The 71789-nt window shown below is 45.7% G+C and overlaps 3 protein-coding genes across 7 annotated transcripts; 2 read left to right on the plus strand and 1 right to left on the minus strand.

Annotated features, from left to right (window-relative positions):
- Positions 1-19345: 19345 nt before the first annotated feature.
- On the minus strand, positions 19346-42944 carry LOC109757750 (ABC transporter C family member 10). Its single transcript, XM_040386648.2, is given in 12 exon segments — positions 19346-20606; positions 34289-34528; positions 34609-34669; positions 35186-35491; positions 35593-35807; positions 36676-36970; positions 37060-37224; positions 37325-37915; positions 38772-38858; positions 38939-39256; positions 40854-42265; positions 42437-42944. Coding segments are annotated over 12 exon segments (4002 nt in total). The 5' UTR covers positions 42699-42944; the 3' UTR covers positions 19346-20556.
- LOC109757752 (uncharacterized) lies at positions 23276-33789 on the plus strand. Of its 5 annotated transcripts, none has more exons than XM_040386646.1 (7): positions 23276-23909; positions 24005-24097; positions 24622-24685; positions 24812-24883; positions 31437-31541; positions 33125-33267; positions 33405-33789. In XM_040386646.1, exons 1-5 carry the CDS (start codon positions 23291-23293, stop codon positions 31444-31446), a joined length of 858 nt encoding a protein of 285 aa, XP_040242580.1. In that variant the 5' UTR covers positions 23276-23290; the 3' UTR covers positions 31447-31541; positions 33125-33267; positions 33405-33789. The 5 variants fall into 5 exon arrangements, 2 of the variants coding, with proteins under 2 accessions (XP_040242580.1, XP_040242581.1); XM_040386647.1 differs by having other exon boundaries at positions 31437-31487; XR_012181359.1 differs by having other exon boundaries at positions 23284-23909; positions 31269-31487.
- A 70-nt stretch (positions 42945-43014) lies between the features above and the next one.
- Positions 43015-57852, plus strand: LOC109757751 (DNA-(apurinic or apyrimidinic site) endonuclease). Its single transcript, XM_020316577.3, has 9 exons — positions 43015-43355; positions 44584-44676; positions 45124-45268; positions 53892-54090; positions 54578-54656; positions 55560-55621; positions 56346-56432; positions 56821-56924; positions 57543-57852. The coding sequence occupies exons 1-9, from the start codon at positions 43101-43103 to the stop codon at positions 57626-57628; spliced, it is 1110 nt and encodes a 369-aa protein (XP_020172166.1). The 5' UTR covers positions 43015-43100; the 3' UTR covers positions 57629-57852.
- The last annotated feature ends 13937 nt before the right edge of the window (positions 57853-71789 follow it).

A 71789-nucleotide genomic window follows, 5' to 3' on the forward strand; every position in this document is an offset into this window, starting at 1 on the left:
AGAGCTAAGTGCTTCCACTTGGACATGGGTGGGAGCCCCCATGAGGCCCGAGGGCGGCTCTTAGGAGACTCCGGGGCGTGTACAACCCCACTCATTATTACGTGAGAGTGTCACGAGCAAAGACCTTCACAGGCACAGGGCGTTGCTTCATGGCGCCTGACGAGGGCCCCGCCCTGCGCCTCCCCCGACCACCGTTGGGGCGTCCGGAAACCAGGACGAGACCAAGGGGAAAGGGGGACGCTGGTGGTGCCCTCGGCGACCACAGACCCTCCACCGGGGGAAAGGGCTCGCCGCCGCCTTCCCCGACAGATGACCTACCTCCGCGCAGCGCCTTGCTCCATGTGGCGCATGGGAGGCCCTGGCTCCAGGCTCCCCCCGCGCAGCCCCCAGTGCGCTCCGCTCGCCTGCGGCGGGGCCATCACCCTGGGATCCTCGGCGGCCATTGTGGCTTGGTTTACCTGCGGTCCATGGTTAGCGTAATCGTGCTCCCGAGACATCGGCTGTACCCAGTGGTTGTTGTCGTTGAAGGTGTCGGTGAAGCTTCGGGGCGGCTCGCGGAGAGCCTCGCCTTCATCTGCCCCCAACACCAAGCCTGATAAGGGGAATCGGCCGGGGCCTTCTCTTGACGCGTACTGCAAGTCCATCGTGGGCGGTAGGCCTCTGGATTTGCGCGCCAGAGTCATCGCCTGGGTGCCCCGTATTGCTGGCCTCCAGGATCGGCGCCAGGTCCTGATGGCCATGGGTTGGCGCCCCAGCACGACCCCAGGAGAGACCGCTCGGGCCTGCCTCACCTGGAGGTAGCGTGGTCTGAGTAGGACGGGCGGCGCCGCGGGCCGGGCTGGCACCGAGGGGTCCCCCAGATGCCCCGGCGGGGCACGCGGGCGTGGCGGGGGCCGGCACGCACCCCCGCCACAACTTGTGACATAGGCAGGGCACAGAATGGTTTCGCACCCCTGCATGTGGCGTCCAGCAGCTCGGCGACCCGCTCCAGCAAGGCGTCGCGGCCGCCTTCCGCGAACCTGCATCGCAGCAGCTCCCGTGCCACAATGAGCACGGCTCGCATGTTCGCCTGCTGTCGCGGCATAGCTCGAAGATCGCGCATCAGCACAGTTGCGGCGTGGCGTGAGGGCGGGCGCCGGCGGCCCGCGCCGCCCGTGACCAATGGCACTAGGCGGCGCGCGGGCCACAAGCAGCGCGGAGTGGAGATCCTCTTGGGTGGTCGGCACTGCTTGGGCGGGCCGAACAACCCAGTGCTCAACGTGAGCCCTCGAAGCGTCGGCCATGGGACTGCAGGGTGGTGGCGGATCGACTGGCGGAAGAGAGGCTCCGACGCACCCCTAACTGACGCGCCAACTGTCGGATTTCGGGTTCTGCAGACCCTTGAGAGGTTCGAACACTAGGGTGCGTGAGAAGAACTCAACCTCCCTAGTCTGCCTACTCGCCAATCTCCCAGCCTAGCTCGTCGAACTCAAGGGAAAGGGGACATAGTAGTTTACCCAGGTTCGGACCACCTTGGGGTGTAAAACCCTACTCCTGCTTTGTGAAGGCAAGGCAATTTTTGGGTTAAGTGTGCTGAAATAGTCAAAACAATTTAAGTCGGCTAGGTGTTTGCGGGTTACAGATTTATGGTTGAGCAAACAAGGTGTCAGCGGCTTATGAGGTTTCTTATTAAACTACCCGATCACCAAAAGGCGGGTCAATCAGTATCGTAACTATGCTGAGTACTGCAGAGATTTTTCTAAGTGTGGTACAAACAGATTTTGCAGCCTGTAGCTATATTTATGGATCTACAGCAATTTAGAAAAGCGAGATAAAAGCTAACCCTAAAAAGCAGTCGCGAAGAAACTGAGAAGCTATGTGTTGATTCTGATGAATATGGAATCTGTACCAGATGTGAAATAAGGGCTAAAGCTATCACTGTGCTACTCCGGTTTCGTTTTCAGATTGAGCATGGTGTCAAAGGCGGGAAGTGGATGAACGCATATGAACTAGGATGAACTCTGATGAACGGCAGAGCTAGCACGCCCTAATGCGGATCTAGAGAAAGGAGAAAAGAATACCTTAAGATTCTGAGAAGTGGCGGGGATGCACCGAGGTTGTTTGGTCCAATCAGGTCGATGCAGCGGCCTCGGTTGGAGTAGCTGATGAAGGTCGACCGGAGCGGCGGAGCTTTCGAGCGGCAGAGGTCACGAGAAAGAAGAAGAGCACGCGGCGGGGGTAAAAGTGAAAGAGATCCCCCTGTCTTTATTTATAAGGGGAAAGTGGAACAGTGAAAATGGCAGGCGCAAAAATCGAGGGGGCAATATAATTATCTCAACAGGGGAGGCGCCTCGATTCTAGGCTCGTTGATTAATGAGAAAAAGATCCGTTATGATGTCATCAGATTTTTCTGAAGTTATCTTTCATGATGTCATGGCAGGTTACAATGATTTGTTTGAGATTAAAGATTGGGAAGAATCAAGGAAGACTCGCCAACATGACGCAGTGAAGATTGACATGAAAAGGTTCAAATCAATCTGGGGCCTAATGTTGGGGATGTAACCCCGCGGTGTGACCCGCCCAGGAGGGGCCGGGTTACACGGTTGGCGACTCAACTTGCAATATCTAAAGAAGGCCCAAGAGGCCAGATGAAGAACCTAGAGGACGGCTTAGGTGGTGAGTCACCAAAGGACCACATCATCTCTTTTCTCATTTAATTATGTGCCACATCATCCAAAAAGTCTAGTTGGCAATCCCTGAGGTTTCGCCGCCGCAGCCGAAGGGATCCTAAGGAGCCATGGTCAGGAAAAGACGCGACACGCGGGAAGTCACTAAGATAAGGTACTTACTCGTCTACGGCTATGTACTTCCTCTGCTTCAGCGGCCGGTAGGCGTCACCACTGCAGCTCGGAGGCTGTTGTAACGCCCCGGATTCGATGTGCCAGGTGTCTGCTAGTTATTCGTCATTGTTGCCATGTCATCTGCTTGCGTGTTGCATTTTTGTTCATGTCATCATCTGCATTTCATATCATGTCATCGTGTGCATCGCATTTGCATACGTGTTCGTCTCATGCATCCGAGCATTTTCCCCGTTGTCCGTTTTGCAATCTGGCACTCCTATGTCACCCGGCGCATCCCTCTTGTTTCTTTTCATGTGCGGGTGTTGAACGTTCTCGGAATGGACCGAGTCTTGTCAAGTGGCCTTGGTATACCACCGGTAGACCACCGGTCAAGTTTCGTTCCATTTGGAGGTCGTTTGATGCTCCAACGGTTAACCGGGTAACCGCAGAGTCCGTTTGTGTGTTGCAGCAAACCCCCCACTCAAACAGCCCCAAAACCCCTCTAAGTCTCCGCCATGCTCTCGGTCGTTCGATCACGATCGCGTGGGCGAAAACCGCACCTCATTTGGACTCTCCTAGCTCCCTCTGCCTATATATTTGCCCTCTCCCCCGAAAATTCGCGGATCAAACCCTAACATTCTTCCCTCCGCGCCGCCGGACACAATCCCCTCGCCGCCGGACATGTCCGCCGGCCATGTCGCCCGGACCAATCGCGAGGCAACACATCATCGCCGCCATCTCCCGCACCAACCCACGCTCGCCACGTCGCCAGCCGGCCGTCCCCGCCGTCGCGCCTCTCCCGCCGGCCCGCCGTGGCCCGCGTGAGGCCCTCCGGGCCCGGTTCGCCTCCACGCCGCCTCGGGCACCCGTGCACCCGTGCTGCCCCGCCGCCCTTCGCGTCTCCCACCGGCGAGCCCGCCGGAGCGCGCCTCCGCGCCGGTCGCCGCCCCGCCGCCGCGGCTCCTCCTCCTCGCCGCACCCCGCCGCCCTCCGCCGCGCCGGCGCCCGTCCTCCGCCTGCGCCGCCCCGCGCCATGGCCGTGCCCCGCGCCGCTCGCCGGAGCCTCTCGCCGCCTGGGCCCGAGCCCCGATCCGATCCAGGTCGCCACCCCGCGTTGACTTCGCCCCCCCCCCCCAGGTCGTTTTTTCTGCTGTCTTGATAATTCATCATTATGTTTCCCTATTCCTTGCATCGTAACTCTTTGCATATAGCTCCTTTTCGCGCGTGTAATATGTCAAATTGTTTGCTTGGTGATGCTCTACATTTTGCTCAATTGCACCATGCTCATTTGAGTCCATCTTGATGCCCTAATCATCGTTGCAAGAGTGCTAGTTGCTGTTATCTGCTGTCTCTTATCAGAACTTGGTGATTTGTTATTTTTGTATCATTTAATCTGTGCATCTTATGAGTATGAGCTCTAGATGTGTTTTGTTGTATGCCATGCCATCTTCCCAGTGGTGTATGCCATGTATTTTTGTGATCTCTGTGGTGACTAGCACAAGCATGCAAACTAGCCACCGTAATGTTTCTGATTTCAGAGACTTAGTGATTTCTCCAAGTCCTTGTCTGCTGTTATTTTGTTGCAATGTAAACTTGATGCTACAGAGAGATCCATGCATATTTTGGAGATGTTCAGTAAGGATGTTTTGTAGATATTGTTGCAATTGATCCATTCCTGCCCTTGTTTGTAATCATGGAGTGCCATAGCATGACACAAGCTTGCTCACCTTTTGCTATAAAATATTTCTGGCAGATTCTTAACATGATATTCATTTTTGCCAAGCTTGTTGTAGTTGATCCATACATGCTATGCTTTTGTTCTTGCCATGGATAGCTTAATAAACGTGCCATCTTGCTGTAGGTATGCTATTTTTGTCATGCATTGATTTGTGGTGAGTGCATCAACCTCACCAACATGCCTTCATATTATTGATTCTGCCATGCTCTGTTTTCTGCCAAGTCTGAAACCTGATAACGAAACTTTCTATGTTTACATGGTTGCCATCATATCGTCTTGTCCTTTTTGGCTCATGTTCAGTAAGGGACTTTTGTCATATGCATTTAGTAGAATACTGCCATGCCTTGTTTTGCTATGTTAAGTTCCTGTAGCATGTTGATTTCGTGCTATAACATTGCAACCTGATGTTATTTCTGTCATGTACAGTAATTCTGCTAAGTCTGTGAACCTGTTATAATTTGTGATCTTGCCATCTCCTTTTGAGCATGTTCTAGTGATTTCTGGAGATAGATCATTGATCATGTTTTGTTGTGCTTTACCTGTACATCATGTCCATGGCTTTTGTTTTCATGTTGAGTTGCTGTAGCATTTTGTTTTGATGCTTGCTAGTTGCCTAGTTGCTGTTATGGTCAGATTGTTGCTATGTCTTGTTTGGAGTGTATGTGTTGCACCGTTGCTCCGTTTCGAGCATGCTCTATATGAAACTTGCTTAGTTTTACATGTAGTCTCATACTATCATGTTGCATCCTTGTTTTGAGGTGTTTGCTTGATGGTTGTATGCATTTTGCATCGATGCCATGTTTAACTTGTTTTGCTCATATCTTCTAGGCCGTAGCTCCGAATCTAATGAACTTTATATGTAACTTGGCTAGAATTTCATGTAGATCATCATGCTGCTCTTTAACTTGCTGTTTATCAACTTCAACTTAATGTTATTCAGTTCTGGATCAATTTCGAAATTTGCATCTGAGGACTTACCGGAATTGTTATATGTTGTTTCCGGCCTCATTTAAACTTGTTGTGATGTGTTGATCTTGTATGCTTCATCTCTTGCCGTGTGTAGCTTCATATAGCCTTGTCATGCATCATTCTTGGTTGAGCATCATGCCTTGTTCATTGTGTGGTGTGTTTACCTTGTTGTGTGCTTCTTCTCGATAGTTCCCGTGTCGTTGCGATCGTGAGGATTCGTTCGTCTTCGTGGCTTCATCTTCTTCATGGATTCGTTCTTCTTCCTAGAGGGATTTCAGGCAAGATGACCGTCACCTTGGATCTCATTACTATCATTGCTATTCTAGTTGCTTCGTTCTATCGCTATGCTGCGCTACCTATTCACTTGCTCCTCAAGCCTCCCAAATTGCCATGAACCTCTAACATTTGTCACCCTTCCTAGCAAACCGTTGTTTGGCTATGTTACCGCTTTGCTCAGCCCCTCTTATAGCGTTGTTAGTTGCAGGTGAAGATGAAGATTGCTCCATGTTGGATTATGTTTATGCTGGGATATCACAATATCTCTTATATTATTAATGCATCTATATACTTGGTAAAGGGTGGAAGGCTCGGCCTTTTGCCTGGTGTTTTGTTCCACTCTTGCCGCCCTAGTTTCCGTCATACTGGTGTTATGTTCCCGGAGTTTGCGTTCCTTACACGGTTGGGTGATTTATGGGACCCCCTTGACAGTTCGCTTTGAATAAAACTCTTCCAGCAAGGCCCAACCTTGGTTTTACCATTTGCCTAGCCTATTTCTTTTCCCTGGGGAGTCGCTCTCTCGAGGGTCATCTTTATTTAACCCCCCGGGGCCAGTGCTTCTCTAAGTGTTGGTCCGAACTGAGTAGACTGCAGGGCCCCCTCGTGGAAACTCGAGGTCTGGTTTTACTCGTAGGATGTCTCATCCGGTGTTGCCCTGAGAACGAGATATGTGCAGCTCCTATCGGGATGTCGGCGCATCGGGCGGCTTTGCTGGTCTTGTTTTACCATTGTCGAAATGTCTTGTAACCGGGATTCCGAGACTGATCGGGTCTTCCCAGGAGAAGGAATATCCTTCGTTGACCGTGAGAGCTTATAATGGGCTAAGTTGGGACACCCCTGCAGGGTATTATCTTTTGAAAGCCGTGCCCGCGGTTATGTGGCAGATGGAAATTTGTTAATATTCGGTTGTAGATAACTTGATACTTGACCTTAATTAAAACGCATCAACCGCGTGTGTAGCCGTGATGGTCTCTTCTCGGCGGAGTCCGGGAGGTGAACACGGTTTCTGGGTTATGTTTGACGTAAGTAGGAGTTGAGGATCACTTCTTGATCATTGCTAGTTTCACGACCGTTCCTTTGTTTCTCTTCTCGCTCTCTTTTGCGTAAGTTAGCCACCATACATGCTTAGTCGCTGCTGCAACCTCACCACTTATCCTTTCCTTACCCATTAAGCTTTGCTAGTCTTGATACCCATGGTAATGGGATTGCTGAGTCCTCGTGGCTCACAGATTACTACAACACCAGTTGCAGGTACAGGTGTGCGATGATCATGACGCGAGAGCGATGTTTCTTGTTTTAGAGTTCTTCTTCTGCTTCTTCTTCGATCAGGGGATAGGTTCCAGGTCGGCAGCCTGGGATAGCAGGGTGGATGCCGTTTGAGTTTCTGTTTATGTTTCATCCGTAGTCGGATGTTGAGCTTATGTATGATGTAATGTTGTATTCTTGCGGCATTTGTATGCCTTGTATGTATCCCCAAATATTATGTATTGTTGATGTAATGATATCCACCTTGCAAAAGCGTCTTCAAGATGCGCTTCTATCCTTGGTGGGACCGTCGAGTTCCTTTACGATAGGGTCGCATCTTGGGCGTGATACCTTTCCTCTTGCGGAGTGCTTCAAGATTTAGGCAAAGCTGGCAGAGCTTCGGGGCATGATCCTCAGTAGCTGGGGCACTCAGCGGGGCTTCTTGGGCAACAGCCTTAGGAGCACTAGGTGGCACCTGCCCACCAGCCACCACCTCAAGGCCACTCGCCCGAGCTTTGAAGGTTTTTTGCGTACAGGACAAGGTAAAGGGAAATGCAGGCCTACTCAGGGGAAACGTCCTCTGGAAGTCCTTGGCCCGCTCCTGATTCCGAGCCCCCCGCACCCGGCTCCCGCGCGAGGCACTGGGCCGGTCCGAGCGGCGGACGCGCTGCTGGTGGGCCGCGACCCTGAGCTTCCGGCATCCTTCCTTCGTGGTCTGGCCTGGGGCGCAGGAGGCATGCCGAGGGCTCCACCGTTGGTCATCACTGGCGGCTGGGCACCCCCAGCGCCAGCTTCATCTTCAAGTAGCGAGACCGTGTCGCCTAGCCCCCCGCCGGAGGCAGGCGAGCCACTCTGCGCCTCTCCGGCAGCCCCCGACGTGGAGGGTGGGCTTGGCCAGGCTGGAGTTCGCGCGCGGGCACAGCTCCGTCCGCCATGAGCTTTTCTGGGAGGCGATGTGCGCGCTGACCCGACTTGGAGGAGAGCTTGCTGATGTCGACGCCTGCCTCGAGACAAAGGACCTCCGCTTGGCGTGCGAGTGGCACCAGCTGAAGGTCGCCATCAACCTCGGGCATCTTCAGCATGAGCGTGCCAACACAAGTGCCGCGGTATCCCTTGTAGCTTCCCGCGATGCTTGCGCCCGTGCCCTGGAGGAGGCCAGGGCCGCTGACCGCCGTCGTGAGGTAGCCGAGGAGCGAGAGCGGGAACTCCAAGCTTCAACGCTGCCCTTGAGCAGCAGATGGAAGCGCGTAGGGCTGCCTTGGCTGCATTGCTAAGCAAGGCACCTTCTGATGAGGAAGAGATCTAGAAACGCGAGGAGGTGCTGGCGCTGGAGGCCTTGGAGCGCAGCCTGGAGCTTGAGCGGCTGGAGGTGAGGGAGCGCCAGGTAGCCACGGCTGAGGACGCCGTCGCCTCCCGGGAGGCCAGGGTCCAGCAGGAGGTCGACCAGAGGGTGGCGAAGGCTCGCACGGCTCTTGTTGATGAGTACCACCTGAAGTCGGAGTTCCTGGAGGCCGGGCTTAAGGGCGGGACCACCGCCCTTAAGACGAAGCTGGACGCTGCGGAGCAGTGCGAGAGGGCCGCCAAGGGAGCCCAGGCCTCCTCCAAGGTCAACTTTGCCTCTGCTCGCGCCGACCTGTCTTCTCTTCAGCAGCAAATTGAGGACGTCATGTCCCTTGCGGAGAAGACCGCGGATGAAGCGAACCGCCGCCGGACGATGCAGTGCGAGCATGCCTCGATGCTCCAGGCCCTCAGAGTCAGGGCCAACTGAGCCTTGGGTGCCATTTGCGAGGAGATCGCCCCTCACCCGCATGACGATGACTACGCCAGCCACCTCCACTTCTTCACCGAAATCGTGATCCGCCTGGAGGATCGGGCCGCGAGGGCTCGTGAGCTCGTTGAAGAGAGAAGCCGGGATCTTCTCAGGCGCGTGTTCTCACGTGTCTTCAGCCATCTCCTCAACCTTGATCCTCATTTTGACTTTGATGCCGCGATAGCCCCGTGCCAGAGGTCATCCAGGACAACCTGGCGGGCTGGGTGGACGACCACGTGGACGTCCTGGTCGCAGAGTTCGCTCCCGAGGATGACGCGGTCGTGATCGTGGCTGAAGAGGACGGTGCGGATGGCGACGACGAGGACGGTGCCCATGACAGTGTGGGCGGGGCGGATGGAGACGAAGAAGACTGCGCCTGAGGCAGCACATCTAGCTAGGCATGCATTTCCCTTTGCCTTGTCCTGTACGCAAAAAACCTTCGAACATGGCCTTGTAGGGCGTGAAAGCATTTTTTGAAGGGGGGGCCCTTATAATGTATGAAATGATGATATGCCTTTCAGGTAGGATTTGGAACGTGCCGTCGTGAGCCTGTGGGCTCCCGAGCGGGGTAGTTGTTGCGACTTATCTTTGGGTCTCTAGGTCTTGAGCAGGCCCTGACGTTGCAGTAGTGCTCTCCTCCTGAGACGAGCCCTCCGGGGGCTTTCGAGGTTCTAAGCCTCCCAAGGAGCCAACTGACCCACCCTACAGAGCCCCGCGAGGAGCCGATTGCCGGATTACGGCAAGGTATGCGCGTGGTGACCATACTCCTGACCCCCGGGGGGGCTTGGCGTCTTCGGGGCTGGACCGAACGTGCTCAGCGCGCGCATACCACACCCAGCCCCCTCTCGCGGGGCGCTTGCAGGGGGGCAGCAGGCGTGAGCCTCACTTTTAAACACGAAGCCAGAAAGAAAGAAATCGCCGCGAGTCAAGAGAAATTCCTCCCGTTTTTCTTTTGATAAGCACACAAAACTCCAAATTCATTCCAAGAAGACGACAAAATGGGTTACAAAAAGAGGGCAAAAGCAAACAGCCGCGTTCGGCACCTAGCTAGTCTTCTGGTCTTCTCACCAGCGCGGAGCTAAGTGCTTCCACTTGGACATGGGTGGGAGCCTCCATGAGGCCCGAAGGCGGCTCTTAGGAGACTCCGGGGCATGTACAACCCCACTCATTATTACGTGAGAGTGTCACGAGCAAAGACCTTCACAGGCACGGGGCGTTGCTTCATGGCGCCTGACGAGGGCCCCGCCCTGCGCCTCCCCCGACCACCGTTGGGGCATCCGGAAACCAGGACAAGACCAAGGGGCAAGGGGGACGCTGGCGGTGCCCTCGGCGACCACAGACCCCCCGCCGGGGGAAAGGGCTCGCCGCCGCCTTCCCCGGCAGATGACCTACCTCCGCGCAGCGCCTTGCTCCATGTAGCGCATGGGAGGCCCTGGCTCCGGACTCCCCCCGCGCAGCCCCCAGTGCGCTCCGCCCGCCTGCGGCGGGGCCATCGCCCTGGGATCCCCGGCGGCCGTTGTGGCTTGGTTTACCTGCGGTCCATGGTTAGCGTAATCGTGCTCCCGAGACATCGGCTGTACCCAGTGGTTGTTGTCGTTGAAGGTGTCGGTGAAGCTTCGGGGTGGCTCGCGGAGAGCCTCGCCTTCATGTGCCCCCAACACCAAGCCTGGTAAGGGGAACCGGCCGGGGCCTTCTCTTGACGCGTACTGCGAGTCCATCATGGGCGGTAGGCCTCTGGATTTGCCGCGCCAGAGTCATCGCCTGGGTGCCCCGTGTTGCTGGCCTCCAGGATCGGCGCCAGGTCCTGATGGCCATGGGTTGGCGCCCCAGCACGACCCCAGGAGAGACCGCTCGGGCCTGCCTCACTCGGAGGTAGCGTGGTCTGAGTAGGACGGGCGGCGCCCCGTGCCGGGCTGGCACCGAGGGGTCCCCCAGATGCCCCGGCGGGGCACGCGGGCGTGGCGGGGGCCAGCACGCACCCCCGCCACAGCTTGTGACATAGGCAGGGCGCAGAATGGTGTCGCACCCCTGCATGTGGCGTCCAGCAGCTCGGCGACCCGCTCCAGCAAGGCGTCGCGGCCACCTTCCGCGAACCTGCATCGCAGCAGCTCCCGTGCCACAATGAGAACGGCTCGCATGTTTGCCTACTGTCGCGGCATAGCTCGAAGATCGCGCATCAGCACGGTTGTGGCGTGGCGTGAGGGCGGGCGCCGGCGGCCCGCGCCGCCCACGACCAATGGCACTAGGCGGCGCGCGGGCCACGAGCAGCGCGGAGTGGAGATCCTCTTGGGTGGTCGGCACTGCTTGGGCGGGCCGAACAACCCAGTGCTCAATGTGAGCCCTCGAAGCGTCGGCCATGGGACTGCAGGGTGGTGGCGGATTGACTAGCGGAAGAGAGGCTCCGACGCACCCCTAACTGACGCGCCAAATGTCGGATTTTGGGTTCCGCAGACCCTTGAGAGGTTCGAACACTAGGGTGCGTGAGAAGAACTCAACCTCCCTAGTCTGCCTACTCGCCAATCTCACAACCTAGCTCGTCGAACTCAAGGGAAAGGGGACATAGCAGTTTACCCAGGTTCGGACCACCTTGGGGTGTAAAACCCTACTCCTGCTTTGTGAAGGCAAGGCGATTTTTGGGTTAAGTGTGCTGAAATAGTCAAAACAATTTAAGTCGGCTAGGTGTTTGCGGGTTACAGATTTATGGTTGAGCAAACAAGGTGTCAGCAGCTTATGAGGTTTCTTATTAAACTACCCGATCACCAAAAGGCGGGTCAATCAGTATCATAACTATGCTGAGTACTGCAGAGATTTTTCTAAGTGTGGTACAAACAGATTTTGCAGCCTGTAGCTATATTTATGGATCTACAGCAATTTAGAAAAGCGAGATAAAAGCTAACCCTAAAAAGCAGTCGCGAAGAAACTGAGAAGCTATGTGTTGATTCTGATGAATATGGGATCTGTACCAGATGTGAAATAAGGGCTAAAGCTATCACTGTGCTACTCCGGTTTCATTTTCAGATTGAGCATGGTGTCAAAGGCGGGAAGTGGATGAACGCATATGAACTAGGATGAACTCTGATGAACGGAAGAGCTAGCACGCCCTAATGCGGATCTGGAGAAAGGAGAAAAGAATACCTGAAGATTCTGAGAAGTGGCGGGGATGCACCGAGGTTGTCTGGTCCAATCAGGTCGATGCAGCGGCCTCGGTTGGAGTAGCTGATGAAGGTCGACCGAAGCGGCGGAGCTTTCGGGCGGCAGAGGTCGCGAGAAAGAAGAAGAGCACGCGGCGGGGGTAAAAGTGAAAGAGAGCCCCCTGTCTTTATTTATAATGGGAAAGTGGAACAGTGAAAATGGCAGGCGCAAAAATCGAGGGGGCAATATAATTATCTCAACAGTGGAGGCGCCTCGATTCTAGGGTCGTTGATTAATGAGAAAAAGATCCGTTATGATGTCATTAGATTTTTCTGAAGTTATCTTTCATGATGTCATGGCAGGTTACAATGATTTGTTTGAGATTAAAGATTGGGAAGAATCAAGGAAGACTCGCCAACATGACGCAGTGAAGATTGACATGAAAAGGTTCAAATCAATCTGGGGCCTAATGTTGGGGATGTAACCCCGCGGTGTGACCCGCCCAGGAGGGGCCGGGTTACACGGTTGGCGACTCAACTTGCAATATCTAAAGAAGGCCCAAGAGGCCAGATGAAGACTTAGGTGGTGAGTCACCGAAGGACCACATCATCTCTTTTCTCATTTAATTATGTGCCACATCATCCAAAAAGTCTAGTTGGCATTAGGGCCGCAAGAAAAGCTCGAGGCTCGTGAGCCGCTTAAGATCGACTCGTTTTTTGGCTCGACTCGAGATCGACTCAAAAAGAAACAAGCTGAGTTTGAACATTTTATGTAGCTCGATCGAGAAACAAGCCGATCATGAGCCAATATTGGCTCGCTCGATTTGAGCTCGACAACTCGACATAATACCATTGTGTTAAATGATCATGCCATATATTGAAGGAAAATAAGACAATTTGTTACCATATATGATTTCCCTGATTTTTCTTCATTTTATCTACCAGCAAACATGGAAGCTTAATTAAGTGCAGAGAAGATTTAGACCTAATTATGATACGTGGTCGGCTATATGCTAAATATCATGTTGCTTTTGGCAAAATTTCCCAGCATATGCGCCGTCTTTTTCTTGTTTTCATCCACGAAGACCACCGTCTATTGCTAGTTCACCCAAGAGACAAAGATGAGCTTTGCCGAGCACGACGAGATTGTCGTACAAAGTTGTGTCATGTTGTGTCCTTATCTCGTTGGAACAATCCCCATAGATTTATAAGTTTTACCGTTTCATTTAGCTCGAAACTAGCTCGAGATCGACTCGAGATCGTTACAAGCTGAGCACGAGTTATGTTCTACAGCTCGATCTTGAGCTTCGCTCAGTTTGAGCTTCGCTCAGTTTGAGCTCGCTCGAATTTTAATATGAGTTCAGCCGAGCCAACTCCAACTCGCTCAAACTCGACTCGTTTGCAGCCCTAGTTGGCATGCATGATACCGCTTATGATACTCCCATTACGACCAGCCTTAGTCACCAAAACCGAAAAGGGGTATCTCATAAATACACTTTTAAATGTACATATAGTGTCATGTACTCTTCCAAATGTTCCTAGCTCCACCACTGCCAATAATGGGTTTCCATGTTGACTGAGATGGTCTATTCTATAGTACTGCATGTGATCTTTGGCGTGGACATTCAGAGTCTCGTCTTACCGAAAAAGGGTTTCCCCCCGCTTTGTATTTTAAAGCAACCAACACCGATACAGGATCGCTGGGGCGAACAGCACAACAAGCCCAAAAGAAAAAGAAGAAGAAGCAAATGCCAACAATGGCAGCTCGACAGAGCGCGGATGACCCGCCACCGCTACGCCCACCGGACACAAACCACTACAACCCGAGGCTCCGGACCACCGCGTACAAAACAGCACCTCCAAGAAGGAAAGCGACGCCGACGACGCTGCTGCCCGGACATGTCCTAGGGTTTCCCCGGCACGCGGAGGGAGGTGGGGGATGGATATCACCGACACCCTCCAGGAAGGAATGCTGGCACCCGCAAGTGTCACCGCATCGGGGCCGAAGACCGGCAAGGATTTCTCCCGTACTCCAATCCCCACCGCCCCACGGACCGGAGCCGACCAGCCAGACCGCCGCCCACCACCATGCGTCATCGCGGTTGCGCCGTCACCCATGCCGCCTCACTGCGAACACCAACACGAGGCCAAGAGGACCTGGGAGAAGCACCACGCGGAGGGAGAAGCAGCACCGAAGCTGAACGGGAGGGAACCACCTCCACCGCCGTCGTGCGGGAGGCCAGAACCTCCGGCACCGTCGTGGTAGCCGTCCGGACGCGGCAACAGGGCATGCCAGGCCACCCCTGGCCCGGCCAGGCCCGAAACGGGCCCGCTAAGCCCCGCCGCCACACTGCAGCAAGCCGGCGATGGCGCCGCTAGAACCCTGCCGCTCATCGTCTCTCCCCTGCCTCCCGGAAGCCACGAAGCAGACCCGCCCCGCCGCCGGCCCGCCCAGGCCCAGATGGGGCCCGAAGGGCCCAGATCTGGGCCGAGCGGGCACCGCCAGGCTGCGCTGCCGCGTCACCCCGCCGCCAACGGCGACGCCGCCGTCCAGAAGTCCGCCCCCGCCGCCGCGCTGGACCGCCGCCGCCTAGAAGCACCGCCCGGGGTCGCCCCGTCCCGCGCCGGCGGACACCCGAGAGGGGAAAAGCCAGGGGGCCACCGCCACCAGCGTCGCCCAGGCCAGGCCCGCAGCGGGTGCCGGCGACGGCGGCAGAGAGGAAGGGGGAGGGAGAGGTGCGCGGGGGAGAGGGCTGGGCGCGGCCGGCCGCCCGCAGGGGCGGCGCGGTCACGGGAGAGGAGAGGAGGGGGATCCGTAAAGTATTACTCCGTGGCAATGTTATCAAACAAAGCTCCAGAGTCTCATCTTCCAACATGACAATCACCATAGTCCACTCAAATGTTGAGACCATGCCACATCGTAAGGTCAAAATCAAAGCCAGGACAAACATTATCGAGACTAGGATGGATAACCAAAAGTATATAGGTTTGGACTGTGCTAACGACCAGTCGACTGGTCGTTAGCGATAGATCCGCACGACTAGTTCCTACGTGATCCTTATCATCCCACGCTCGCTTCCACTGATTTTTTCCCTTCTCTCAAAAACCGTAATGGAAATAATAAATCACTAGTGGTTTTTCGTTGCATAATATGAGAAGAAAATAAAAGTGCTTGAAAGAGGATTCGAACCCAGGTCAATGCAATAGCTATTGAGCCGAATAGCCAACTTAGCCACCTTTAGTTGTTGTCTTTTGTAGATAAACAACGTTATTTGAACCTTTGTTATTTCTGCCATATCAGAAAAATAATAAACTTTGGCTTGGTAACTTTGGCATGACCAGCGTGATAACTATGGTATGAGCAACATGATAACTATATCATGATGGCGCTGGTAACTACAGTACGAGAAGGTTACAACATGATAACTTTAGCATGGGGAAGTATGATAATTTAACACAGAAATTACCAGTGAATGTTTCAAAAACTTTTTCCCCTTGGATGAAAGATACCATGATGTTTAAACGTAAGATAGCAAGTCTGTCATGCATAAAATTTTCATAAACATACATGGAAGTTATCAGAGGAGTTATGTTTCAACGTTTTTTCTCGAAGTCAAAAGTTAACATGGTGGTTGAACGTAAGTTATGAGGTCCGCGGTGCATAAATATCATGTCAAAGTACCATGGTCCTAGAAAGTTACCATGGGGTGTACATAAGTTATCATGTCTTCGATATGTAAAATATCATGTCATTTGCACAGAAGTTACCGTGATATGTTTCAACAACTCCCCACCCCCACCTCGGTCGCCAAAGTTTCTTGGACCGGGGGACATACGTTATCAAGTCTGCGGTGTGCGAGTTACCATGCTATTCACACTACTGGAATCAGCTTCTTTGTCGTCCGCCATGGTGGATGGCAAAGGCATGGTTCACGGACGGCAAACCTCTTTGCCGTCCGCCAGCAGACGGCAAAATGTCCGAACGAAAGGGTGCCAGCAAAGGCCTTCTTTGCCGTCCGCTTTTCAGAAACGGACGGCAAAGGATTGTGCCGTCTGCCATCCGATGCCAGCAGATGGCAAAGAGAACGGACGGCAGTGCGGTGGCGTGAGAGCCGTTAGGGGGTTAACGGCGCTCTTTGCCGTCCGCCGGCGGACGGCAAATATTGAAATCACTTTGCTGTCCGCTGGCGGACAGCAAGAAAAACAGAAAAAAAAACAGGGGTAGGGCTCACTGTGGGGGCGGCAACGGGTCGTGGAGGGGGCCACGACGGGGCGGCGGCGAGGCAGGGTGGCGATGGGGCGGGGAGGGCCGGCGACGGGCGGCGCTCCTCGGGGGGGCGGCGGCGGCCCGGTGGAGGGGAGGCCGCGGCGGGTGTGGGCGGCGGCGACCCGGTGGAGGGGGAGGCCGCGGCGGGACGGGGCGGGGACGGCCACATAAGGGAGAGGCCGGGGTGGCAGGACGGCTGCGGCGCGGCTGGCCGGCGTGGAAGGGGCGGCGGGGGCGCGGTGGACGTCGGGGCGCCGCAGGGGAGGGGTGTGGGGCGACGGGGCGAGGGGCGAGGGGGCGGCGGCGGGTGGTGGAGCGACGAGGCAAGGGGGCGGCGGGTGGTCGGGGCGGCGGCGGGTGGCTGGTGGCGGGGGCGGCGGCGGTTGGTGGTGGTCTCATCGGGGAGAGAGGACAGAAAGAGAGAGAGAAGGAGGGGGCGGGGTGGGGAGCCGTTAGTTAGGTTATCTCTTTGCCGTCCGCCCCCTTCGCTGTCCGCTTTCTCGCTCTTTGCCGTCCGCTGGCGGACAGCAAAGAGGAAGCCGTTAGGTTTTTTTCTGAACAGCTCGTTAGTGGGGCCCACCTCCCTCTTTGCCGTCCGCCCGCTGACGGCAAACATTCTTTGTCGTCCGCCAGCAGACGGCAAAGAACTGGCTGATGGCGAAGACATTCTTTGCCATCAGCCAGCTCTTTGCCGTCCGTTTTTTGCAAGCTGACGGCAAAGACCTTCTTTGCCGTCCGCCAGCAGACGGCAAAGAATAGGCAGACGGCAAATAAGCAAATTCCAGTAGTGTCACACAAAAGTTACCGAGAGGATATTTCATCAACTCACCCCCCACCCACCCATGTCGCCAAAGTTATCAAGACCGGGGTACATAAGTTATCAGTTCTACGATGTGTGAGTTACCATGCTATTGACACAAAACCTACGAAAGGGATATTTCATCAACTCTCACCCCCACCCCCAGTTATTAGGTCTATGATGTGTGAGTTACCATGCTATTGACACAAAGCTATGGAGGGGATATTTCATCAACTCCCCCCCACCCCGCACCCTCGTTGCCAAAGTTACCAGGACGGGGTGCATAAGTTAAGGCGATATGTGAGATACCATGCTATTTGCATCAACTCCCCCCCACCCCCTTTTGTCGCGAAGGTTACCGGGACTGAGGTACATAAGTTATCAAGTCTGCAATGTGTGAGTTATCATGCTATTCACACGAAAAATTTACTGGGGTATATTTCATCAACCCCCCCCCCCCCCTGTCGCTAAAGTTACCAGGACCTGGGTGCATGCATACGTTATCAGGTATGCGATGTGTGAGTTACCATGTTATTCATACAAAAAGACATCAAGGGTACGTTTACACTAGTTCTGTTTATGGTCAAAAACGCTACCACGATATTTGTACATAAGCTATCAGATTTGTTTATAATATCGGGCTCATTAGAGAGAATTTGCGGAGGGATGACACACGAGAAAAAGACTGATGTCGGAATTCTACAGGAGCAAAATATTTATTTCTCTAGAAAAATATTCATCGCTACAAAAAAGAGACATGCGGAGTACAAAACACGTTGCATCAGTCCTTTAAAACACGTTTCATCGTGTTTTAACAAGTTTTTTAGGGTCAAAGTTACCACATATGAGGACTTAGGTTTGATTCTCACTCACCGCAGCAATTTCTGTTCATTTAAAAATGTGTGAAAAATATAGAATGTATGAGATGCAGGCCTTAATTTTTCTCAGAAAAATCATTCGAGGGCAACAACTTGATCCATATTGAATGGGAGCAGAATCTGCTTTTAGAAATGTACAAAATTGACTTAACTACTAATCAACCACAAGAACTACTCAGAGCAGATGGTTACTACTACATTTCCACTCGTGAGGTTGAGGGATCGAATCATAGTTCCTTCATTTTTTGGCTTAGCGAGCGCCCAGAATAAAAATGACAGGAGCGGTAGTGGGCCGTGAATCTCGCCAAGTGAACTGGGTTGGGCCGTGGAATGAAACGTGGGCGTGCGGAAAGGGAAAGGAGCGAGCGATCCCAGTCGAGGCGTGCAGGAAGGGAAAGGAGCGAGCGATCCCAATCAAACGGTAGACCAGTCGTGCTCCCAGTCGAGGCGTGCGGGAAGGGAAAGGAGCGAGCGATCCCAATCGAACGGTAGACCAGTCGTGCGGATCTATCGCAAACAGACAGTCGGCAAGAGAATAGCTTTCTCGTATAGTTTTTGAGGCCGAATAACATGGGTTTTAAACGATTTAAAGTTGATGGACCAAAAGTTAACAATTGATTTTTTTTTTTTTTGGTTTTAGATGATTTAGAGAATAGAGTTGATGGACCAAAACTGCAGGACCAAGATAAGGTCTTTGGGGGTTATTTCTTTCATGCCTTTGTAGAAATTGATGCTGGTGGTAGCATAGAAAAGAGAGGATTTTTGCGCATGTGTGTGCACATGGTGTTTGGTTGGAAACCTTGATAAGGCACACACATAAATATTTAAAAATATATGGATAAGATGATTTGACAGGAAGTACAGAAGAGGTGTGCCAAAGATCACGTTTGCCTGAAACCCGGCGTCCCATTCCATCACCCTGAGCCAAGCTGGGTTGCCTGTGAGCTATATGCTAATCAAGTTGCATGTGAGCTCTAGGCAATGGAGGTGTCACCCTGTGTTGTTTGTGATGCCTGAGCGCAACTTGAAAAGTAGAAGTTGTGTGCGTGTCAGGCATGGCTCTTGTTTTTTGAGCCGAGGCATGGGTTGTTTGGTTGCATACCTGACTTGAAGAAAGCTTACCGTATAAAGAATTCGTTTGAGAGCTGGCCCAAGGGGAAAGTTATTAGCAAATTAAAGACTCTATACCTCCGTCCGGCTTACTAGTCGCCCTCATAATTTGAATTATATTTTGACCATAGTTTTAACTAATAAATATAAATTATACTTCCTCCGTTCCTAAATATAAGTTTTTGTAGAGATTACAATATGAAGACATAGTTTAAAGTATAGATTCACTCATTCTACTCATATTGGTATTCTACAAAGATTTATATTTAGAAACGGAGGGAGTACGTAGCAAGAATAATATCATTGAAAACTACACCCTCTGTCCCATAATATAAGAGCGTTTTACACTAGTGTAGTGTCAAAAGCACTATTATATTATGAGACAGGAGTACATCCAAATATGAATCCAATAATATAATTTTAATTACATGCATTAACATTTTACTAGTCAAATATATGATCAAACTTTGATCCAAAATACGACGGGAACTAATAAATCCGGATAAGGTACTATCAGTATTTATCGCCAGGCTACTCCAGGCGAGCCTGTTTGACCGATTCCTAGCGCCTGGGCCAGGCTAATCGGGGTGCCTGGGTCATGTGCAGGCTAATCAAGATGTTGATAGGCTAGCTTCTATTCCTCTAGACTCAAAAGTATCAGGTGATACCATTCCTTAAATGATATCATGATACCAACTTGCAAAACTCAAATTAAACATCCCAAAAAATTCTGAAAAAAAATCATGGATGTTCACAATACATATGTCGACAACCCCTAAAAAATTCAGATCAAAATTCAAAATACACAAAGAGAAACAAAAAGACAAATTCAGATGTGAATAGTGTCATTCTTGCTTTTGTCTTGTTTTGACACTAATCATGATGGTTTTTCATTTTTGTTTCTCCTTCTCTATTTCAAATTTTGATCTGAATTTTTTAGCGATTGTCCATAACTTTTTTTAGTGAACATCCATGATATTTTTTGTGAATATCCATGATTTTTTTAAGAATTTTTTGACATGTTTAAATTCAAATTTTGCAGGTTGGCATCATGGTATCATGTAAGGACCGGTATCACCTGATATTTTCCCGAGAGTCAAACCGAACAACCTCCAGGCAGTATACCAGCAGGCTTCAGGTCAGGCGTGAAGGCAACAGGACGCGAACCAAACAGCCAAGCCTCCAACCAAATAGCGTCCTGGCACATTCCAGGCAGGTCTAACGCAAGGCGACTCTGCTCCAGGGTTGCAGCCAAACATGCTCTATATCCTTGATGCTTCAAAAGGAAAATCCACCCGATTATGTCGTATCTCGTCTATGATAATAAAGGAAGAAAACTGTTTATTAAAGCACATAATATTTTTCACAGGATAACAAATATCTATTCAGGGCAATCATAATAATTAGAATTTTTAACCTTAGATCATGTGTTTCAGGATAGTCATAACATTTTTCTACAAGCCTCCTTTCGATGCTTGCAGCCGGTACTCGTTCAGAAGCTCCTTAAAAAAAGATCATTCCATCTCCATCAGTGTGTTAGGTCGATTGTATTCTACCATTTTGCCTGCAAAAAACATAACTGTTAGCCTACAACAAAATACTCAATGACCCCTGAGAAATGATACTAGAAAATAGTAAAAGAAGTGCAAGGACCAGTTATGCAAAGTCGTAAACATCTAGGGAAACAACATTTCAGCATGTTATACTCTCTGCCATAGGAGTTTTGTTTTGTGTTACGGTTACAGGAGGGTGGGAGGTTGACATGACATTAAGAAGTTTGCATAGGCAGGGCCATGATTATCCCTTCCCAGCTAACGGAATCTTAGTACAGATTTTTTATTTATAAATGGGAATCTTAGTACAGATACCTGGCAAAAGTACTTCAGTGCCTATTTGGCAAATTTGGGGTGTTAATAGACTTTGAGGAAAGAGAACTAGAATTCTAAAATACAATAATTTTGCTAAGGTAGAGTTTATATAACAGCAGATGTGATAAAATAGAACAGGATTAATTTCTGAAGTTCTCGGAAACCATTCATGCGGGCCACATTCATTTGACTGTTTGTGTGTACTTCTGGTCTGCTACTCCTAATGGCCATAATGGCACTTTCACATTAACTTTTATTGAATTGCTTACACCAGCAGTTTTACCCAAAGCTTAAGGTGATTGAGAAAGGTGGGGAATATATATTTCAAAATTTCCTATCACATCTTAGCCCCCAACATATCTTAGACGTCAGATCAAAGCATGATTTTCACAAAAACAAAACAAAAAGGATTAAAGCACGCCACAAATAATTTTATGAATATCAATACCATGTGAAAGGGGCTAAAAGCCCGCTAGATAATTTGGTCAAGCTATCATTGCTTTATATAGTAAAGGGCAGTAACTGAATAGCTACAAGTCCCTTACATGGTGCACGTTTTCAACCAGTGCAATCTCTAACTAAGAGATATCAGCCGGCTCTCCTTCCATACTAAATTCTATGAACCAACTGGTTCATCCACGAAGTCAAGCTGGCAAGGCAATTTTTGATTGATCAAAGCAGATAAGAGTCTTAATTATTAATATTTGTTATTACTACTTCTCAAATTCTTGTAATAAGTTGTTAGGTTTTAGCATAAACAGGTAATTGCTCCAAATGTATATGCGTTGCATTATCCCACAAGGCCACACCAGATTATGGTAACGTTGCACACTTGAAAATATTTAAATAAGATGGAGATTTCTGAAAATAATGAAGGTTCTGACAAAAATAGGGAATAAAACCCCTAATTTATTAACTGATCCCAAAATTCGTAGTGTAATTTACGAAAATTAATATACACATCAGTTTGCTGATAAATTTCTAGAAATTCTGCAGCTTTTGGGAACAATGGTATCCAATGCCATCTTGACACTACGGTGTTTTCCAGAAAGAATATGCAATACTTCAAAGATATTGGAGTGAACTCTGAACTATCAGAACCGGCTAGGATTCAACACTTCTCTTCCCTGAATCTCGTTTTCCCTGAGGAGGCCTGGTTTTGACCCATTGACCGTCCAGTCAGCAGCCCAATAGGCAGCCACGTCAGTTTTTTTTGCCAAACAGATTTAAAAATAATCTAAAATAACATTTTCAGCCCCTATTTTGGTCAAATTTTAGCCAAAAATAAAAGTATCCAGAAAATTTGAAATAATTTGTAAAATCAACAATGGTATACTATCATTCTGGGAAAGTTTCATAGTTTTTTTGCCAAATTTATTTAAAATTAACCTGAAATTACATTTTGAGCCCCTTTTTGGGTCAAATTTTGGCCAAAAAATAAAAGTATCCAGAAATTTTTGAAATAATTCTGTAAAATCAATAATAGCATGTCGATCATTCTGAGAAATTTTCAGTTTTTTTGCCAAATATTTATAAATACCCTGAAATTACATTTTCAGCCCCAATTTTGGTCAAATTTCATCCAAACAAATGAAAGTATCCAGAAAAATTAAAAAACTTCTGTAAAATATAGAATAACAGACTGATCATTCTCGGAAATGATCAGACATTTTGGCTCAAAGGAACTATAAATAGCATCAAATTTCATTTTTTGCCTGGACAGTCAAAACGCTGATGTGGCTGCTGACTGGATGGTCAACGGGTCAAAACCAGATTCAAGGGAGAGAATGGTTAAATACTAGCCGGTTTTGATAGTTCAGGGTTGAATCTTAACCAGTTTTAGAGTTCGGCGTTGAATCTTAGACAAATCGAAAAGTTCAGGGTTATAATATGGACTTCTCTCAAAAGTTATTGCTGTGTGTTGTTTATACACTATATGTGCAACTTACAAATCGGACCATATAAACGCTCCTAGCCTACCCGCTAACCTGGGGCATTTGCCTCGCGAAATCAACCTCGTTCACTCGATCTGCTTCGCTGGAGATTTTTTACCGTGCTGGTAGAGATCCCACCGTTTGTTTTTTTCATGCAGTCATTTCTTACTCATGTGAATGATGGGTGGGCCACCATCTCATGGGTCCGGCTTGGCAGTGTAAGTAGCGTGTTTGCGTCGCCTGTGCCTTGGGTGAAAGAAACAATATATGGCCGATCGTCGGTGTGGTGGGGCTGCCAGGCGAGTGGGCGGATTGACGCTGGTCTACCCTCACCCTCCTTCTATGCACCCAGCTGGGTCTCTTCCTCTTCAGAAGCGTTGGGCCCACTTGTTAGCCTCTTTGGGTGGGTGTGGCACGAGGTGAGAGCTTGCGAGGTGGCCTGGTCCATGATTGGTGGTGTGGACGCCGGGTGGGATACTGGGATGCGAGCAGTAAAACCTAGCTACCAATCCGCTCACGTCCTCGAGCCCCACGCAACTCCACTTTCTCTTCGTTTCTCTCCTCCTCGATCTCCAGCGCATGGCCGCCGCCGCTCATCCTTCTCCTCTTCTCTCCCGTGCCACCAGGTTACTGGCCCCTCCACCTCGCCTTCCTTCTCTTCGTTGTCCGGTGGCCGTCGGCGGCGCCTGGATCTGGATCGGGTGCAGGTTAGTGAGGCCGGTGGTTGGGTGAATCCGGGCGCGGATCCGGTCGCTAGGCAGCATGGGGCTGCGGATCCGACGAGGTCACGGCGGCGGCCGCGGGTTCTCGTGGTGCTCTGCGAGAGAGAGAGAAGTGAGAGAGAGCCATGGGAGGAGACGGAACAGAGAGGAGGGAGGGATGCGGCAGGGCGGCGGTTGCTCCGGCCATTATTGTTGGCCGTGGGGAGGCGTGCTGAACCTGCTCGACCCAGTAGCGGCAGGTGCAGAGGCGCGTGCGAGGAGCGCAGTCGGTCGCCCGTCGTTCTTTCTTCGTCAAGAAGGGTGCAGCCTGCTACTCAACCCCTCTCCTTCGCTCCTTGCAGAGGTACGTCGACCTTCTTCTTCCCCGTTTACGTTGCCCCGTTGTGCTCTTGCCATAGCTGCTCCTAACCCAGGCTTTCGCCGCTCCTCAACTCTCAGCAGGAGAGGCACGGGCGCCACCACACTGGAGAGATGGACGAGGACATGTTACAAATTTGAAGGCAAATAGAACAGCTACTCCACTGGCTAAATGTACGCCTATAGCCCATTTTTAATTTCTGCCCAGTTTGTTTTATATGCATGTATATGGAGAAACTAATGGGTATAACAGTGATTGTTCTTTCTGTGTATGTTTTCTTTTGGACCGGTTCATTTTTTGCTATTTCTCCCTCACTGCAGGATGTTTGTTGTTCATTCCTTTTACCTGCATTTATATCTGCCTATAGCCTATTTTTTATTTCTGCCCAGTTTGTTTTATATGCATGTATATGGACAAATTAATAGGGTATAACAGTGATTATTCTTTTTGTGTATGTTTTCTTTTGGATTGGTTCATTTTTGGCTATTTCTCCCTCACTGCAGGATATTTGTTGTTCATTCCTTTTACCTGCATTTATATCCGGCCAATGTGTAAATTAGCCAATCGTTTTTTGGCATATACACTACATGATCTACCTATGTTTCTTTCAACTTGTGCCTGGCCATGCTGCTATACAAATACTCAATTGTTGTTTTCTCCCATGTCTAACCGCACACATCTACTATTTTTGTTATAGATTTTGCCTGCTTGGCAAAGTGTAAAAAGACAATAGCTGCTCGGCAAAGTATAAAAAGGCAAAGGTATTATTTACAAAATTATTTGGAATGTATGTTAGGAATTATGTGCTCCTCCCTTTGCCTCGCATTTCCTCTGCCACACTTGTTTAAATTGCTAATATATTGACTTTCTAAAATGGATGTGTGCAGAGCTGAGAAAGAAGAGAAGAAGAGGAATCTAGCAGAGGAATGTGAATATTCTCTCTTGTGGAACACAATAAGGTTTGTTCCTGCCAGCAAGCAATACTGACCTCATGCTTCTACTTACTGTTGCCTTGGTTATATTCATCTATACAGGGAATTTCAACATTTCATGTACGTAAGCATTTCTTTTGTTACAAATTGTATGCGCTCGACAAGGTGCAAAAATGCAAAAAAGGTCATTTATATAGCTATTTTGAATGTAAGGGCTGGATCATCTCTTGCAATAATTGTGAAAAATTTGAGCGATCCTTGGTCATGTATATGAATCTTGGCGGATAAAAGTAGATACAGCTGATGTACACATGACTTCGTGAGCGTCTGTCGAGGTTCTTAGTGAGTGCTTCCTCAAAGATGCTTTCAGATCATTGATTGCTTTGTGAAGCAGCACAAAGTTTGTGGAGGAGCAACTCCACCTTGCTGCTACAATGTGTACAGCACAAGTGTTGAAGGAACAGCTTCAACGTGCCGCGCTAGATATCGCTCTAGAGGCGAATGTAGGTTGATAGGGCAGCAAGAGTTCAATCCAGAACTCCTAGGGCACAAGATCTACTCCAAGATCTTAGATAAGAACAACAAGTTCTATTATAGGTAGGGGTACATAGTCTGCCTCCAAAGTAGAGGCGAGGACCTCTATTTATAGGGCTTTGGGAAGCCTTCACATACTTCTACTTATAGCTGGAATACTCTAGAAAACATTATGTAAGTTTCACCATTCTACTCATAGCTACTCACAACAAGAAGACTCTAGAAAACAGTAGATAGGATAGAAAAGAAAAGGAAAGAAATACTACACTAGAGTGGAAGCATCTAGAAGTAGCCAAACAGATCTGGCATGTGTTTTCTTTCTTCTCATCTAGTGTTCCTCATCATTCTCCCCTGGTTGTTTGGAACTCGCCCTCGAGTTATCTTCATAGAGCGCTTCTTCTGGATGGTAGAGAGTCAAGTCCGCAACATTGGAAGTGTTGGAGATACCCATGTCACTTGGAAGATCTATCACATAAGCATTATCATTTATCTTCCTCATGATAGAGAAGGGCCCATACCTTCGCTACCTAAGTTTCCCTTTAACACGTAAAGGCAGCCTCTCTTTTCGGAGGTAGACCATCACCTTATCACCGACTTGGAATGATTTTGGCCTCTTTTTGCAATCAGCAAGTTGTTTATATTTCTGATTTTGTGCTTCCAAAGCGCCGCGAATCTCTTCAAATAACTCGGTGTAATTATCAGCAAAGGACAATGCTGATTTTGAGTTTCCCCTTGATAGCAGCTTCACCAGGTCCACCACATGTGTTGGAACTTTAGTGTAGACAATGGAAAAAGGGCTCCTTCCCGTGGATCTATGCTTGGAGTTATTGTAGGAGAACTCTGCAAGAGATAAAGCCAAATCCCATTGCCCCTTTCTTTCTCCACAAATGCAACGGATCAGATTACCCAAATACTTGTTCACCACTTCCGTTTGTCCATCTGTTTGTGGATGAGCAGTGCTAGAAAATTTCAATTCAGTGTTGAATTGCTTCCACAAAGTGAGCCAAAATGCAGCAAGAAACTTGCTATCACGGTCTGAGACAATGGACCTTGGAACTCCATGAAGTCTGACCACTTCTCGAAAGAATAGGTTTGCCACATGATGAACATCCGTTGTCTTGCGGCATGGGATGAAATGAGTCATCTTAGAGAATCTATCCACGACCACAAATACAACATCACTTCCTCGTCTTGTTCTTGGCAAGCCCAAGACGAAGTCCATAGAAATGTCCTCCCATGGAGCAACAGGAACAGGCAAAGGCATGTATAACCCTGTGTTCTAGACTTGGCCTTTGCAGGTCTGACATACGGGGCACCGTTGAACGAACTTTCCAGCATCTCTCTTTAGTTGTGGCCAAAAGTAGCGAGCTTCCAGGTTAGCGATAGTCTTGTCCCGTCCAACATGGCCACTAAGATCACTTGAATGGAGCTCTCTAACCAGCTTGTCACGTAGAGAACTTCTTGGAATGCACAAACGATCATTTTTGAAGAGATATCCATCTTGCATCAAATAGTCATCACCTAATGGTTGGCCCCTTGCGTGCTTTACCCAAACATGGCCAAAGTCTTCGTCACCCTCATACAACTCCTTTATTTGACCCATGCCCGGAAGTTCAGCTTCAAAAGAAGTCAAGAGGCATGCACGACGACTCAAAGCATCGGCCACTCTGTTAGTTATTCCAGATTTATGCACGATGAGATAGTTAAACCTCTCAAGATATGCTGCCCATCTTGCTAGCATGCGGTCAACATGCTTTTGATTTCTAAAATGCTTCAAGGATTGATGGTCGCTATAAACAATGAACTCTTTAGGCAGCAAATAGACTTCCCAAGTTTTCAACGCTCTGAAAACGGCGTATAATTCTTGCTGATAGGTACTCCATTTCTGTCTAGCTTCACTTAACTTCTCACTAAAGAAAGCAATGGGCTTCCTTTCTTGAGATAGGACAGCTCCAATGCCTACTCCACTTGCATCACACTCCAACTCAAAAGTCTTGTTGAAATCAGGTAGTGACAGGAGCTTGTGATAGCTTTTGTTTAATCTCATTGAAGCTAGCTTCAGCTGCTTCTGCCCATTGGAACTTTCCTTTCTTCAAACACTCGGTAATTGGTGCCATGATAGTGCTGAAATTCTTAACAAATCGCCTATAGAAAGTTGCAAGGTCATTAAAGCTTCTTACCTCAGAAATGGTCTTAGGAGTTGGCCATTCTCGGATTGCTTCAACCTTTAGAATCATCAACACGAATGCCGTCACATGTTATGTTATGACGAATCCTAGGAAAAGAAGTTGTGTTTGCAGGAAAACACATTTCTTCAAGTTGACGTAGAGCTCATTTTCCCTTGGTACTTCTAGCACCTTCTGAATGTGATCAAAGTGTTCATCCTCATCCTTGCTATAGATCAAGATGTCATCGAAATAGACCACAACAAAGTGGGATAAGAAGGGTCTAAGGACTTGATTCATTAAGTGCATAAAGGTACTTGGTGCATTTGAGAGTCCAAATGGCATGACTAGCCATTCAAACAACCCTTCCTTTGTCTTGAAGGCGGTCTTCCATTCATCCCCGGGTCTTATATGGATTTGATGATATCCACTTCTTAAATCTAGCTTTGTGAACACTCTTGCTCCACTAAGCTGATCCAACATATCATCCAGACGGGGAATAGGGAATCTATACCTTACGGTGATCTTGTTAACGGCTCTACTGTCCGTACACATGCGCCAAGATCCATCTTTCTTTGGCGCGAGCAGGGCTGGTACAGCACATGGGCTAATACTTTCTCGAATGTGCCCCTTTTGCAACAATTCCTCCACTTTCTCCTTCAATATACCATGCTCCTTTGGGCTCATTCGATAGTGTGGAAGATTAGGAAGACTTGCTCCCGGAATTAAGTCAATTCTATGTTGAATTCCTCTCATCGGTGGCAAGCCATGTGGCTCCCCAAGTATGTTCTGAAATTCTGCCAATAAACCACGTACCTTTGCTGGAATTTCAACAGTCAGGTGCTCTTCTCCCTTTACAACAAGTACAGCACACAAATCTGCCTCCTTCAAGTCTTCCATAAACTCATGAGAGGTATGGGAGATAGTTAACATAGTTTTCCCCTCCTCCTTAGAGGTATTACCTTCGGGTTTGTTTGGTAAGATAATGATCCTTCTCTTGTTCCAAATGAAAGAGTAAGAATTTTCCTTGCCCTTGTGTGTAGTATCCACATCAAATTGCCAAGGCCTCCCAAGAAGAACATGGCTGGCATCCATGTCAACCACATCACACAACACATTTGAGCGATAATGCTTACCCAAAGAAAGTGGCAGGTTGCATTGTTTGGTGATCCTCATATTCACTCCTTTCTTGATCCATCCAATAGTGTAGGGATTTGGATGATCATGGGTTTCAAGCTTTAAATGGTCCATCAACTTCTGGGAGATAAGATTCTCGCAACTGCAACTATCAATCACTAGTTTGCATACCTTGCCATTCACCGTGCATTTGCTCTCAAATATTTTCTTCCGTTGTGTGTCATCGAGTTGTGGTGTGGAACATAGGACACGCTGGATCACACATACCACCTCTTCACCTTCTTCTTGACAAACCTCTTGTCCTTCTACATCTTCAGATTCGTATTCTTCCTCATCGCTTTCACCATCATGGATAGTCATGTTAACAAATTTCCTTAGTGGGCAGCTGCTGGATATGTGTCCCTCTTTACCACATTTATAGCACTTTGGACCTTCATTTGCCTTACCCTTGCCTCTAGTTTGCTTCGGGATGGGCTGTTTTGTCTTTGGTGGAGTGGTCTTTTCTTCCACTCTATTAGGTTGGCTCCTAGATGAGCCTTCGGTATGAGGATATGGAGGATATGGAGCCTTAGTTATCTTTCTCATCCTCACAAACCTCTCGGCCTTTAAGGCTAGAGCTTGTGCTTGATCAACGGACCAGATTTGTTGCATCATCAATCGATCTTGAATAGCATCATTGAGACCATTGATGTACCTTGCAACTTGTTGCTCTTCAGTTTCAGCAAGGTTGCACCTCACTTGTAGCCTTAGAAACTCCTCCGTGTAATCTGAAACAGTCCTATTTCCTTGAGCACAATTTTGAAATTGGATAAATAGGATCTGGTCATAATCAGCGGGCAAAAATCTCCCTTTCAAGAGGCCTTTCATTTGTCGCCAAAACACGAGGTTCTCCTCTCAGCCTGCGCTCCTCTTGAACGCGATGCCACCATGCACCGGCTCCTTTCAGTTTGTATGCGACCAAAGGAACTCTACGATCTTCCGGAACCTCCATGACCTCAAAGAAAGTCTCCACTTCATAAAACCAATCCAGGCACCCTTCAATGTCAACATTTCCATTAAAACTTGGGATCTCAGCTTTCACCTTGTATGTATCTCTTGCATATGTAGGGTTGGGTGCTCTCCGATATGCGTAGAGATTTGGCTCTTCAAGGGCATCATCATATTCTTCACCTTCAGAAGCCTCAACATAAATTGGCCTTCTTGAAGCACGTTGAACAACATGTTGTCGTGGCGGTCTTGCTCCAAGATTACCTCCCCTTCTTCCTTGATGAACATCTTCCTCTTCTTTAGATGAATTTCCTTCATTGGTAGCAGGGGGGACACCCTTTCTTATCATCTCAACCAGCTGGTCAAATCTCCTATTAAGATCTTCACGCAGCTCTTTGATTTGTTGTTCAGCAGCATCCATCCTCTTCTCCAATTGCTCCATTGCTTGCTGCAACTTACTCTCGAAGAGGACAGCAAGAACTAGTATGGGTCAACGAGGCTCTGATACCACCTGAAGCAGCACAAAGTTTGTGGAGGAGCAACTCCACCTTGCTGCTACAATGTGTACAGCACAAGTGTTGAAGGAACAGCTTCAACGTGCTGCGCTAGATATCGCTCTAGAGGCGAATGTAGGTTGATAGGGCAGCAAGAGTTCAATCCAGAACTCCTAGGGCACAAGATCTACTCCAAGATCTTAGATAAGAACAACAAGTTCTATTATAGGTAGGGGTACATAGTCTGCCTCCAAAGTAGAGGCGAGGACCTCTATTTATAGGGCTTTGGGAAGCCTTCACATACTTCTACTTATAGCTGGAATACTCTGGAAAACATTATGTAAGTTTCACCATTCTACTCATAGCTACTCACAACTAGAAGACTCTAGAAAACAGTAGATAGGATAGAAAAGAAAAGGAAAGAAATACTACACCAGAGTGGAAGCATCTAGAAGTAGCCAAACAGATCTGGCATGTGTTTTCTTTCTTCTCATCTAGTGTTCCTCATCACTTTGTGCCCTATATATGCCCGCAAGGTGTATCTCCTTTTAGTTTACACCCTGAATAGGATACATGGTGTTCATTTCTGTTTGATTTATTTATTTTATTCTTGTGTAGTTTGGTTTTAGAATGAAATCATGATGTGGTTAGTTTTGCATCTAGCACACTTGCCGCTGTTACACGTAATTGTACTTCTGTTTTCTATTGTCACTTTCCCAGTTTCTTAAGGCTAGGACATTTCTTAAGGATAGAATAGTATTGTTCTAGATTTTGTAGCTGAAAGATTAATGGAACTGTTTGTACTAAGTTTCATTTTTCTAGCATTTGTTCCATATGAGAGAGATAGCATATTTAATATTCTACTGAAATAATGATAATTGTGGAGTGTTCTAAAGAAAAGGCTAGCAGTCCTCTATTTGCATGTCTGCTGGTTTGATGCAAGACAAGAGACCTATGCATAATTATGTATCTTGCTTGCACTATCTACATTTCCTGTTTTGGTGCTAAACCCATAGGTTTCGTGGTTTTACTCCTAGAGCGGTAGATTCATTGATGATATGTTGATGCGGTCCACTTGGTGTTCTTGCTTGGCAGGAGAGAAAAAAAGCGTCTTTGAGACGCTTGATCGTTCATGCCATGGTTGGATGAGAATGGAGAACTATAATGCAAATGGAGGACTGTCCATACAAATTTTGTTTTATTGGTCAGACTATTTGTTCATTTGGCTATCTTAATGCAGTCCCATGTGCATACTTTTTGCAGGCATCAGTGAAGATTTGGGAGGCAGGGAGGGAATGCTCAAGTGGAAACAAAGTAAGGACCAAGCAGCTCAAGATTTTACTACTACCTTCCTAATAGCTTTGTGAGGTAATTATGCTAGCTACACGCGTGTTTATTTCCTGCTATAACGAAGTCACTATTCTAATTTAGAAAATAGGAAAATGAAGTGTGATTTAACAGTCTAATGGCAAATGTTGTTAGCATGAATAGAATGTGTGTTGTACGTACTAACTAACAACAGAGTCAAATTCTTTCCATGTAGCGGTTGTCAACGGAGACTTGACCAGTCCGGACTTGACGTACTTCCTGCTTTATTTCTTCTTTGATTTAGGGAACATACAAATGCATGAGGTATTAGTCATGTTCATGTTAATTGCTATTACAAACATGGCGATGGAAGGCAATAGTGTAAAATTTGTTCCCCAAGGTGGTGTCGATCACTTTGTGCTTCTTTTCTTATTGGTGCGAAAACGATTCCTTTATGCCCCCGTGTTCTTTTTAGATTTGAGTTGCCTCTTGGAGAGTAGCAGATTGCTGACATGGGGACTAGGGAGGATGCCCAAAGTTACAAGATTTTGATTCTTTATGTTGTTTTTTCAATTTGCTTTTCTATTGCTGCAGTATGGTCATAACCAGATTATGTAATGGCCACATAAAGTTATATGAATTTTATTCAATCCAAAGAGATTCTTAGTTCGACAGTAGGGTTATAAACCTACGGCAAGTTATAGATAAAATGAAAGTGGTGTTTCGAAGACATACATGTGGTGTTCATGTTCTTAGCTATAATCCAATGGTACGGCTGTAGGCACAAGTGGTGCTTCAAATGTTTCTACCCTGCCTTCTCACATTGTTCTTTTGCCCTTCAAATTTGTGACATGCCGTCGTATGCTAAGGTGGAGAGGAGAATGTTAATTTTTGTGGGGATTACAAAGAATGGTAGACGTGGATATATAGTATATTCTTTTTCCTATTGTTCTTTTAACATATTTAGTTTTTAGTGCAAACATGGCCAGTAAATTCAATCTGCCAAAATCATGGTTCTTAAAACCATTTAATTACTACCAGAGACTTTTCATTTTGTGGACTTGCTGAACTATTCATTGTGTTGACATGGCCTATTTACACTGCTCAGAAAACATAAGGACCATCCGACTATATGTTTGAAACACCACCATAGATAACACACACTTGATTTCATTGTCTGAACCTGAGTGCTTTTGTATATATGTACACCCTTTGTTCCTAAATATAAGACATTTTTGCAGTTTAAATTGAACTGTAAAAACATCTTATATTTAGAAACAGAGGTGGTATATCAGAAAGGAATGTGCAGAATTCTATATGACTGGTGTGAGATCTTTTCGGTAGTAATGCATTTTCTCTATCAGTGATTTATGTGAAGGGCCACCGCTATTTATTGCTTGTTTAGCGTTGCTTTATAAGATCGATGTAAATAAGCTATCATAAGCTGCCTTCGTAACTTTGTTTTTATGTTGGTTCATGCAATTTACGTCTCTTGTATTTCTTTTCCAAAATATCTGCATGATGATACTTAAAATTTATGAATGGTTTCACCAACATGTTGCTAGGATTTAAAGGCATAAATGAATTATTTTTACATGCTGGCCACATGGAGTTCTTCGTAACTTATTGTTTGTCTGTTTTAGAATCAGACAATGCATGGTGTGGGTCGAGATGATGTCCAGTCGCCTCCCTCATCACCTAGACAACGCTACGGAGGGCTCAAAGGTTGAACCTGAATGTGCTTCTTCCTATCTCTGGTTCATCGGCCTCCCGAGACACTCTTGAGGTATGAAAGTAAAACCCCTTTCTTCGCCATATGTTGATTGCATTAATGATTCTGTTCTATTCACTTCCTGCCAGTGCAGTTTTGGTTATTTGTTCATTTCATTCAACATACAAGTTTCTGTGGTACTCTTGGTGCAGACACAGATTCAAACTCATGGATGCTGACCATGGTGAACTGCCAATCACTACTGAAGATGGAACTACTGCTGTCACAGCCCGCTTTATCAAGGGTGTTGACAAAAGGGCCACCAAGACTAGAGGCTGGAGCGACTTCTTCCGTCAGGCACACATGAACAAAGGGCAAGCATATGCTTTCGCCTTCAAATGCACTTCCAAGGGATTGCGCCTGATTGTTATAGATGCCTACCAAGACTTCTATGTTTATCATCCTTTTGGATCTTATGTAATCACCTGAGACCATCCTGTGCGTTTAACTACCGGTTATTTCCTGCTTAGACTGCTGTGTACTATGCTTTTCAAACAGCCATGATGACAGAAATATATGCTTTCGCATTGAAGTGCACCTCCAAAGGCCTCTGCATGATTAACTATCCAATCTAAGCAGAACACAAGAATCCTTTGCTACCTGACTTAGTATTACTGTAAGCACCTGCCGACACTTTCATTTTGGATCTTATGAACATGTAGCATCAGCAACAATCTATATGTCATCAATCTGTACTTATTTTCATATGTTTTATTTTTTGTTTACATATTTTAATGCACACTCTTACAATACCTGACTTACATTCGGCTTTTGGCGCAATGGGTCATCTAGTGTAAATAAGACCTGCTGGTTGTTTTAAGAGTTGGGTCCAACTCATGACGACTGGTGGAACCATACTAGCACACTGCAACATGATCGTACCGAATAATGAGTTGAGGGCAAGAACCACTTGCACAGTCATTTTCTGAAAGAGTCTCTTGGTAGTTGGCAGCAAACAATATTTGTAATTTAACACCACATGCGAACTTGAAAACAATCATGAAAAGCCATAAAGACTGATTAGATGCATGCATACCGTTGTTAATAACAAGTACCCAGGTGCAGTCCACCACTGTTGGCATCCGATGTGCAACTGTGATAACTGTGCTCCCCTTGAATTCCGTCCTGATTATCTTCTGAATAATAGCATCAGTTGCAGTATCGATGGATGCTGTTGCCTCATCAAGGATCAAGATGCAGTTTCTTCTCAATAGCGCACGGGCCAAGCAAAGTAACTGCCTTTGGCCCATGCTCCAGTTTGATCCTCCCTCCACAACTGTTGGGCAAAGCAAGTAAAAGAAATGTGACATAATTACAGCAAGTTCTGTAAAAGAGAATGAGGTTGAAAAGACCTACTATGTGAATCCAATCCTTGCTTGTCTTTAACTGCTTCAATTAGTTGACATTTGCCTAGAACCTGGCAAAGGTTAATTCAGAAATGCTTCCTTAATTTTCAATAAGCTATTTACTAGGAAGAGGGGACTAGTACTAAATTGTGTAATAGCGCAAATATTTCCTTTAGCAGTATTGCCACCTAAGGCTTGCAAGGTGCTAGCACTTCAATGCTACCATGCCAGAAATTGTTCACAATATTCAAACACTACCAACTGATTTACTAGATTGCTACCAGAGATGCAAAGATCTGGTTATCTAACTATGATTGAAAAACACTCACGAGGAATGTAATATACTGACCACCAAGGAGTATTCCATCTGGGGTATAGTCTGAAAACATAAAATTTACAAAGATAATGAGGTCATTTATTGATTATTATAACTCATGGATGCATGTGAGAGCGTCTGCTTTTGTTCTTCTTTTCTCTTAACTATTCTTGTTTCATCATAGAAAAAACATTGAGGAATGAATGCTAAAGTATTTTAACAGGGAAAATAGAAAATAATCAAATTATAGTAACAGCATATGGAAACCTACTTCCCAGATTTGTTCATCCGAGAAACGCCCTTGAGGATCCAAATTATATCTTATGGAACCATAAAAGAGTATAGGATCTTGAGGGATAAGACCAATTCGAGATCGCAAGTCATGTAACCCCATTTCTGTGATGTCGTAGTCATCAATGATTATCTTTCCTCCAGAAGGCTCAACAAGACGAAAAATTGCATTTATCAAACTTGTCTTGCCACTTCCTGTTCGACCGACTATCCCAATTTTATCGCCACCTTGAAATGTGCAAGTAATTCCATGAAGTAGTGGAGAAGCATCTTGATTATATTTTATCTGCTAACACAAATATCAATTGCATTATGTACAATGCATGAGAAATTAATACTGGTCATGTCTATGGACGATAAACAAGAAATTTATTTTTCATCACCTACCTCCAAACCTTCAAGTTCTATCTTACCCACAGAGGGCCATGCATCCGGTGGTTAATTCTGTTTCATGATATATGGTGCCTCACTTACAATACCCATGTATTGGCTCAACCTTTCAACAGAGATTATTTGATTTGCAAGAGAACATTGATTTTGTATAGAGAACAGGAATAACATATTAAGTGACAGACCATAAGAGAGCAACATCCCTACAGCACCTGCAGAATTGTATAAGCCAACATTAATAATTATGAGCTAATCTTAATCTAATTCTCATTTCATGTGCTCAACAACTACTAAAAGGAATGCAATTCTATAGAATGATAAACTAGCCTATGTCAAATTCTATAAGAAAAAACATTACAGGAATATAGAACTACATAGTGCATGATAATAGCAAGAGAATCATTTTGTGGTTCTTCCAAATTTGCCATGCTGTGAAATGGATGGTTAATGTTATGACCTCGTCTCAACAAAATTACTTGGAATCAAAGCAACCTCTTGACTTCTTGAGGATGGAAGAGCAAGGGAGCAAGATGTGTGAAGCTAGAAAAAGAGCTGGGAGCACCAGACACCAAGACAAATGACTGGAATCAAAGATGAATCATGCAACAAAAGATCATCAAAGAAACCCAGAACTAGATGGTACTCCCTCCGTCCGGAATTACTTGTCGCTGAAATGGATGTATCTAGATGTATTTTAATTCTAGATACATCCATTTCTGTGACAAGTACATCCATTTCTGTGACAAGTAATTCAGGACGGAGGTAGTACTATGTAAGTCCAGGGTTATCCCCTTTTCTGATAAAAAGATGGTACTATGTAACAGCTATGGGATGGCAGTTTGGCTTGAGATGGTGATTAGCGAGATATACGCTGAAGGGTAATCCTCTGAGAAAAGGAACCACTTGAAATATATATTTTTTATTTATTGACAGGGAAAACAATGCAATATAATCTTCAACATCTTGTACCTAAATTCATTACAAAAACACAGGTTAGCACTAAGGGCAAAAGAGCAAGTTAACCAATGGTTACAAAACATTGCATAAAAATTCCCTTGAATAAAGTTTCACACATCTCACCAGGGCTATAAGTTCCTGAAGGAAGAAGAGTAATAACAAGTGCGGACGAGGAAAGAATAGCAGCACCCATTATCTCCAAACGTTGAGTCAACCATTCAGTTGCAGCAAAGCAGTGGAAAGATGGGCTTGCATTATTGTCGATAAGCTCCAAACTTTTAGCAAAAAAACGATCTTCTTGCTTAAAGGCTCTTATTGTAACTGCTCCTGCAATCGATTCTCCAAGATGATTGGCCACTAGAGATTTTGTAGTGCCATTGATCCTCATCAATTCCTTTGAGGAGGCTAAGTAGTATCTCTGTAATGTTATATTTCAGTAAAAGCAGGTCATGTAAATAAGAGCCTATAGAGACTAGATCATGCATAAATGGGATTATACAAGCTTACCTGCAATTTGACAGCCATGATGATAACAGGTGCAGCAACAAGCAAAATTTGCCAGGTAAAGAAGCACAAAACACTCAAATTGATATATGCATTTAGTGTGGCACAAATACTGAAGGACACTGTAAATGGAAGATCAAGATCGATGATGCTTAAATCAGATGATACCTGCATCATAGAGTTATTACTTGCTGCCTAATTTATAATTATCATGGGTCAAACTAAAATAAACGAGATTCATATAGTACTACCAGTTCTTAGTACTTACACGGCTAAGTATCCTTCCAAGTGGAGTGGAATGGTAGAAAGACATGGGTGCACAGAATAGGGCACTAAGTAGTTGGGCAAATAGAGGTCTTGATGTCCAGAGACCAGGATCAACTACTAACAGAGCTCTAGATAGCAAGAAAATGATTGAACCAAATCCAATGGCTGTATACACCAGAACAAGGTTCAATTTGCTTACACAGGAATTTTGAACATTAGCAGCAAGCCATGAGTTCTGAAATATTTGCCCAGATGCAAAAATAATGTTAGTAATAGCAACAAGACTAGCATATATGTAGCCCTTGTTCTGGCCCAAATACATTAAATAAGGCTTCAGTCCAGTGTCGCCAATTTCTCTCTCCTCTGTTTTAATTAGTTGATCAGATGCTGATGACTTGATGGATTCTTTTGCCATACCGTGAATAACACCGGCGTCCCTTTCAAACTGCTTGCCTACATTATAAGCCCTTTTTTTAACATTAGGAATGTCTGTACTGACTTCATGTGCTTTCACAAGGTCCTGAGATTGTTTGGAAGACACTAGCAGTTCTTGGTATGAACTAGCATGCATGATCTGTCCATGGGACATTAACTGCCAAAAGACAACTTACTGTCTGTCAACAAAATAGTAGGAGTTCCCCATGCACCGAAGGATGACCAAACTGTATCTTGTCAATAGCTGAGAAAGCACAATACAGTGATGAATTTCATATGGTTGCTTCCTTATGATGATTTAATGCAGAATTTAACTTAAGTCGCAATTCTGTAGTGCAACCAACTTAATAATAGAACAGGTGGTAGGAATCACTTCAAATCTGTTACTACCCAGGAACACCGGTAGTACCACCTCAATAATGAAAGGGAGAAAGAAAAAAATAGCCATGAAACGTGAGATGAATATATGCTTATAGCCAAATGCCAAATGTAAATTGCCCTATAGACCCCACTATTATCTGATCCTTGCAATTAAACACTTCTAAGCCTACTCTGTTTATTCAAGGTGGTAATGAAGCCCCCTAGCCTCCCCCTTTGTTAAGCATAAGAGGAGATCCCCGTGCTTCCCTGGACTCACATCATGAATCCTAAAACTGGTATATTAGCAAATACTTTAGTTTTTACTAATAATCACTTATTTTACTTGATTGACCCTTATTAGTATATAAAATTAATATACAAAAATAACCTATAATATGCAGCAATCACCCAGGGTTAACATGCATATTAGCAAGGACTGGATCAGGAAGAAAGCTTGATTCCTGTATGTCAGTTGGGCCCGACACTCAACCCCTGCAGGATCTTGAAGGGGAAGCTAGGAAACCTTACTTTTTTTTTGCGGGGTAACCTTACATGATTGCATCCCACAAGCCTGCTCGAGCCTCTATCTCGGCAATGAAACATGTATGTAACCTCTCAAAATGCCAATAGTTGAATAAAGAGTCAATAGTTACGACAACAGAATCAAATGCGTGTAGGAACTCCACTTGGTGGGTTACTAACAGAACTGTCTTTTCAGATAAAGCTCCCATCACATATTCCTGCAAAAGAATGATCACTAGAATTTAGAAAAATTGGAGACTCATGTAGCTAAACTGAGATGCCAATGAATAACCCCTACATTTAAAAGACTTGCAGCAGTATGTGCATCAACGCAGCTGAAAGGATCATCCAAAAGATATATATCTGCATCATGATACAATGCGCGAGCTAATTGGACACGTTGCTTCTGTCCTCCACTAAGATTAACTCCTCTTTCCCCAATTTGAGTACGGTCACCAAAAGGCAAGCTTTCAAGGTCATACACCAAAGAACACCGCCGGAGAGTGTTTTCATATCTTCGCTTGTCCATGTTAGACCCAAAAAGTATGTTCTCCTGCAAAGTTCCTGTTTGAATCCATGCATCCTGAACATATGCAATTTTCCCACAAACATGACTCTGCAATTATGTTCAGCAATGAAATTAGTACTCGAAAAAAAGTGTAACAGTCCACGCTCACAAATTATTAATATACATTGAAAGTTTCATCCCTTGGAAATCCAAATTTGGACCTCTGTTTTGCTGTCTTACAATATATCATATACAGGTTTACTAAACATGTTAAGAGACATTACTTTAAAAATATATTAATTGAAGATATCTATGAAATAAGCAGTAAGTAACAACAAAAATTTAACTTTTCTCCAACCTGTCTTCTCCCACTTAGTGGAATAGGAGGGTGGTGCAACTGTTTGTTAATTGCACTAACCAAACTAATAACACAGTTATTGTTATAACTAAGCACTATGCATAATGTACATTTCTAATGAAAAAGCAATTCCAACTAATTATAGATCCGGTACTAGAGGTTCAAGAGTTATAATAGGAAAGACATGCTGACAACCAGAAAAGCAAACAAAAAGTGACCACAGAGCGACTAGTAGGCAAACTAAGGGAAGGGAACAACCAATCCCTTAGCTCTAGCCCTTTGCTAGAGTTGACACTCAGCTCTAATCGCCTCGAAAAGCTGGTTGGGTGTCATAGGAGTTGATCCACCAATCTTTAGGGAAGCATTGGCTGTGGGGTGGGTGTGAGATTAGGAGATGAGCCCAAGAAAAAAACACTACTCCACCGGATGCCTGAAATACTGCATCGCACCAATAGGTGATCAATATTTCTCCATGATCGTTGCACAGTGGCCAGTTGGTGTTATGACAGAGTCCACAGCTGGCTAAGCGATCAGCCATCCAGACGCGTTTGCAAATCACAAGTCAAACGAAAAATTTCCAGCATAAAGGGGCCCTTTGCCGGATCAACTCGGAAGGTTTCAAGGCCACTGAGGCTGCGATGCATGTGAGATAAGCAAAGCAGGTGGAGTAAGAACCTGAGGATTCCGAGAACCACGACAGACGTCAGGGGCACCAGGTTGTAAGCTTCAGCCCTCAATTTCCTCCCTGACATTAAGTAGGATGAATACAGCAACAGCAAGCGGCCTTTAGTTGTCAGTGCACTAGTGATGATTTTGGAGAGCCACTGCAACTGTGTGTTTGTTGCGGATAGCACGAGGAATAGCGGCATAGTGGTGTGGAGCAATTGTCTCGACAGAGAAGCCATTTAACCACCTATCAATTCCTATAGTAAATATTGTCCCAATCCCCGACGAAGATTCTTGTGGCAGCATTGAACATGGCACACTCATGCTCTAAACAAGGGATTGGAAAATGACACTAAGGAGCGGTGTGTTGCAGCCACAACCTGCGAGGACAAAACTTTGATGTCCATAATTTGATCTAATACTATAGACAGAACAAAATGTTATAACCTTACTCTTTAGATTACAAAAGGTAGTTTTGTTAGTATAACCCAAACACATTTACTGTGAGCTAGACTCATAGCTGCAACACAGTAGAGTAAGTAGTACACTACATGCTAACCATGTGACAATTCTAAATGGATAATAAGTTGATGGTAGAAAGGGAGGTTCCAGAATAACATACATCATTATGATGATTATTGGTTAGCAAAGTAACTAAAACACAAAGCAGCAAAAATATACCATTCCTTCTGTCCTTGGGACCTCTCCCAGAATAGCTCCCAAAAGAGTGGATTTTCCTGAGCCAACCTCGCCACAGATTGCTACCTTCGTTCCTGCTTTCACCTCCAAACTAATATTCCTCAGATTTGAATTTCCTGAGCTGTCCCATGAGAAACAGCCAGATTTGAATACTATAGGATACTGACTACACACACAATGCTCCATCGAAATTTGATCCTTTGGCAGCTCAGATTCACCAAGAAAACTGCTTATCCGAGAGAATGCAACCCTTGCTTGAATTACAGAGCCAATAACGTTTGGAATATGATTGATAGGGTCCTGAACAAGGCGCAGTGCAGCTACAAAGGTGAATACATTGCTAGGATTAAGTGGGACTCCCAGAAAATAGCATGCGATAAATGTTGCCGCTGAAACAAGTGCAGGTGATGCCCAGAAGACAACACTAGTATATGCTTTTCCTAGCTGGAATGCTGACAACCATTTTAGCTCCAACTCCCTAAGATGTTCGATAACACTCTTGAAGTGGGCCTCCCATGCATAAAGCTTCAGGACCTTCATGTTCACAAGAGACTCGGACATAGCTTTCAACCTCATGTCTTGAGCTTCCATGAGTTTCTTCTGGAAATATTGTTGTTGCCTGGCCAGAGGGGCATTCAGTAGAACACTAAGCATTATAACAAGCACAGACGCTATTGTTGCAGGACCAACTGCGTCGTATAGTACTGCCAAGGCAATGCCGAGTTGGAGGCCAGTAGTCCATGTCCGATGGAACCAGAAAGGAAACTCCCCGACCCTGTATGCATCTACTATGAGATAGTTCGTTATCTCTCCAGAAGAATGTTTTATACTGGCAAAGCATGATAATTTCTGTTGCTTTCGGTAAATAGCAGCAGACAAGAGTGACCTCACTTGGATTCCCACCCTCCGTGTTTGAAAATACCACTGTCTTTGGGCTAATGACTCCAAGCATTTAGACAGAAGAAGTCCAAGAGCTATCACAACACCTTCATTCTTGAAAGCTTCTTTTCCTGAGGATACATTAATAAATTCCTTTACGAGCAACGGACCAGAAGATAGAGTGAGTACCTTGAGCAATGCGAAGAACCCAGAAAACAGAATGTCCCTTTTGTAGCATGACACTATTACCCAGAAAAGAGATGATTGCTTAGCATTGATTTTGTCCACAAACATTGAGTACTGAGTGCCTGCTTGATCTGCAACATCCAACGCAGGTATGTCTTTCTCTTCAAGAGGCTTTCTGTAACCCTTCTTCATCAAGGGATTTATCCACCAGAATGACATCCTGCTAAAAAATCCAGCAACCGAGAAAGGAGACGCCGATCTCTCAGAATCAAATTCATCCTGAATAGCGTCATTGTTTAGCGAGTTGTGCAAACCAGTTGCTTTGTAGGCTGCGGCAACACATTTTATTAGAAAAATGTAAATCAAAATAGTGCATCGTGTTATGGTCAGTAACTAAATGAGAGGAAGAAGAGAGGTTTGGATTTGATTATACTGTACTAGTAACAGCAAAGAAAGGACCCGAAGAGGCAGCAATTCCAAGCAACGCTAGGGATCCTTACCGAAACATGAAGAAATCTTCCGAGTCCGCACGCTAGTCCAGTGGAGGAAAGGTGGACGAACCTTGAGGCGGCGTGCCTCAGTGGAAGCAAGCCTGAAGGTGTGTTTGGCAGCGTGGGCAAAGGTGAGGCGAGGAGAGCTTTTTGGGTACTGGTGGCAGCGAATCCCAGAGACGAAGTGGGAAGCCGCCGGGAGAACAAGGGTGCCGCGGCCCGGCTGCCGGCACCTTGCCGGGGGAGCGGGACAGCACGCTCGGCATGTCATGGGGACGGCCGGACGGGGGACGGGTTTGAGGTGTACCTGGGGCACGATATGATAGAATTAGGGCGTGCGCTGTGCATGGATGTCCTGATTTGCAAGCCGTCTCCGAGGTGCTCTGCGGCAGCGCCGGCCAGCCGCCAGCAGCGCCGGCGCAGTGGGGGCCGAGCCTTCGAGGAAGGACCGACGAGAACGGAGAGTGTCGCGGAGGCGGCTGCGCATCGTGGTGGACGGTTTGCTGCCGGGCTTTTTGGGTCGAGATGCTTCTGGGCTTGTTGGGCCTTACCTAAGATAGATATCGGAAGGCGCCCTTTATCGGCAAAAAAAGTATTTTGCCCGTCGTTACTTCACTTCCGTTGTTCCCTCCTCTGCTGGCGGCTGCCGGGGAGCGCAGCGCACCAGCCAGCCATGAAGCGCTTCTTCCAGCCCGTGCTCAAGGACGGATCCCCCGCCAAGAAGAGGCCCGCCGGAGCGGCGACCTCTGACTGCGTTGATGGCCCCGCCCCCACCGCGGCCGACGCCGGCGGGGACGGCCCTCCCGGCGAGGAGCCACGCAGGTTCGTCACGTGGAACGCCAACAGCCTTCTGCTCCGGATGAAGAGCGACTGGCCCGCGTTCTGTCAGTTCGTCGCCCGCGTCGACCCCGACGTCATCTGCGTCCAGGTGAGCCAAGGCAAAGAGGGTTTCATTCTGCGCCCTTTCTATGCGTCCGGATTTGCAAAGCCATGTACTATGTTCGGAGGGATTTTTAGGCGAGTGTGCTGCAATGTGGCATGCAAGAGCTGCTGTTTGTCGCAGTCGTAGGCATTTCATCTAGCACATTGGGGCGCGCACATATTAGTTGTCCTTTTGTGCAAGATTAATCCAATTCTGGTAATCTAGGGTTTGACCCATCTGAAGCCGGCGTGCTGCATCCCTCGCGAGATTGATGGTGCCAGTTGTCTTAGCTGACTAGCTGGTGACTGATTATGCGGACCGAGGATTCCTGCTGTGCATTTTTCTGGTTGTTTGGCATGCTGCGCTATATTTGCTCATGATACAGCAAGGCTATCTACCATTGAGAGTAGAGAACGTGCAGTGTTAATGGTTGTAAAGGCTAGGGTGGTGTTTGGAGGTTGTGTTCAGCATTTTATGAAACAGACTGAATGCTATGAAAATATTTTAAAATCAGTGAACTGACATCTACTTGCCTGTTTCTTGTTATCAACTTAACCTAGATTAATGTTGGCAATATTGTGGAAAGAGAATGTGAAAAACTTGTTTGTCAGTCCTAGTGTTCCAATCCCAGTTATTTGGTAGCTCAATTAGCCACTGTCTGCTGCAACAACAAGTACTCGTACCTATACCATGTGCTGATTTGCAGCAATAGTACAATTACAACAGAATATAGGCCATACGGTGAAGTACATCTCAAGCTGAACCATTATTTGAGAGAACTTATGTTTTCTACATTATTCTGCTGTCTGGATATGATGGATCGATTGACCCTAGCCTCTTTCTGAAATTGTAGCTCATAGTTGAAATCCAAATCCGCCTTGGTTTCTTGTTTTATTGCAGTAGAGTAGAACAGGGTTTATACTTTATACCAAACCCCACTTTTGGGTTGTAAAACTGACAGGCCAAGGTCTTTATTTCTGTTCAATTCCAATACCTTTAGTTGTTAACAGTTATGACAACTTGGCAGCCTAATAATATTATTGTTTGTCCTTTTTGGTGTTTAGTTGCCCTAGCCACAAATTGTTGTTTTGTTTTGTACTCTTAACCAGTAATCGCAACTATTACGCTGTTCTCCGGTTAGGTTGTCTACTTTATTTTTTAGTTCAACAATCTAAGCATATTATGTATGTATCAGTGAGTAGGATCTTCGCTGAACTTCTTTGCCACTTGCCAGGAAGTGCGGATGCCAGCAGCTGGTTCCAAAGGGGCACCTAAAAATCCTAGTGAGCTAAAAGACGACACAACCTCATCACGTGAAGAAAAACAGGTAATACTAAGGGAGCAGCCATGTACCCTGTAGTTATGGAAAGTGGATCCCGTATGTCAGATCCATTGGTTCTGGCTGAAATTAAATTTCCGATTATGGATAAGATGTGTAGTTCCTTGAAATGGCTTTGTAAAAGCTCTGTTTTTGCGATACATGTGTAGTCTATTGGAAATGCTTCTTAAAAGGGTGATTTCTAATAGTTTTGCAAGAGTATATCTATTTTTTGAGAAAATTATTCTAGATTATGTAAAATTGGACTTTGATTTATATCAGTTGCATCCTGAAGTGTCGCTGTGTTATGGTGACTGTGTATTTAGCAGGAAACAATTATGAATAAGTTTCAACTTAGTTTCCATCTGTTTTCTCTTTTCAGCATAGGTTGTTACAGCAGCTGCATTAGTTGTGCTTAACTAAGTATTTCTACAATTACTTCTTGATGTCATGCAGACAGTGTTGCGTGCTTTGTCGAGTTCACCTTTCAAAGACTACCGTGTCTGGTGGTCCCTTTCAGATTCCAAGTACGCAGGCACAGCTGTGTTTATGAAGAAGAAGTTTGAACCAAAGAAAGTGTCATTCAACTTGGATAGAACATGTAAGTTTGGTTTGGAGAGGTTGAGTAGTTGTCTCCCCTGTTACACTGTATTTTAAAATGTCCCATGCTCTACTCTAGTGGGACTTTCTGTTCGGCATGTTATAATTTTTTGATTATGTCATTGGATTTAATTTGGGAAGGGTGGTAAGTGTTAGGAAATATGCAACTTGTATTTCCATGTGGCCATAGGCTAGTATATATATACATGTACATGTGCAGTACAATATGCAGAAAACCCCTTATAGTATGGGGAAATACAAAGGGGTACACGGCTACCCCCACCAAACTTAGGGTGGATCAACAACACTTAGTTTGGGCCTTCATAAAGAAATCCGCCAACTGTAACTCGGAAGGCACATCTGAAGAGCAATAACCTAATCCTACACACCAAAGCGCACAAAAAAAGCATCAACACCAATTTCACACTGTCGCGCGCAAGAGGAGCAGCTCAAGGTGTATTCACAGAAGCATGGTAATGGTGTTGCACATCTGAGGGAGCAGCTAGATCATCCACTGATGAAAAATTAGGGTAGTACTGATGTAACTTCCATCTCCTCTGATGGGGATTAGGCTGAAAGGTGCTAGAAGGGTCAATTGATGGGCAAATTGCTTTTGAGAACTACTCGAACAACAACAGGGATACCAAAGAAACTGTATGGGTTCATTGTCAATGATATTGGAAGCTATGTTTCCTACGAAGCACTATCTCCAACCTATAAAGCATTTGTTGCTTCTCTTTAGTCTGTGTCAATTCTGACTGACTGGTAGAAGAACAAGAAGCACTCAAAATGGCGTATGGCCATGGTGGAGGAGTTGGAGACTTTGTGTAAGAACAAGACAAGGGTACTAACGCCTCTTCCAACAAGAAAAAAGGTAGTCAACTGCAAGTGGGTGTACACTGTGAAGCAGAATGCAGAAGGAAAGATTGAATGGTACAAAACGAGGCTTTTGGCAAGGGGGTACAGCCTGACCTGCGACATTGACTATGATGAGACCTTTGCTCTAGTAGCGAAGATGAACACTGATGTGAAGAATGTCTTCACACCAACTTGATGTGAAGAATGCTTTCTTGCATGGGGACTTACAGCAGGAGGTCTACATGGAGATCCCACCCGGGTTCTCAACTTTTGAGACGGCTGACAAGGTATGCCGGCTAAAGAAAACTCTTTGTGAATGAAGTAGTCTCCAAAAGCTTGGTTTGACAAGTTTAGACTGGCAGTATGTGACATGGGGTATGGACAATGAAATGGTGACCATACATTGTTTTATAGACACTCTAAAGGGCAACATAACCATGCTTGCCGTTTATGTAGATGATATCATTGTCACTGGTGATGATGACTAGAGATAGCAAGGTTAAAGAGGTGTCTGAGTAAGGCCTTTGAGGTTAAAGATCATTGTTGACTCAAGTACTTGGTATAGAAGTGGCTAGGTCTGGAAAAGGAATATCTCTTTCTCAAAGAAAGTATACCTTGGACACCTTGTTGTAGAAGTTAGAATAAATCCGAGACGCATAGTCAATCATCCGAGCACCAAGCAATCGCTCAAGGCACGACATCGAGATTTGGTAACGAGGTTCACCAAACTCGGCTACATCCCCGTGTCCTATGGGTGCTCCTCCCCATGACACCCTGATGTAGGGTGGAACCCTAGAGGCTGATCTTTCATGATTTGGAGGGGATCCCACGAAGAACACGAAGAACACACGAGAGGGAAAATGAGAGGAAACACTCAAATCAATGAGAACGATCACATATGTGCTAGATCCATGAACATAAAGGGTGATACATGATCCAAACACAACAAGGGATGATACAAACGGTTGGTAGTCCTTCCTGATCCGTGAGGAGACGGGGTCTTGAATCCGCGAGTGGATCTTCCCTTGCGGGGTCTTGAATCCACTTGGGATCTTCTCCACGGAGGCCTCGGTCTCCAATGGAGTGTGTATCAAGTGGATGAGCAAAGCTCTATCTCTAAAACGAGCTAAACCAATGCTAACCCTAATAAGAGGAAGGAGTATATATAGTCTAGGTGGTCGAATGGGTACATGGGCCTCGGCCCTAGTCACTGTGCACAGACAGGCGTTGGACGTCCGGAGGGTCACGGACGTCCGGTTGCTCGCAAAGGTCTGGTTGTCTGGATGGTGCCGGTCGTCCGGAGGGGCTCAGACTTCCGTTAATTTCCATTCTGTGATGTGGCACCGGATGTCCGGAGGGGCTCGGTCGTCTGGGCGCTGATAGGTGTCAGACGTATGGTCCGTGTCGGTCGTCCGGCCGCTGTAGCACTCGCTGGCTAGGTCCTTGGGCTGGTTGGAGCCTCAGGCGTCAGACGTCCGGTGGTTGTAGAACTTCTGATAGCTCTTTCTCTTGGTCCTTGTACTTGGTGTCCCCGCCGTCTTGTAGTGGCTCCGTGGCTTTCCTCTAAGTACCTGATCACAAACTAGTACATATGCCCGTGCGTTGCAACGGGCGAAAAAATTGACAAAACCTGCTTCGCGTGCCACTACGCTTCACTTATATTCAATTCTGACAAACCTTGAAATAAGGTTATCCTCATATCTATAAGGTGCATATGCGGATGGGTTGCCACCGGTTGAATTATCTTTATTTGGATCATGAAGTGTTGGTGTGAGAAGCTACCCTAACATCCTTCATTGACCCATACATAAGCTCTGCACTTCCATCGAATGAAAGAGTGGTGATGCATGGAATAGTCTTTTAGCGGGAGAAACATACAATATGAATCTTATAGGTGCATGGAATAGTCTCTTAACTATCCGCATCTGGTTGCATTTTGGAAGAAATTTGACGAAAGTGAACAAATTTGAGGGATATTTAGACAAACTGTACATATTAATTCATACTTGAATAACTTTTAGATAAAACCTGATGCTTTTCATCTAGACTGGAGGACACTAATTACATTTTGACATATTTTAACTAAATCGTACTCTAAACCTAGTCTAAATGACTGTCGGCCCCCGCTCGCCCATTTTTGGCCGGCCATGAGCCCCGGAACTGAAGCTCCAGCTTCGCCTTGTACCCTCTGCCTTCGCAGCCTGCAAGTGGCTAATCGGCTGACGAAAGGGCGGTGGCCTTCCTGAGACCAGAGCGTGGGCGACCCCCCATCCTCTACTCTTCCTCACTGCCGGCGGCGCCCTTGGACGTGCCGACTTCGTGATCGTTGCGCTGGGGCGCGGGTGTGACGGAGCTGGCAGCGTCACCCTCGTCCTTGCTCTTGTCGTAGACTTCACCGACCGCATCGTGGATCTTCTTGATCGGCTTCTAGCTCCGCCTGACGGCGGTACCACCAGTGACCGCGACGGATTTGGCAGGCGGTGCGATAGGAGTCGCTAGCGCCTCCTGCTCGGCCTAATCCACGTCCGGCGCGATTGTCGTGCTAGCGGCGAGGTGCTCCACCGCACTCCTGTTCCGGATGAGGGTCAACGTTGGAGATGCCCTTATGTACTCTCTGAGAGTTTACGGAAAAAAGTAGATCCCGATGATCCGGACTGTTGCGGGCGTTTCGTGATCGTTGCGCTGGGGCGCGGGTGTGACGGAGCTGGCAGCGTCACCCTTATAACATTAACAAAATATTCGAATTCTAATGATTTTTTACTATGTAGTTTTCTTATCGAAGGTCCTTTGATTTGTAATTCATTCCCAATGTTTTTTCTTCTTTTGCACTATTAAGGCCAAATGCAAGGAAATATCTCCATACTCTCGTGTCCAGACGGCTGATAAAAACAGTGGTCGAGCGGCCTACACGTAGACTCCCCATCAGGCCATCACGTGTTACCTCCACCGCTTAGCCTATCCATTCCGTCTCCACCGAGATGCATCTGTATCCTCTCATCCCCATCCATATGTGCTTCCACCGATATGTGCAGCCGTTGCTTCAACGCTGCAGAGCCAACGGTCGGCTGTCCGGCGAGCGCTAGCGGGATTTGTGTCAATCACATGTTGCATGCAGTGTCCACAGCGTCTCTTGCCATCGGAGCGCCGCAGCCCGATCCCCTCCTCCCCTCTCCTCCGTGTATCTCTCTCTCTCTCTCTCTCTCTCTCTCTCTCTCTCTCTCTCTCTCTCTCTCTCTCTCTCTCTCTCTCTCTCTCTCTCTCTCATTTCCTCATCTCTCGATCTAATACTGTCGAGTGCATTTGCACATGTATGTGCTAGTCCTGTTTGATGCATTTTTTCTGTCTGTTTGTTTATTCCCAAAGCAGCTGGTTGATATTCCAGACAAATTCAGAACGTATTTGAACAGGTGAGAATCAGTCTAAGGACGCGAGGTGGGACTATTCAAATCAAATATCCTTTCCATTGTCAAACCGATGTGCTAGCCGAGTTGGTCGCTGCCTTAGCACATGGCTCGTGAGGTTATGGGCTTGATCCCCACAGCAAGCAATATTTGTTGACTGTTGGCCCATAAGAAAGTCTGGTGCGTTGCTCTATGGTCTAAATTCGTCACGGACGTACCACCTTTTATTAGTACCACCTCGGATATTAAAAAACCTTGATCGGTTGGACGGACGAAAAACGGACGAAATTACGGTGGTAAGAAGCGATAGCCCTTTTATTAGTAGGTATAGATAGGGTCTCCGCTTGAGGTAGTAGCCATGTCTCACATGAAGAATGTTTAAGTTCGGAGAGGAACGAGTTCACCTTAGTTTCGATAGCCCTTGCTCAAGCTCTAGTCATTGGTCCATGTGGTGTTGTGGGAGACGAAGGTAGGTCCATGGGGATGACCGTAGGATGCTCCACATCACACCCTCACAATACTGCGCCCCGGCCACCTTGACGCCAGCACGAGCCGCCAACTCCCCCTGCGTGTCTGTGCTATTATGTTGGCATAGGTTACATCGTGAGTCTGCCCCCGCATTATATAAGAGGCCTAGGATACAAGTGTCCTATCAGGACACGACTCTTGCTTTATCTAGACACAGTCGAACTCAAAGTCCGACTGTAACTTACCTTGTACACTATATTCGACACAATTACAACAAGCTCCACCTTGGCAAATATTCTCCACCACCTTGGATTCGTCCATGCATCAAACTTTCATGTACATTGGACTTGAGTTTATCCCATGAGTACTGCCGCTACTCCCAGACTCCGCGTGACTCCACCTGCAACTGTAGTCCCTTCTTTTCTTGATGATAGTCAACACTCGAGCAAAATTAAGTTCAACTTTACTATAGTTTGCGCTCCCAACTTCCGGAGTATTCATTCAACGCCATCACACACCGATCACTGATCTACATGAAAGCGAACACCTCACTTATTACGTGTCACACATAAGAGTTACTTGAACTCAACATCCTCGCTCTTTCTTGACTGCCTGTCTGAAACTTGAAGGAATTTCAGCGCCGCTTGTAGTCATCCTGAGTCAAATTCGCAGTTGTCTCACCACATGTCTGACTAATAGAGCCCTGGCCCGTCTCCATTTCATGTGCTTACCGCACGCCTCGCCGCTATTATCACGTTGAGCATCTGTTGTCCCGGTCAAGTCTTAAGGGTCGCGAACCAACACCACTCAGCCCCTACTACAGAGTACCACCGGTCATCGCGGACCGATGACGAGTTCCACGTTTCCATCAGACCACTGGGCCAGTCCGAACCGCTTGCCACTCGCTTTTTTCCTGCTAAAATAGGCTTTGATTCTCCTGATCCTTACATCGTAGCCCCTCTATCAGCACCAAGTGAAGTCTTCATCGAACTCCAGCTCCACCTTCAACATGACTCCATGGTAGATGACCACTGGGCCGGTCCGAACCACTTGTCACTCGCTTTTTTCCGCTGAAATAGGCTTTGATCTCCTGGTCCTTACGTCGTAGCCCCTCTATGAGCACCAAGTGAGTCTTCATCAGACTCCGGCTCCACCTTCAACATGACTCCATGGTAAATATTAGGTGCCCCATCGACTTCAAGCTCTCATGTGTGCGTCGTCTTGAATCAACCCCGCGTTGTAGTCTTGTCGAAGCCACACAAGCCCTCCTACATGGGCCACATGTTTTCACGCCCAGAAGTCGGTCACCATCAGCAGCATGCTCCTATGTCATCATCGCTGATCCTCCGCCATCTTCTGTTTCAACCGACATCTCCATCGATCCGTCTGGCTGCCTAGTCCGACTAGCCGACTTGTTCAGCTACACGACAAGCTCCAGCCTGCCAAATCATCCTCCGCAAATTTTCATCCATCACATGATATTTCCATCTTAGATGGCTTGACATCCTGCAGCCCGTTCGAGTATCTCTTGCTTACGCTTACTAAGCCTTTTGTCCCAAACAAGTTGGGGTAGGCTAGATATGAAACCCTTTCACGAGGACTTCCCAGGGGGTCACCCATCCTAGTACTACTCTCGCCCAAATGGGTTTCATACCCAAAGGACTGGCTAGTTTTTACGTTGGCTCGCCAAGCCTATCACAACCCTTAGATATGAAACCCTTTCACGAGGACTTCCCAGGAGATCACCCATCCTAGTACTACGCGCTCAAATGGGTTTCATACCCATGGGACTGGCTAGTTTTTACGTTGGCTTGCCAAGCCTACCACAACCCTCCTCCTTTACCCGGGCTTGGGACCGGCTATGCCTAGAAGACATAGGCGGAGTTCCGTTCAAGTATCTCTGTTGTGCCAAAAAATCTTTCACCCTTGTCTGCCATAACCCGAACCTGGTATTCGTTGACACTTGACACCATGATTTTTATATGTACGGCTGACCCTTGAAAAATAACACTTAGCACAAACTCAAATGTTGTGTTGCTTTTGTCCAATGCCTTAAGTCTCCCATGAACTATCCCTTGCGATTTTCGTATTTGCCAGATTGTTTTGCCTCTTGCTTGCCGTTGCAAGGACTCGGTCCTCTTTTTTTGTCCCAAGCAAATCTTAGTTCTATCCCCGATTCATGCAGCGCGGCCTCACCTGGGCTTCGGCCCTCATGGACCAGCTCGCACCTGTGTCTGGCCTGGCTCGGCCTGCCCCTTGGCTTCGATTCGATCTCCGAAAAGAACCATGATCTGGTCTGGATCATGTCGTCGTTGTACGCAGTTGCCTACTGCAGGTGCACGCCTCGCTGCCGTTGCAATCGATCAATCCACCCGTTGCTCCCGATTGCCGACATGCTTGTGAGTTCCATCGATCCAGTGCTTCTCGTCAACTTTGATCTTTCCAAGCATTGCTCTTGATAGTTCAACATTACAAAGATCAAACCAACCACTTCCATGATTTCCTTCGTCTCTTCCTCTAGATCAACAATCCATGACCTCAAAATAACGTTAGCTCTGATACCGCTTGAAAGAATAATCCGAGACGCATAGTCTATCATCCGAGACCAAGCAATCACACGAGGCATGACACCGAGATTTGTTAAAGGGGTTCACCGAACTCGGCTACATCCCCGGGGCCTGACTATGGGTGCTCCTCCCCATGACACCGTCACAATACTGCACCCCGGTCACCTGGACGCCGGCACACGCTACCGCTCCCCCTGCGTGTCTGTGCTATTATGTTTTTTTCGAGAAAACACAAAAGACCTTTGTGTTTCATTTCATTGAATTGTGTTGGCATAGGTTACATCGTGTGTCTATCCCCGCATTATATAAGAGGTCTAGGATACAGGTGTCCTATTAGGACACGACTCCTACTTTATCTAGACACAGTCCAACTCAAAGTCCAACCGTAACCTACCTTGTACAATATATTTGACACAATTCCAACAGTATATGGTACATAGAATCTTGAGATACTTGAAAGGTACTCCTGGGAAAGGAGTGTTGTTCAAGAGTCATGGACACCTTGTTGTAGATGGTTAGCGTGATGCTGATTGGGCTAGCTGCCTGGATGACAGGAGATCAACTTCAGGCCATTGTGTTTTTGTAGGAGGAAATCTAGTGTCTTGGAGAAGCAAGAAACAACTTGTTGTTACTGCGGAGGCTGAATACAGAGCCATGTCTCAGGGACCGAGTGAGTTGTTATGGATGAGGAACCTATTAGAAGGGCTTAAGATATTGAAGACCAGTTGCATGAATGAACCTATTAGAAGGTGTGACAACAAGTCAGGCAATCAATACAGCAAACCCCCCAGTTCAACATGATAGAACCAAAGATTTGGAGCTAGACAAATTATTTATCAAAGAAAAGCTAGATGTTGGGATTATCAAGATAGAGCATATGAGTTCATGGCAACAAATTACAGATCGCTTGAAAGGACTGGGAACCAGAGAATGCAACCTAGCGTGTGACAAGATGGGAATGATAGATATCTATCACCCCTCTTGAGGGGGAGTATTGTATGTGTGACCCATCTATACTGGCCCATGAGGCCCAGGCCCATACCGGTCAAGTGGCCTAGATATGGAGTGCTCGTACTGTCTGGCTGTGTTCGCCGCCAGAGCCATCGAAGGTTCGACTCCACACCCACAGATTGGCTAGGTTCAAAGGGGATCTTATCATCCTAATCGCTTAGAGGGGCCTACTGGTGCAGGAGATGTGGGGCTGCGGTGCTGTTGGTCTGCCCTGACATGATAAACAAAGTGGTCATTTTGAATTTTCGCATGCTTTCTGGAATTAAATTTTGCAGAAACTATTATTCTTTCTGAAAGTATAATATTTTACCTGTTTCAGCTTCTAAGCATGATGCAGACGGCCGTGTCATCATTGTGGAATTTGAATCATTCTTGTTACTAAACACATATGCTCCAAACAACGGGTGGAAAGAGGAGGAAAATTCATTTCAAAGAAGAAGAAAGTGGGATAAAAGAATGTTGGAGTTTGTTCAACAAGTAAACAAGCCCTTAATCTGGTGCGGAGATCTGAACGTTAGGTAATTAAGAACCTATTGCTGATTCTTTTATGTTGTTATTATATATGCCTTCCTCTTGCATGAAGTTACTATTTAATATTTATTGATAAGTCAATTTTAGTCTTCTGGAAACCACATAGATTAATAAAACATTGTAGTTGCGGATTTGCATTTTATGTGGCCAACCCAAACTTCATAATTAGGTCCCATCCATGTGGTCTAGTGGCAAACACAAGGATGTGGTTATGGGGTCTTGGGTTCAGATCCCCACTCCTTAATGATAAGTAGTTCCTCCTGCATATTGTCAGTGATCCCCGATAATTACAAGATGCACTTCAAGTAAATCTGTTTTGAGCAGAAAATTTGTAAGGTAAGGGAGAGAAATTTTATTACTTTACGTGGCCATCCTTGAGGAATTCATGTTCTCTATACAAGATATAGATGGAATGAGCCTCTTGTAAAATTTCCACAAACTAACCCCTGTAACCTTGTTTTTGAAATCTTTCAGTCATGACGAAATCGATGTCAGCCATCCTGATTTTTTTAGCGATGCTAAGCTCAATGGATATATCCCTCCAAATAAAGAGGTATTATTTACTTTAAAGATGCAATTCTGGGTTATTCTTGTAAATCCAGTTCATGTTCCCCAAAACTCAAGTGTTGGAAACAACTTTTATCATGCCATAATCCCTTGTTCATCCTTCGACTCTCACATGTATGCTGCTGCTGCTGCTGCTGCTTATCAAGCAAATCCAAATGGGTCAGCCATTCCTAGGTGTGCATTTTTATAGGATGATTTGGCCCATATGGCCCATCTAGTCTAATGTCTATCTTGTGAGGATAGCCAAATTCTCTCCTCTCTATCTTACACTTATTGTAAATTTAGCTAATGCTTATTTTATCCTTTTTAAGTACCATGTTTCCTCTTTTGGATTTGAAAATCACACCTTGAAATTGGCCTATTGAAGTTATTTTTATCAAATTAAAGTGTATATTCTAGCAATGGCAGCAAATAGGCTAGCTTCAAGAATTCTCTGCTTCAGTTACACACGTGTGGCAAGCTTGTGAAACCTTTCAATCTTATGCAAATAGGCTAACATTCATTGGGTGTTGGCCATGTTATAAATTTGTTAGTTATGATGTGTGTGCTCTTTTATTCATTATTTAATATATACTTTATATGACTGTAAGATTGTCTTCAGTGAAAATAAACAATAAGAGTTGTGTTTTTTCAAATACTCCATACTGAGACCTATCTGTTTCTCACAAAGGCATAATTTGGCAACTTAAGGGGCTAATGCAGCAGAAAACGGCAATAGCAAACAGAGTCTTACACCCTTAACAGATTTTCAAAGTCTGGCCTATCAGCTGACAGCCTATCTTAAATGCATCTTTCAGTTTTACACTTCTACTGGACGACTAGTACCCTGTTACTTATGTATCTGTCTGGCTATGTGTTAATGCAAAGAAATGTCTTATCTATTCTACAGGACTGTGGACAGCCTGGATTCACCCTTGCAGAGAGACAGCGTTTTGGCAATATATTGTCGCAGTAGGTGTAAACTAGTACTCCCTCCGTCTGATAATATAAGAGTGTTTTTGACACTACACTCTTATATTATGGGACAGAGGGAACATATTTCAGCATTTTTCCTTCTCTTTTGATAGAGCACTCCCCCATTTCTCAAATGGAGGCCATCCTTGAACAAATGCGTGCAACCTTTTAATTTAGTTTGCATGCTTAATTTACCTTAACCATCACCGTTTTCTCTCAACTGATGCCCCACATTGATATATAGCTGGAGCGTATTAACATCTCTATTTAGACCCAAGCAACAAAAAACGTGCCATGATGAGCATCTCAAATGTGAATCTTGTGGAATTTTCATCATGGAAACATAAAAAGATTATTTCAATGCTGAGTAAGGTAAATGTTCAACATGACTGGGGGCAGTGACAAGTTCTCATATCATCATATAGATATTGCTGGTACAACCTCTAAGTTTGTTTATAAGTACTTTACTGGTCATTGTAAGTTCAAAATGGACCAAGGTTTTGCACACACAAAAAGGATGAAGTTCAAACTAGCCGGGACATGTACTGTCATCTTTGTCTGGAATTTTTATAGGACAGGCCTGAAAAACATACCTATAAACCAATGAATGGTGAATAAGACATTTTGATGGAAATGTAGAAGGCTAAAGTTGGTTGCATAGAAGCATTAATCTTTATATAATCTTGAATACCACCTTATGGACTAACATTTGGATATACAGGGGAAAGCTGGTAGATGCTTACAGATACCTGCACAAAGAAAAAGACATGGAGTGTGGCTTCTCTTGGTCTGGGAATCCAGTTGGGAAGTAAGAAATATTTCCATGATTGTATTACTTCTAGATTATTAATTATAGTGTTCAGTTGCTTATCAAAATTTGTCCCTGCATTATTGAAGCATATCTGCTGTTCTTTTTTATGTCTTGGATGGGTTATTTGATCCCTATTGTATAGAAATATGGTTACTTTGTAAGCATGTGGTCCTCTAATGTTTACCGTTAACAAATTATCCCCCATCTCAGCAATCTGATTTTATTTCAGGCACTTATAAAAGAAATTGGCAGCATGAATTTGATTAGTAATGTTCTGCTGATAAGTAATGTTCTTTTGTAATTACTACATATGACAGTTAATGCTGGAGTGTACGTATTTCATCTTTTTCTATATGGACTGATTTATTGCTTAATATTTCTCCAGGTACCGAGGAAAGAGAATGCGGATTGACTATTTTGTTGTTTCAGAAGGGTTGAAGGACAGAATTGTTTCATGTGAAATGCATGGTCATGGAATTGAACTGGAAGGTTTGTATTGCACAACTTTCTTTGCGTGATGATAAATTATATAACTGTGATATGTTACCTTTGGTCTTTCCGAAATTCTAATTTTATTTGCCTATCATGAGCTGCAAATAACTAAGGGGGTTGGACCATGTCTTGGCTGTCTATATTCAATATTAAATAAAGAAAATTAGAGTTGTGTATGTAATTTGCTTTTGACATAACATGGAGCGATAATATCAGCTACTAATAGATTTGGGACTGCCCTAAGCTGCTACCGGTACAATTCCCTATTGATTTATTGTCCGTTCATCGTATGTACATCTGAAAAAAAGATGATGCATTTCATGCTGGAGTTCTGACAAATATGTACCCAAGTACATATTTTTCTTTCGACATAATCATATCAAGTTCCCAACCTTGTTCATGTAATCCGTAATCATTCTAAAAGATGTAACAGGTTCAGTTATTTATTAATGTTTGCTTGGCACCTAAGACCATATAGTTTATTGGGGCATTAGTATCTCTAACTGTTTCTCATGTCAAAAATGGAAAATAAATTAAAGAGTCAATGGTGACATGAATCTCATGCGAGGTGTCTGTGTGTTTGCCTCGATTCAATGTGGACTTTCATGATGGCAGGATTTTATGGAAGTGATCACTGTCCTGTTTCACTTGAGCTCTCCAAAGAAGCAGCGGAAGCACCAGAATCGAAGAGCTCCGGCTAACTTCTATGTTTTTCTCTGAACCGGACATCGCAGATTATTAGATTAGGTCAGGTGAAGCGCTTGGCCTATCATGAGCTATTTAAACATTTTCTATGACCTGTAGCCTGTAGGCCAATACTGTGGTGCACCCTCTTGTCCTGATCTGGATTGGAATTAGAGTTCAACGCTTACTGTGATCAACTAGTGGTATCCAAGCTCAGATTTCTAAAGAGTTGTTCCATTTATGACTGGCTTTTACAATTTCGGAAGAGACCAGATGCGAGCTCTAGGGCAACATTATGCTCCCTCTATTTCTTAACAGTATATAGATCATGTTTTGCAATGCAGGCAGCCAATTTTCTTAAGCAAGATCTACATTCGTTGCATGAAAATAACATGGGAATTATGACCCAAATACAATAGGGCAGAGATTGCATAAGGAAATAGTGTCGACGGTTAATACAGCACTGATCTTACAATCTACATGGAGTCGTGGAAGAATGTAGTACAAGGATGGGTGGTGTTTGAAAGGTCCTCGTCATCAATGAAGGTGATATGATGGTTTTACTCTCGGATAGTTAATAGCCCTACGTCCTACCTATTTATCTTTTTGCGAGTACGGGGAGCATATCTGCAGACAGCATAGCACACACACGTCCTTATCCTCTTTGAGTGTCTACTTGAGCATAGGTGGGTTCCTTAAGACACTCTTTAGAGTGATTCGGTTACGACACATCTACTGATCTACATGGCATCCTCCTTTGAGTAGGTATCCTTGCTCACTATCAAGCCCCCGCCAGTACGTGAAATGAGGTTGCGACTTGTTTCCATGGAGTCGGGAGAGTCATCTTCCAACTAGACCCATGAAGGAGTCGGGAAAGTATCTTCCAACTAGAGCTTTTTGCCGGCTATGTCACTGGGCGCATCGACACCTGAGCCTTGCCGCCGCCAACGACGTGCCTCCAGTGAGCTCTGTGACCCCCTTGACCTGCGTACCTTGTCCATCTCACTCACGCAGGCCTTTTGGTTCGTCCAAATTGGCTTAGAAATGTGCACGTCGTCGACACCCGAAGACAACCGCCGCGGTGCACAACTCTAGTGAACTGTCACCGCCGTCTCTGTTGACCCCAGGGCCAGCGTGACCACCAAGAGCTTCGCCATCGCCTTCCGAACCCCGTGAACCACCTCACCGTCGCCAAGGACCCTAGGAACATCGAGTTCATCCCCATCCGTAGGCCGTAGCCGCGCCCCGTCCCCGACGATTCCGGCGACCAAGCCGCCCGGTGAGCCTCAGATCTGTCCTCAGTCGTTAGATCTCGAAGTGTTAGATTAGATGACTTAACTGAATCGGTATGTTTAGATCTCAGCCGTCTAGATCACTTTAAATCCAGCAGCCACGTTATATTGATGTGTCGAAACAGTATCGACTAATCATAGAGCACCACGTGTCCTGGAATTTTAATCATACAATTAATTCAATAAATGGCAGATTTGCAGAAAAGCCCATAAATTTGCAGAACAACGTAACTTTTTACCTGTAAGTCCAAAATTGATGAATCTTTTTGTAAAATGATTCTTACAGAATAACCTTTATGTGGAAATTATAAAAGCACAAATTTGGATAGTATAAATTCAAATGCAAATGGAACTAATTTGAACTTAAAATACGACTTAACTTGCGAATTATAAATCCAAACTAAATGATTCTTTTTACAGAATAATTCTAGTGAAACACACTATCAACCAAACTTACTGTAGAATATTTAGTCTTTATTATGCATATTATCATGCCATAGATAAAGCTCACATTATGTGGGTAATCCACGGAAACATGTTGCTCATAAACAAAGGAAAGCCACCCACGATGAGAAATATTTCGTATAGCTTGCTTAACTTCTTTGTTGTATTTGGCATTTGCTCCAAGGGGGCAACGAGTCATCTATTTATTTTATAAAATGGCATGTGTTTATGCATAAGCATGAGATCTTTATTCTTGCCCACGCATAAATTGATGCAAGTAGAAACGCTTATCGTTATTTGTTGTTAGTGAATACAACGCAAACAAAAACGCAATATGAACATGATCATTTGCAGATAATTTAGAAAAAAAAAATTCTTCAAATAGTATGTGACGAATTGCATGGCGAACTTGAACAGGCGAGTGGCACCAACTAATTACACGATGAACCCTAAGAAATATTAAATGATTCGGCTAATGTAAAAAAGCGGCATGGGCAATGCCACGTCGTCGTCTTCGTCCCTCTTCCTCCTCCTCAATGAATCTTTGCATGTCTTTGGCTCTCGATGTTGGAGCTCTATCCACTGCTTATAGGTATGGAAACAAATGTACGTATCATATGTTGTGTACTTGATGTGATCTTCATCTACTGTATCATATGTTGCATACTTATGTGATCTTCATCTATTGTCTTCCGCTCCCATGCTTGATGAAATGAAAGCCGAGGTTTCTCCTGCTCACAGTACGAGCGACGAATCATGTCTTCTGCTAGGTTTATGAGTGAAGGCTGATCGGAGGACGCCTTGACTTCCCTCTGCAGGTTGAAGTGCTCGGTCACATGCAGGCCTGGCCATCCTAGGACCCTCCAGTTGTTTTCAATGGCAACACTACAAATCTGATGCTTGCATCAATGAGGAACTTCACAAAGTTTGGATAGGGCTCGTCGGCATTGGATATGTGGTAGACCAAGCAGAAGTCATCTACACAAATATGGATCATGACGTTTTTTTCTTTTCCTCCGGTTGTGGTGTACTCAATATCTAGCGCAGCAACCGTAAAACCGCTCTTGTTGAATAGGGAACCGATGTGGCCAAGGCATTCTGCCACCTTAGCGGCACTAGCGGTCTAGTTGACCTTGAACTAATCGCCGGTAATAGTTCGAACCTTGTACTCGATGGAGATCTTTGAGATTTGGGAGTCGATGGATTTTGGAGCAACGTGAGGGGAATAGAACTGTTGTAATGTGTGTGAGACGATGGAGACAAGTAGGAAGAGGGTTCTTCGAGCGAATTGCTACTGGTTGCCGAAGATATAAATGCTACAAATGTGGAGGGCGAATTAATGGGAGTTGGAGTGGTAGCTTGGCCCGGTAGGAGGTTTTGAGATGTGAGACGGGTGTGAAACGAGTAGGGTGCGAGTGCGGTTTGGATGTAAATGAAGGAGATGCGAAGATTTTTCTTCTCTGTGGGACACACCAGATGCCATGTCTACCGTGTCTAATTCACACACCATACAATTATATTTGATTCAATCCTATTTGTGGGTAGCGAAAAAAAAATAGTTTGCATACCTTCTCGATTGCATTTGATTTTTGCACCAAGGGTGCAACGAGCCATCGTATTTTGTGTATAGTTCGACAACATAAGGTTCTAATAGTTCGCCTAACCTCATGATTGCATTTGGTTTTTGCACTAAGGGCGCAACGGGTCATCTAGTTTCCTACGTTATGAAAGTATTACCAAATTACTATATATTTAATTAAGTATAGTTTTGTTACTTATCCAGTGGCCGACATATATTCCGGCTATACATGCTTTGGTGGATGTAGTTACCTGACCCTAAACAGGCAATGGTCGATATATAATTATCGCCCTAGACGTAAAGATGGATGATACATAGTTACCGCCCAAAGCATAACAATGGCCGATGGAGTGTTGATATTGTCCTTAGAACAAATTCCGTGCAAGTTATCTTTTGATGCGCTAGCTTCGCCGAAAAACAAGGGGGCATGTGGCGACATCGTTTTTGGGGCTCACATGGTGAAAAGTGTTCAACAAGAAAGCTCATCGTCTCATCGAGGTGAACATTTTACTTTTGGAATCACATTGATATGAGGTAATATGAAAAAAATTACAGCCAAAACAAATGGGTTGCAGGAAAAGTGCCTCGGGGCCTCTGGGTTGGCCCAGAGCCTCCATACACAATAGAAGGCTTACAAGTTTTTTTTAGAGAAGAGGGGCTTGCCCGGCTTTAGCGCTAGAAGCCCTTAAGTGTTTACAACAAGTAACGAGATGCGGAAGTAAAGGAGTTCACACAGATGCTAAGTTTGATACAAACCCGTAAAGGGTCCTTGGTTCATGAGCCGAAACACGCGCATAAAACCAGAGACTGCAGCCAAGCAAGTGACGACTTAGCCATCCTGAGAGGTGCCCTCCTCCCTGAGAGCCACGACATACGTGCGGAGCTTACTGTAGAGAACCTTAAATGCTTTCGTCTCCACTGGTTTGCTTAAAGTCTTCCACAGCTGTAAGAAGATAGTTGATTTGTAAAGGCCATCAACTAGGTGCTTACAAAAAATCCCTTCAATAAGAGCTTTGTTATGGATATGCCATAAAGACTAGGTAATAGCAACAAACAAAATCCAAAGCAACCCGCCTAGTGAAACCAGAGAGTCTCCCACACAGGGTGTGAAAAGCGGCAAAAGGAAGGAGGTGCCCAATTACACCCAGTCACGTCTCTAATGCATCCCCAAAGAAATTGGGACATGATACAAGAAAAGAAAATGTGATTTACATCTTCAATTGCCTCACACAAAGGCAGACCATCCCCCAGTCCATGCCGTTTTTGCACTTCCACACCAGAAGGCAGCATGTCCCGCACAAGTTGCCAAAGATTTTTTTAATCTTGATAGGTAACTTTGCCTTCTGTCCCAGGCCTAGAATTTGGTAGCTCCCTGATGAAGCGCCTTATACAAAGACTTATTAGAAAACTAGCCAGAGGGTTCAAGTTTCGACCGGAAAGAACCCGCGCCGGAAGACGACCGTCGAGCCCATAGCTGGTCCGCAAGGGTGTCCCACTCCTCGGCTTCCAAGGGGCCGATCGATCTCCGGAAGGAGGGACACCACCGATCATTTCTCCAGATATCGTAGACAAGAGCATTCAGAGAGTCAGAAATGGAAAAGGCGTTGGAAACTCAGGTATAAAGAGGGCTAGGCCTAACCACACGTCCAACCAAAACACCGTTGACCGCCCATTGCCAATGGTGTGAACTGCGCCAATCCGCAAAAGATGTCGAAGCTTAGAGATAGCTTTCCAAAATACGGATCCGTGTTGAGAAGGTTTACAAGTTGCGCGTAGAAAACTGGACTTTCAGTATTTTTTACTGATTTGCTTGCACAATTGCACCCCCAAGGTGATCTCAAATGGAAAATTGGTAAACGTTGTTCGACTCGTCAATAAAAACAAGTTTTTTTGTCAGGGGTCATCTTGATTCGACATCATATGCGATCTCCACAATGGGTGCAAGGGGGCTATTCTATACATTTTGCAGCCCAAAACCTCCTGGCATGGTCCGGAGCCACCGGACGTACTTGTCCGAATTAGTTTAGAAATTGATTTTTTCGATGGGATTTGAGTCATTCAGTTGTACGATAAGTCCAGTCACCGCATATATAGATGAGAGGTGATGGCCGATTGAAACAACACACAATCGATCTATCAATCTATCACTTTTTACTTTTACCATTTCCTTCTCTCTCGCTTTTTCTTCTTCTCGTTCTTTGTTATTCTTCCTATTGTAGGGAAGCGAATCTTGAGGCCCTAGGGGTGACTAATTCGATGTAGGCCAGCACATAGTCATATTGCCTTGACGGGGTCCTTCGTGTGTGGGGATTCAGGTCTCGAAAAGACCCCACCAGTGTGTCTTGCGTATCCCGCTCCCATTGGGGCTCCTCCGGTGACATATCTTGCATACCACGCTCGACGCTGGGGGTACATGGGGACGTGTTCATGTGTGAACACACGCTTGAACATGTCCATATAATTATCATGATGCAACAACATCTCCTCAAGCAGAAAGAGTTTACTCTTAGTAACCCTCCCTCTTTAATCACTACATCCAAGTCAACAAGGAGCTCCATGTGGGCAAACTTCTGCTACTTGTGATAGGCTTTGGGATTTCCCTGAAGAGGAAGGGTGATGCAGTATAGTAGCAGATAGTATTTTCCTCAATTAATAACCAAGGTTATCGAACCATTAGGAGACACCACACAAACAGGATAAACGATACCTGCACACACACAAAGCAAATACTTGCACCCAACGCGGGCAAGAGGGTTGTCAATCCCCTTGTACTCGTTATTTGCAAGGATTAAATCTGATTGTGGTAGATAGATAAAATAAAAAAGGAAATAAAAGTAAATAAATCACAAAAAGGAGTATTTTTTAGGGTTTAGTAAATATAAATTGAATGGACCCGGGGGCCATAGTGTTCACTAGAGGCATCTCTCTCATGAGCGTAGTAACGGTGGGTAAACAAAATATTGTTGGGCAATTGATAGAATAGTGCATAGTTATGATGATTCTTCATGGCATGATCAATATGTGTAGGCATTACGTCTGCGACAAGTAGACCGTTGATCTTACTAAATCTACTACTATTACTTCACCCCTCGACCGCTATCCAACATGCATCTTAAGGTATTAAGTTCATAACAAACAAACCGATGCTTGGAACATGATGACATAATATAGGTAAAGCAAGACCAAATAATATGTTCGAGCCCCATTGTTTTACCCTTAGTAGTAACAATACAAATACGTGCCTTGCAACTCCTCCTATCACAAAGTAAGGACGCCGCAAGATTGAACCTACTACCAAGAACCTCTCTCGCTGAACATAAATCAATCTGATAGGCCAAAAGAAGAGAGAGGAGTCATCTAGCTACTAGCTATGGACCCATAGGTCTGTGGTGAACTACTCACGCATCATCGGAGGGCAGCAAGGATGATGTAGAAGCCCTTTGTGATCGATTCCCCCTCTCGCAGAGTACCGAAAAAGGCCTCCATATGGGGTCGCGGAAGAATAGAAACTTGCGGCAGCGAAAAAGTGTTTTGTTTGGCTCTCTTTTGGTTTCCCGATTTTAGAGAATTTATAGAGGTGGAATTAGGTCATACGGAGCCCCATGGGGCCCATAAGGTAACAGGGTGCTCCTACCCCACTGGGCGCACCCTATTTCCTTGTCGTCTCCTCAGTTGCCGTCTAGTCTCCTCTCAAAGCTTCTAGGGTCTCTCTTGTCTAGAAAAAATCATCAAAAAGTTTTGTAGCGTTTGGACTTCAAAACCCTTCGGTGACCCCAAAACGCTTCCGGTTCCTCTCGAAACTATTTCGAATATTAATGAAACTATTTCATAAATACTTCCTCATTACTCATGTCCTACTAATACTCATTATATCATGATTACCTTAAGCTTGTGACCCTGTAGGTTCTATAAAACATAGACATGAAGAAAACCCCTTTCATTCAATGACCGATAGCGGAACCGTGGACAACCATATCGATCCCTATGAATACACAAATGATATTCGATATTTTTTGATTGTTCCATGTTGTTATGTTATCAATCTTGGATGTTTTATATTCATTTTATAGCAACTTTATATCATTTTTTGGGACTAACCTATGGACATAGTGCCCAATGCCAGTTGTTGTTTTTTGCTTGTTTCTTACTTCGCAGAATATCCATATCAAACAAAGTCCAAATGCAGCAAAACTTTTTGGAGATTTTTTCTGCCCAGAAGGCACCCAGGAGGCCAAGGAGGTGCACCAGAGGAGGCTCGGGGGGAGGGGGCACTAGGCACCAGGGCGCCAGAGGCCCCAAGCGTGCCCTGGTGGGTAGTGGGGCCCACGGGAGGCTTTTCCACCGCCTCTCAGCTCTATAAATACCCAAATATTCCAGAAACCCTAGGGGACTCGAGAGATCAGAGTTCCCACCGCCGCAAGTTCCAGAACCACGAGATCCAATCTAGAGGCCTTTTCCGGCACCTTGCCGGAGGGGTCAACGATGACGGAGGGGTTCTTGATCATCACCCTTGCCCCTCCGATGATGCGTGAGTAGTTTACCATAGACATACGGGTCCATAGGCAATAGTTAGATGGCTTCTTGTCTATTTTTAATCTCCAATACAATGTTCTCCTTGATGTTCTTGGAGATTTATTTGATGTAACTCTTTTTTGCGGTGTGTTCGTTGGGATCCGATTAATTGCGAGTTTATGATCAAACCCTAGTAGTAGCGCGGGTTTTGAGGCTATTAGCAGCGCGGGCAGCCGTGCTACTAATACGGCGCTACAACTAACTGTTAGTAGTAGCGCGGTCTGTACCCGCGCTGCTACTATTGACTATATCAGCAGCGCTTTTCCGGAAGGCGCTACTATTAATTAGCTGTAGCGGTTTCCTAGCCCCGCGCTACTGCTATATCTTTCATCATCATCCCCCCCCCCCCCCCCCCCCCCCGCTTCCTACCCCGTTTCAGTTTCAATAAACTGCAATTTCCAGATACTAGGTACTAGTAGATATCAATTTCATAAAGCATTATTGGTACTAGGTAGTACTCCCTCCATTCCAAATTACTCGTCGTGGTTTTAGTTCAAATTTGAACTAAAACCACGACGAGTAATTTGGAACTGAGGGAGTACTAGATAACAATTTCATATATAGTCAACATGCATCCTCAAGCAGTACTAGGTGATATCGACGACGATCATCATATGTAGTTCTAGATGATATCGACGACGATCATCATATGTAGTTCTACATGATATCGACGACGATCATCATATGTACTTGTAGATGATATAGGAACACACACATATGTAGTTCTAGATGATATTGACGACGATCATCATCCTCAAGCCTGGGCGGTGGGTGTTCCTGATAGTAATTAGGATGGCCTCTCCAACACGAAGATTCTTTCCAACGAGGAATCTCTTCCACCCAACTGAGTTTAAGTGTGTGCGACCGTCCGTGTCCATGCGGTAAGTACAGGTGGTGACGGAGCCCCTTGCGGTAAGGCGTAGTCCAACTGAGCCTTCTTCATCAGGCTCGATACCACAACTCACAGGTAGGCTCTTTGGCAATTTCTGAATAAGAAAAACATATCAATTAATAAATAGCCTCGCACATACTCTTGCAAATATATTTCTATTAAGTATAGATTTCTACACTATCAAAAGACACAGTACTACACATTTGTACTAAGCATGGATTCTACTAATAAGTATATATGGATTATCTACACTATTAATAGTTCCTTGGATTCTACACTAATAAGCATGTGATCGGACTCTACACTAAATCATATCATTGACTAGATTCCACACAGCATATCATTGGACTCTACACTAAGCATATCATCGGATAATGTGCATTTGTAAGTATAACATACCATATCATGCCGATCGACCATGGTACTTGTCAGGCGGGTCACGAATGGCACCCCGACAAAGTCATCACGTGGCGGAATTATGTCCCATAGGTTGCACACCTCCTCCTCGCTCAGCCTCATTCTTTGAGCTACGATGGCTTCATGAAGTGGGTCCTCATCATCTTCATCGAGTGGGTCCTCATTATCTTCATCATCTTCGTCATCTTCATCATCTTCCACCAGGTTGATATAAATGACAGCCAGCTTGGGTCTTTCTGCTCTGAAGGAGAAGCTGATCAACTTGAAGGAAATATGCCCTAGAGGCAATAATAAATTTATTATTTATTTCCTTATTTCATGATAAATGTTCATTATTCATGCTAGAATTGTATTAACCGGAAACTCAGTACATGTGTGAATACATAGACAAACAGAGTGTCACTAGTATGCCTCTACTTGACTAGCTCGTTGAATCAAAGATGGTTAAGTTTCCTAGCCATAGACATGAGTTGTCATTTGATTAACGGGATCACATCATTAGAGAATGATGTGATTGACTTGACCCATTCCGTTAGCTTATCATTTGATCGTTTAGTATACTGCTATTGCTTTCTTCATGACTTATACATGTTCCTATGACTATGAGATTATGCAACTCCCGAATACCGCAGGAACACTTTGTGTGCTACCAAACGTCACAACGTAACTGGGTGATCATAAAGGTGCTCTACAGGTGTCTCTGATGGTACTTGTTGAGTTGGCATAGATCGAGATTAGGATTTGTCACTCCGATTGTCGGAGAGGTATCTCTGGGCCCTCTCGGTAATGCACATCACTATAAGCCTTGCAAGCAATGTAACTAATGAGTTAGTTGCGGGATGATGCATTACGGAACGAGTAAAGAGACTTGCCAGTAATGAGATTGAACTAGGTATTGAGATACCGACGATCGAATCTCGGGCAAGTAACATACCGATGACAAAGGGAACAACGTATGTTGTTATGCGGTTTGACCGATAAAGATCTTCGTAGAATATGTGGGAGCCAATATGAGCATCCAGGTTCCGCTATTGGTTATTGACAGGAGACGTGTCTCGGTCATGTCTACATAGTTCTCGAACCCGTAGGGTCCGCACGCTTAAAGTTTTGATGACAGTTATATTATGAGTTTATATGTTTTGATGTACCGAAGGTAGTTCGGAGTCCCGGATGTGATCACGGACATGACGAGGAGTCTCGAAATGGTCGAGACATGAAGATTGATATGTTGGACGACTATATTCGGACACCGGAATGGTTCCGGGGGTTATCGGATATATACCGGAGTACCGGGGGTTACCGGAACCCCCCCCCCCCGGGGGGGGGGGGGGTTTAATGGGCCTACATGGGCCTTAGTGGAGAAGAGGAGGGGCGGCCAGGGCAGGCCGCGCGCCCCCTCTCCCTCTAGTCCGAATTGGACAAGGAGGGGGGGGCGGCGCCCCCCTTTCCTTCTTCTCCTCCTCCTCTTTCCCCCTTCTCCTAATCCAACAAGGAAGGGAGGGAGTCCTACTCCTCGTGGGAGTAGGACTCCTCCTGGCGCGCCCCTCTCCTGGCCGGCCGCCTCTCCCCCACTTGCTCCTTTATATACGGGGGCAGGGGGGCACCCCAAAGACACAACAATTGATCATTGATCTTTTAGCCGTGTGCGGTGCCTCCCTCCACCATAGTCCACCTCGATAATATCGTAGCGGTGCTTAGGCAAAGCCCAGCGTCGGTAGAACATCATCATCGTCACCACGCCATTGTGCTGACGAAACTCTCCCTCAACACTCGGCTGGATCGGAGTTCGAGGGACGTCATCGGGCTGAACGCGTGCTGAACTCGGAGGTGATGTGCGTTCGGTACTTGATCGGTCGGATCGTGAAGACGTACGCCTACATCAACCGCGTTGTGCTAACGCTTCCGCTTTCAGTCTACGAGGGTACGTGGAAACACTCTCCCCTCTCGTTGCTATGTATCACCATGATCTTGCGTGTGCGTAGGAAATGTTTTGAAATTACTACGTTCCCCAACACAACTCACCACCAGTAAGACGCATGCGGGCGAGGAAACGGGTCCATCCATCTCCTCCAATCTGCGACATATTGCATCCTATCTTGACCTCCATAGTGTACGGACGCCCAGGAGCCTCAAATGTCGCAGTGTCTCCTATCAGCTTGTTGAATTTCAACCTCACATTGCATGGGACGATCTGTGTAAAAAAAAGAAAAATGACACAATGGAGTAATGCCGACACTAAAAATAAAATAGTTGTTACATTTCATATAATTTCTTACCGCCGCATGACGAAAGCTCGGCTGGAAGTAGATGCCGAACAGCTTGCCAGTTGCAAGGCTGCTGGCGCACCTTGACTTGCACAGTCGACATGGTGGTGGTGGTGGTGGCGCCATTTTCCTAAAGCAATATGAGCAAAGGATTAACGGTCCACATCACAGGAAAGAAAAACAGTAGCATGTGATATTTTTGGTTCTTCTTCAGTTATATTTTCATAGCTTACTAACACCTTCTAGAATAGAACCAACAGCTAGCAGGCAAATGCCAAATCTTCTGTATATATCACCGATATCTCTACATGAAGAGATTCTATATTACAAAAAAACAAAAGCATCTAGCTATCCATGTACAGAAAAAATAACAATAAAATGGTGCATTTCTAAATCAACTAAATCATCAACTAGCCTACTAATTAATCAACTAAATCAAAATGTTCTAAATCAACTAGCCTACTAAATCAACTAAATCATATAACCAAATCAAAATGTTGCATATGAACTAGCCTACTAAATCAAAATGTAGCAGGGAGGAGGGGTTGTGGATGGAGGAGGGAGGAGGGAGAAGGAGGGGCGACTAGAGGAGGGAGGAGAGAGTAGGACGGAGGAGGAAGGCGGAGCGAGGAGGGGCCGGCCGGCGGCGAACGGAGGAGTGGACGGAGGACGGAGGAGGAGGGCGGTACCGAGTCCAGCAAGGAGGAGGAGGTGACAGCGGCGCAGAGGGAGGAGCGTTAGGCGAGGGCGGCCAACGGGGGCGAGGGCGGCCGACGGGGGAGTACCGGCGCGGGGGGGTTGAGGGGGGAGATCGAGTGAGTGTGAGTGTGAGTGGATTGGAGAGAGGAGAGTGAGGGGTGGAAGATAGAATGGCTTAGCAGTAGCGCGCTATAGGAAAAGGCACTACTGCTAAACGACCTAGCAGTAGCGCCTTTCACTAAGAACGCGCTACTGCTACGTGTCAGCATGTAAAAATAAACATCAAAAATACATTAGTCATCAATGATCTTTTGTGTAGAATCTAAACTGTCAATAGGAATCTTCCCCGGTTTTTAAGAACCGGTGAAGATTCCTATTGCGGCCACAGATCCTACACATAGAGTTCAATGAAGACCAAGTGCTTGTGATAGTTTGAGAAGTAACATATTTAAGGTGGTAGAAACCCTCTTCGCGGAGGGAGGTGGGACTAATTTTTTTAGTAAACTTAGTGGTAGCGAGTATTACGGGAATGCTCTACTGCTATGATCTATAGCAGTAGCGCTCTTCGTATTAACGCGCTGCTGCTAGAACTAGCTTCGCGGCGGGGTCATGGCAATTATAGTAGTAGCTCGGCTTACAGGAGGCGCGCTACTGCTACTTTTATTTCAGCAGCGCGTTTTGCTGGAGTGCGCTACTGCTATATAGCAGCAACGCCTTATTTTAAAACGCGTTGCTGGTAATATTCTGTGTATAGGCTTTTCCCTAGTAGTGTTGAACTCTTATATGCATGATTGTTATAGCCTCGTATTTCTTCTCCGAAACTTTGGTTTGGTTTGGCCAACTAGATTGATTTTTCTTGCCATGGGAAGAGGTGCTTTGTGATGGGTTCGATCTTGCGATGCTCAATCTCAGTGACAGAAGGAGACATGACACACATGTATCGTTTCCATTAAGGATAAAAATATGGGGTCTATTCCTAAATGAATAGATATTGTCTACATCATGTCATCGTTCTTATTACATTACTCTGTTTCTTCATGAACTTAATACACTAGATGCATGCTGGATAGCGGTCGATGTGTGGAGTAATAGTAGTAGATGCGGAATCGTTTCCGTCTACTAATCTTGGACGTGATGCCTATATACATGATCATTGTCTTGGATATCATCATAGTTATTTGCTTTTCTATCAATTGCCGAACAGTAATTTGTTTACCCACCGTATGCTATTTTCTCGAGAGAAGCCTCTAGTGAAATCTACGACCCCCAGGTCTATTTTCTATCATATTGTTTTTAGATCTATTAATCCAAAAATACCTTGTTGCACTTTTTCTTTACCTATTTAATTTTTTGTTTTTGTTAGATCTCTTTACCCAATCTCATACAATTTAATCTATCTCAATACCGAGGAGGGATTGACAACCCCTCTTACGCGTTGGGTTGCAAGTTTTTGTTATTTGTGTGAAGGCACTGCTTACATAGTTTGGTGGATCCTCCTACTGGATTGATACCTTGGTTTCATAACTAAGGTAAATACTTACCGTTGCTGTGCTGCATCATCCTCTCCTCTTCGGGGAAAATACCAACGCAGATACAAGCAATCAGGAATAATTTCTGGCGCCGTTGTCGGGGGGATCAAGTCCAGATCTATCAGGTACCCAATCAAAAATCTCATCTCCTTGAAATTTACTTTATTTGCCATTTTCCTCTCATTTTCATCTCCCCCACTTCTAAACAGTTTTTACAAAAATACAAAAATATTTTCCGTTTGCCTTTTTCTTGTTTGCTATTTTTGCCTGTGTTGTCATGTGTCTTCTATTTGCTTGCCTCTTTGCTTGCTAAAAATCTATTGATATGGATCATCATCCACTTGCTAATCTTTTTAAAAGATCCAATTATGATGAACCAATTGCTAGTGAATTGAGTTCACTAGATTATCTTTATGAAGTTTTGCTTGAGATTCGTGAATCTGAAAATTGTGATGAAGTGTTAAACGAATTACAATGATGTTATTATAAA

The sequence above is a fragment of the Aegilops tauschii genome, chromosome 4 (assembly GCF_002575655.3).
Source record: "Aegilops tauschii subsp. strangulata cultivar AL8/78 chromosome 4, Aet v6.0, whole genome shotgun sequence".
NCBI classification, from domain to species: Eukaryota; Viridiplantae; Streptophyta; class Magnoliopsida; order Poales; family Poaceae; genus Aegilops; species Aegilops tauschii.

What these genes read in the sequence shown, in the direction of transcription:
- LOC109757752 (XM_040386646.1), top strand. Translation starts at nt 23,291, where the DNA reads ATGATTGGTGGTGTGGACGCCGGGTGGGATACTGGGATGCGAGCAGTA. An exon ending in CTCCTTCGCTCCTTGCAGAG is followed by an intron (nt 23,910 to 24,004) that starts GTACGTCGACCT and finishes CTCAACTCTCAG; the next exon opens with CAGGAGAGGCACGGGCGCCA. An exon ending in CAAAGTATAAAAAGGCAAAG is followed by an intron (nt 24,686 to 24,811) that starts GTATTATTTACA and finishes GGATGTGTGCAG; the next exon opens with AGCTGAGAAAGAAGAGAAGA.
- LOC109757751 (XM_020316577.3), top strand. Translation starts at nt 43,101, where the DNA reads ATGAAGCGCTTCTTCCAGCCCGTGCTCAAGGACGGATCCCCCGCCAAG. An exon ending in ATTCAACTTGGATAGAACAT is followed by an intron (nt 45,269 to 53,891) that starts GTAAGTTTGGTT and finishes TACCTGTTTCAG; the next exon opens with CTTCTAAGCATGATGCAGAC. An exon ending in TCATGGAATTGAACTGGAAG is followed by an intron (nt 56,925 to 57,542) that starts GTTTGTATTGCA and finishes TCATGATGGCAG; the next exon opens with GATTTTATGGAAGTGATCAC.